The sequence below is a fragment of the Balearica regulorum genome, chromosome 2, assembly GCF_011004875.1.
Source record: "Balearica regulorum gibbericeps isolate bBalReg1 chromosome 2, bBalReg1.pri, whole genome shotgun sequence".
NCBI lineage: Eukaryota > Metazoa > Chordata > Aves > Gruiformes > Gruidae > Balearica > Balearica regulorum.
Window position 1 is genome coordinate 6422778 of NC_046185.1, and position 72089 is coordinate 6494866.

Here is a 72089-nt window from a genome sequence, read left to right on the forward strand (position 1 = left end):
CGTATCCATCGTAGGTGTCCCTTGCCACGGGGAGGACCTCATGTCACAGACCTGCTGCTCCAAGGAAGACTCCAAATGTGCTGCAGCAGGACTCCACTTATGCCTGAGTCGGGTCGTGGCTCGTGGTCATACATGGTAACTCATTAGAAACTTCTTTGGATTCAGGTGCCTCATTGGCTGAGAGGCTTGTCCATCAACTGAAGGGGCCTCGCCTGTGGACTGAGATGTACATGTGATGGTGATCACTAGGTAGTGCTGTGGCTTGGTTGTCGATATGTTTCTAGTGTTGTTGGAGTGGGTGTACCTGCCACAAGGTTGTTTCGGAAATGATTTCCATTGTCTGATTCAATCCTTTCAGGGGTGCTGTGTCACCATAAAATTTGCTTTTCAAGGCCCAAGATAGTATTCTGAGCAGTGGCATGGGTCACAGGGTATATTTCCAACCATCCAGTACTTGCTTCCAACTTTGTAAGCACATGCTGCTTCCCATGGTGGGTTCATGACAGTGCAATATAACCAATCTGCCAAGCTTCCTCATATTACTATTTCAGCCATTGTCCTCTATATCAAAAAGGCTTTAGCTGCTTAGCTTGTTTGATTGTGGCACACATTTCACATTTTCAGATAACCTGTGCAATGGTGTCAATGGTCAAGTCCACTACTCGTTCACGAGCCCATTTGTATATTGCATCCCTTCCTAAATGTCCTGATGTGTCATGGGCCCATCGAGCTATAAAGAGCTCACCCTTATGTTCCCAATCCAGATTCACCTGAGCCACTTCAATTCTAGCAGCCTGGTCCACCTGCTCATTGTTTCAATGTTCTTCAGTGGTAGAGCTCTTGGGTTTGTGAGCATTTACGTGGCATACTTTTACAACCAGGTTTTCTACCTGAGCAGCAATATCTTGCCATAATTCAGCAGCGCAGATAGGTTTACATCTGTGCTGCCAGTTGGCCCACTTCCATTGCTGTAGCCACTCCTGCAGAGCATTTTCCACCTTCCGTGAGTCAGTACAGAGATAAAGTACTGGCTATTTTTCTCATTCAGCAATATCTAAAGCCAATTGGATGGCTTTCACCTCCGCAAACTGTCTCGATTTACCTTGTCCTTCAGCAGTTTCTGCAACTTGTCATGTAGGACTTCACACAGCAGCTTTCCACCTTTGACGTTTTCTCACAATAGGACAATGCTTCTCATTTTCTGGTAATTTATTCTACAGAGGGGCCACTTCACCACACACCACTGCCTCTGGCAACACTCTGAAGTTTCAGCCCTCTGGCCAGTCCATGATCACTTCCAGAATTCCTGGGTGACTGGGGTTTCCCATTCAAGCCTGTTGCATTATCAGTGCGGCCCACTTACCCCACTCAGCATCAGTTGCATGATGCTTACAGGGGATCCTCCTTTTGAACATCCAACAGAGCATAGGCAATCGAGGTGCCAAAAGGAGCTGTGCTTCAGTACAAACTACTTCTGAAGTGGCTCAAATTCCTTCATATGCTGCTAATATTTTTTTTTCAGTTGGGGTATAATGGGCTTCAGACCCCCAATATCCCCAGCTCTAAAACCGTAGGGGTTGACCTCAAGACTTTCCAGGTGCTTTCTGCCAGAGACTCCAAGTGGGACTGTTACACCTGGCTGAGGTGTAAAGCATGTTTTTCATATCTTGTTTTGTCCAGACTGGCCCAAGTGGTACTGTACAAACTACCTCCCATTTAATTTGTTCAAAGTCTTGCTGCTGCTCAGGGCCCCATTCAAACTCCTTCTCTTCTGGGTCAGCCAACAGAGAGGGCTTATGATCAGACTACAACCTGGAATATGCATTCTCCAAAAACCTACAACACATAAGAAAGCTTGTATTTCTTTTTTGTTAGTTGGTGGAGACATAGCTGCTATTTTATTGATCACATCCTTTGGGGTATGATGACTCCCATCTTCTCACTTTATTCCTAAAAATAGATCTCCTGTGCAGGTCCTTTGACCTTACTTTGTTTTATAGCAAAACCAGCTTTCAAAAGAATCTGGATTATTCTTCTCCCCTTCTCAAACACTTCCTCTGCTGTGTTGCCCTTCAGAATGACGTCATAAATATACTGCAGGTGTTTGGGAGCTTCACCCCATCCCAGTGCAGTCTGTATTAATCCATGCCAAATGGTGGGGCTGTGTTTCCACCCCTGGGGCAGTCGATTCCAGGTATACTGGACGCCCCTCCAAGTGAAGGCAAACTGTGGCCTGCACTCTGTTGCCAGAGGGATCGAGAAAAATGCATTGGCAATATCAATTGTCGTATACCATTCAGCGGCCTTTGACTCCAGTTCATATCGGAGTTCCAGCCTGTCCAGTACGGCAGCACAGAAACAGCAGCGATGTCCTGGTCATCTGCCAGCCCAGGCACATCGCCATTGCTGTTATCAAAATGTTCCCAGGCACAGCAGAGTAAGATGATAAGCAGTGCAGCACTACAGTGAGCAGCGAAAGCAAAAAGCAGCCACTAACAAGCACTGGACTCTACTATACAGTAAGGCAAGCAAGACCCATGGCAAGCACAGAAGCCTGCTAATTAGTAGCTAAACAGCAATAACAGCTATAAATTTGATCTAGCACATTGCAATCAAATCTGTCATTATCTTGAAACCTTCAAGCCACAGGGTTGGCGCCAAGAACGACTGTCGTGGTTTAACCCCAGCTGGCAATTAAGCACCACGCAGCCACTCACTCAGTCCCCCCATGGCAGGATGGGGGAGAGAATCAGAGTAAAAGTGAGAAAATTTGTAGGTTGAGATAAAGACAGTTTAAAAATAAAATAAAATAAAATAAAATATTCTAAAGAAAAGGAAAATAACAGACAGAAATAAAACCCAGGAAAGACAAATGATGCCAATGAAAACAATTGCTCACCACCAATTGATATCCAGACAGTCCCCAAGCAGTGGCCCCCCCACTGACCTCCCCCTAGTATTATTGCTGAGCATGACGTCATATGGTATGGCATATCCCTTTGGTCAGCTGGGGGCAGTTGTTCCAGCTGTGTCCCCTCCCAACTTCTTGTGCATCCCCAGCCTACTCGCTGATGGGGTAGTGTGAGAAGCAGAAAAGGCCTTGACTCTGTGTAAGAACTGCTCAGCAGTAACTAAAACATCCCTGTGTTATCAACACTGTTTTCAGCACAAATCCAAACATAGCCCCATACTAGCTATTATGAAGAAAATTAACTCAATCCCAGCCAAAATCAGTACATTGTAGAATATGTAGAAACTGGTTTTGTGAGCACCATCACATCTTAAATGTCATCTTAGTTGCCTTTATCAATAGCAAGAAGAAAGGAGGCAATTATTGAGAGATTCTTATAGGAGTTAGTGTTAATTCTGTTTTACCCTCTGTTTTTGCTAATCAACCTTTAAGGAAACCTAGGCAATCAACTCAGATGCAGAAACCTGCATTGCAGAGATCTTCACTTGTTCAGATGAGTCCTGCCCTGTGTGTGAAGATGAATAGTGGGGCAGAAGCAAGTCTTTTGTCTGGTAATTTCTTGAACAGAAAGCAACTTCCTTCTGTGTGTACACATCACATTACACAGAGGATATCTATCTATCTATCTATCTATCTATCTATCTATCTATCTATCTATTGAGTGGGAACTCTTTCACTATTCAAAAATAAAGTGGAACCAGCAAACATCCTCATTAATGATATGGATGATGGGGCAGAGTGTACCCATAGCAAGTCTGCAGATGATACCAAACCGGGAGGAGTGGCTGATACACCAGAAGGTCATTCTGTCACCCAAAGGAAACTCATCAGGCTTGAGACATGGTCTGACAGGAACCTTATACAGTTCAAATAGAAGTTCAAAGTCCTGCACCTGGGGAAGAGCAGTTTCATGTACCACTGTATACTGGGGTCCACGCAGCTGGAAAGCAGCTTCGGAGAAGGACCTGGGGCTCCTGGTGGACACCAGGTTGAATATGAGCCAGCAATGTGCCCTTGCTGCAAAGGAGATGAATGGTATGCAGGGCTGCATTAGGAGTGTGGCCGGCAGGTCAAGGGAGGTGATCCTTTCCCTTTATTCAGTGCTGGTGAAAAGTACTGTGTCCAGTTCTGGCCTCCTTAGTACAGGAGAGATATGGACAGAGTGGAGAGAGTCCAGCAAAGGACCGTCAAGAAATTATTCAAGGACTGGAGCACCTGACATATGAAGAAAGGATGAGACAGCTGGGACTGTTCAGCCTGGAGAACAGAAGGATCAGGGGGATCTTGTAAATGTGCATAAATACCTAAAGGGATGGTGCAAAGTGGACGGAGCCAGGGTCTTTTCATTGGTGCCCAGTGACAGGACTGGAGGCAATGGGCACAAATGGAAACACAGGAGGTTCCCTCTGAACATCAGGAAACATCTTTTTTTTTACTGTCAGGGTGACCAGGTACTGGCACAGGTTGCTCAGAGAGGTTGTGGAGTCGTCTTCTTTGGAAATACTCAAAAGTCATCTGGAAACAGTGCTGGGCATCTGGCTCTAGGTGGCTCTGCTTGAGCAGAGGGGTTCGACCAGGTGACCTCCAAATATTCCTTCCAACGTCAACCATTCTATGGTTTTGTAATTCTTAGAAAATTAACTTCACAGATCAAGGAAGACTTTATGTCTGATAAATTCCTTCCCTCTTCATACCCCATATCTGCATATGCCCATTTCCTCCTTCTATTAGATGAAGCCTCTGCTTTGCATGTGAAAGGTAACTACATATAATGTTACTAGTTTCATAATGTTTCTTATTAAAAACAATGTTGTTCTAAAATCATTAAAAAGCAGTCAGAAAGTATTCTTCAGACACTGACAGGAATGTCCAGAGTGTATGTGACCCAAAAGACCCAAACCAAAAAGAAAGTGAAAAGCTACAACATGCCGATCTAATTACTGAAATACTCCCTGGAGCTATCAACATACCAAGTATAAACAACAGTGAGAACTGGAGCCATTCAAAATGAGAAGCAGTTGATTCATCAGGATACAAGACCTATAGAAGAGGAAAACAGAGGGATAATTCTCCTTCTCTCCTTTCTTTCCTCTTTTATAAAAATGACAATAAGGTTGTAGCTGCCTCATCCGCTGTGAAGACACTTGAGGTGGAGCAAAGATAACCCTGGATTGGTTTCTTCTCTCCAATTCTGACTCAACGACACTTTTTTGTTTCTGAGACCAGAGGTTCTTGATATAACACTGCTGTTAGCATGCTATTATAAATAAAATCCAAGCCCCACAAGTGAAAGGGTACGTCCTTCCTGTCATATTAGATTTGCACCATGGAAGATACTACTTTCATAAATAGAGGCAGTTCTGTGCTAGATTTCAACAAATATTACAACTTTCACACTGAACGTTTATCAAAATACCCCCTCAGGAGAAAAAAAAAAACAACAAAAAATAAAACCAAACCTAAACTAAACAAAATAATCTCCCCCAAAAAATAAATAGGAGATTTGCACTGCCATTCCAGACTTTGTTTAAATTTTTCATTTGCAACAGAAAGTAGGAGAAAAACAAAGGAGAGAAATTCTGACAAGGCCAATGCTAGTCATCCTTATTAACAGTATACGCCCATTTTCTGGGTGCAAAAGCTGAGTGTTTGGGACCATATTTTCCCAGTCTTGCTGTCTGAAATACTCAAAGTCTGACAGTCTTTGCAGTTAACAGCCAACAGGTAGTCAGCAGCAGTGTTAAAAGATGTCTCTCATTTGTGCTAGAAGTCGCAGAAACAATCCCATTTCCTTCCTCCTCCTCTGCCTGTGCCGCCTTTGGCCCTTGCTGAAACCTGTTTTCCCCCCGGCGCCCCCAGCCTGGCTGAGGGGCTCAGCTGTGTCCTGCGCTGGGGCCGTTGGAGCCGGCTGGGACCGGCTGGAACCGGCTGTGTGCGGCACCGGGCAGCCCCGGCCTCTCCCCACACAGGCCACACTGCAGTCCCCGCTGCCAATGCCTGGGCATGGACACTCAATCCAGTTTTGAAAACCAATGCTGAAAACCAGTGCCACTTGCTTTGAACAGGTCTAACAACTGTGCACCCCTTCCGCTGGCTGCCCCTTTCTGTGTCATTACACATAAGTAATTTGCATTTGCCTTCAGAGCTCTTCAGCTCTTCTCACCTGTATGACATCATTCACCTGGTATTGTAAGGACTTTTGCAGTTCATACTGTACAGTCTCCTTTATTTTCCACTTAGCTTTCCAGAGAAGCAATCCAGTGCTTTCCCCCAAACTCCACCTCAGGCTGTAGGCTATTTGAAGTGAAACAGGCACTGTGCTGCGACAGCCCATTTCTTATGACCATGTACAGAGAGCAGCACAAACCTTTAATGTGTGGCAGAAAATACAGGAAAATGCGTCCAGATTTCTTTTGCTTGTTATGGCCTTAACCACTTCCTTGGAGAAAACACAACAGGCTGTACTCAGGATTTAAAGGTCAGGCCTCAAAATGTGTACGTAGACATGTAGTCTCTTGCCTTCCTTGGCACCACTTAGCAAATACTTAGCCCTTACAAACTAGAAGGAGGTTTTCGGCACCAGCTTTTCACAAAAGGATAAACTGTCTTCAGACTGGAGATTTGGATTCCTGTAAGAAGCTGAGTGAAATTAAAGTTTGAAGAGCCTCTCTCTTTCTCTCTCATAAAAATGTTTATTATCTATATAAAGATCAGTGATCCAGACAGTTAATTTTCCACCCCTTTTCATTAATAAATACTTGGAATGAGACAGTCTTAAAACCTCAAACACAAAGAAACATTGTCTGTCAATCCCTATACATCAGAACAGTATTTAATCTCTGGACAAATACTCCTCTTGCATATATAGAAGCAAACGTCGAGTGTGAGCTTGAGAAAAAAAGAGACTTTGCCTTAAGGATTGGGTTTGGGCTGCTTGTTAATGCTACTTTGCATTTACTTCATTACCAGCAGGGCTCAAATTGTGTCACAGACTGCATGTCAGTACAGCACACTGCTGGTACTGTCTGGCTGGCTGCTCTGTTTTCCTCTGCTCCATGTAGTCACACCTTTCCCTTTCCTCTCTGTAACTGGGCAACAAAGCAAAAGAACTGCACAGAAAATCAGTAGGGTGGCAAAACATACCCTCCTCAGTTAGGATTGAGTCGTTACGCATGGTTCCCTCCAAGCCTTATAATCAATATTTGTTCAGACCAGCAGACTGGCATCTTGTTTTGACAAAGCTCTGAATAATTATAGAATCTAAGTTAGAAGATGAGCTGACCTTGGCTCCTTCTGTAACCAGTAAAGGACTGATTCCTCTAGAAGGGTTTTCTTTCCTTTAACTGTACAAGGAGTCTGGAGTGACTAGACTCTGCACTTAAATTCTTCAGTTAAGTTAAAAATAATAAAACATAGATTGGAAGGAACCTCTGGAGGTCTCTAACACAACTCCTTCATCAAAGCAAGGCTAACTCCAAAGTTAAGTCAGGTTACAATCTTGTCAAGTCTGTTTCCAAAAATCTCCAAACATGGACATACCACAGCCTCTCAGAGCACCCTTTCCAGTACTTCACCATTCTCCTAGGGGGAATGTGTTTTCCTTATTTCTAATCAGAATTTCCTTTCTTGAAATTTGTGACCCTTGCCTCTAATCCTCCCTGATTCCACTAAGAGGAGCTTGGATCTGTCTTCTTTAAAAGCTTCTTTTATGTAATGATGGGAGCTCTTAGCCACATTTACCCTTCTCTTCTCTAGGCTGAAGAATTCCATTTCCTTCAGCCTGTCTTTATATGCAATGTGCTGTAGACCCCTGATCATCTTAGTGGCACTGCACTGGACTGTCACTGGCTTGTTTTCAAAAGTAATGATAATTAGTAGCATGAGATCACTCTAAAGGTATTGGCACTATTCAGCAATTCCAATATATGCAGGCAAGTTCAATCATACATGGGGAAACTAGGATTTGCCATTGTACAGTTTCTTCCATTTCTGAGCTATGGCACAGTACTGATCAAATTCTCTGAAAATCACTGCTTTTCAGAATCACAATGGGGCAGTCTTGCCAAGATCATCTATTATATCCTCCAGCAAAATGATGCCTTAAAATTTCCAAAATGATTCTTTCTAAAAACAAAATAAAATCCAACAAAAAAATAGAGGACCTGCTTTAAGATCTTAAAAATGCAACTGAGCTAGTGAACTCTAAACACTGATTTTTGCATAAATCCCTTGTGTATATCTAGTGTAATTTTTCACCTGTACAACCAACTAGTCAGTATTAAGAATGTAAAGGATGAATAATCAGGAAAAATCTCTACGTCTGCACAAGAATTTTCTAATAGAATCATAGAATCGTTTTGGTTGAAAAAGACCTTTAAGATCATCAGGTCCAACTGTTAACCTAGCACTGCCAAGTCCAACCACTAAACCGTGTCCCTAAGCACCACATCTACATGTCTTTCAAATACCTCCAGGGATGGTGACTCAACCACTTCCCTGGGCAGCCTGTTCCAGTGACTGATAACCCTTTCAGTGAAGAAGTTTTATTTAGTATCCAATCTAAACCTCCTCTGGCACAACTTGAGGCCACTTCCTCTTGTCCTATCACTTGTTACCTGGGAGAAGTGACCAACACCCACCTGGCTACAACCTCCTTGCCTCTGAAGAAATGCAGAGGAAGCTCCCTCACAACAGATGATGCAATATAGGTCAAGCATGACCTAGCTAACTCTTTTCCATCCAGGGTCTAGTCTTAAAAATCCAAATAAACTATACTTATCCGTCCTATTCCACTGCATTAAATAGACTTAAATGCATGAGAATGAGTCAATACAGGAATACAGGGTCTGATACTCAGGCTTCAGTTAAGATTGGAATTAATTCCTCAGCAAAATCAAACAACACTATTTTATTGAAGAAATAGAATCATTAATGAAGTGCATTGCAAAAAAAGAAGGCTACTAGAATATTCAGTTCTACATATTTTGATTTCTTATATTACTGAAGGAAGCAGTCTCATGTGTGTGTATATATAGATATAAAAATAAAAATATATTTTTATAATTATATAAAATAGAAGTATATTGGCAACTCTAAAATACTTTGGAAGGAAAGTATTATGCAATGATTTTTATTTCTTTATATGACTTTTGTGTAGTGATTCTCAGCATTTTTTTATTATTTACACATGGGAGAATAGTTTTATATACGATTTTGAGCTATACACGTGCAGACATGCACTGACATAGACATGCACACACATAAAGACAGACTCCACCAAAGAACTGAATAAATTACATTATCTCTCACTCCCTTTTGAATTTCAATGTCAACAAATAGAAACTCAATTATTAGTATGCAGACAAATTTCCCTAAATTACACCTTTAGCCATTTTTATGACAATGCTGACAGTGTTATTACTGAGTAGAAGAGAACACCCTGCTGAACAGTATTTCCCTGCTTTTAGTATGAAACAAAGACAAAAGCAAGAAGAAAAAAAAAAGTAGAGCTTTTTTCTATATCACTTTTGATGATGTGCCTTCCATGCAAATATCTCATAGTTTTTTACAGTAATGGTACCATTAAATGCCTTGAGATTATTTGTAAGAGAAAAGTGTTACCTTGAGATTAAGACATAAAGTACTAAGTGCATTTTTAGGAACAGAGAAGATTTCTCTGTAAAGAAGTTAATGTTCCAAAGAAAGCTTTGTTTATTCGAAAGGTTTTATGGTTGTGCTGTTTTCTTCACTTAGCACCTTAATTCTCATGAACCATACGGCTGTCCAGATGTTTAAAATAAAAAGCCCATTTGGGTATTATCAGAGATTACTGAGAAAAGATATGCAGACATGATGTTTAGCTATGCAACATAAATTCTCAGGGTGTGTGGTACCCAATAAACACCATATCCTAGATCTGACGAAACTGAACCCATAAATCATAAAAACTAGGCGAAAGTCTCATAATACAATTTACCTCTTGCCAGATGCCATCTGAAAAGAATCTACTAGCCAGGGTGATAATCCTTTTTCATTTTCTTTATTTTTTTTTCCTTTCTCCCACCAAGGTATTATTGGGAAATGTGTTTACCAGGGGTGAATGTGTTTCTGCCCAACCCAGATGCACTTTTCAGATGTTCTTGTTGCTTATAATGCCTTGAGAATAGGGTTGCCTAACATCTAAAATACATACATTCCCCTTATTGCCTGAATCTTTCATCTCCTCTCCTCTGGGTTTGCCTAATATGCTCACCAAGCTATTATTGTTTTGCTTCAGATAGCTTGGCCCACTTGCCGAGTTTCATTTGCTGTCACACAGTCACAAATTACAGCATTTACTTCATGCTACCTCCATTCCAAAGTATCAGTTTGCGCTTGCTGAACTGGAGAACATGATGATGGATCAAGGCGCATTTGTGCCAATCCATCGCAAGTTGATTCTCCAAAGAATGCAGCACAGTAGTAGTCTGTGGCATTTCCTTTCCATTTTAATTTGCTTATGCTGTTTTCTAGTAATTGTTTGCTATCCCAGGCTTTGTTTCAGTCGCAGCAGTTTGCTCTCAGTTTTCTTCCTTGGCTTTTGACAGTTCATAAAAAAAGAAAAAAAAAAGAAAAAAAAAAGAAAAAAAGAAAGAAAAAAAAAAGAAAAAAAAGAAAGGAAAACAGACAGAAAAGTGATTTTTGTTCGTTACTAGTTTTTTACCTTCATAAACAAATCTTTAAAGCTAGCCAGATTTTCTGCAGGTGTAAATCACTCTAGCTCCACTGTGCATACCATTTTATGCCAGCTGAGTCTGTAATACAATACTTCTAAAATGCCAGTGATGTAGCTGTTGTCTAGACTTCAGTTTCAGCTGTAGACTCACATCTCCTAAAGGAATCAATTGCACCGTGTTCTTTATATTCACTAACAAATTGCATCTCCTGCTTCAAATCCTTTCAAAAATATTTGCTTCTAAATGTATGAGAATTCAACATTAGAGTGGGCAGTGAATTTACATTACAGGGAAATTGATTAGCATGTGTTCGAAGAACCGTTCAGTTGGCAAATCCTGAAGGAATGGGTTGGCATTTATCTTTTACTTTATATGCTCCATTAGCGGTTCAGAGTCTGGATTACGGACCATGTCCCCACTACTGTAGCTGCAATGCCTGCACAGAACAACAGGAGAGTCCTCCCTTCTTGAAGAGTACAGTTTTAATGCTAATTTAACAATAGGATTCTTCAATCAAATTCATCCATATAAGAAAATTGAAAAGCTTTAATTCCATATTCTTTTTTTTAATCCACAACAATAAAAACATAGTGACATAATTGACACAATATGGGCATAATGATTTTAGTTTGTAAAATTCATTTTTTGTGTTGTCACAGTGGGTTATGTAGCATAACTAACATTGCTGTGAAAACTCTAGCTTGGATTTCCTTTGTGTTGCCTGTTAAAATTACTGATGTTCAGTTATTGATGCCATTTTTTCCCTGTGTTTGATTGGCATTGGGGGTCAATTCCTCAAAGCAGTGCACAGCCTTACTTGCATGTTCTCTCTGATCCATCAAAGAAAATCCGTTGCCATTTTGCAGAAAGTGCCTGCTTTTCTTCTCCCAGTAATTCTTAGAAAAATCTAAGCTGATGTGCTCGTTAGAGGATATGAGTAGAAATAATATCTCATAAGGAAGACTTGCATGATGAAGGCTTGTGAGTTAGTAGCAAGGTCACCAGTTCATCATGACAGTATTCAAAGTTAAAAATTTATTTATTTAGCTAGAGTCCCCTGTACTATCACGTAGAACTTAGGACTTTGTGTTTGGCTTACAGTCCCTGACGTGTACCTTGGAAATATGAAGGATGTGAGAAGGAACAGTCTTTCTGCTGGCAGGATAGGGTTAGTCTGGATTTGCTGGACTTTCTGTGCAGTGCTCTGGTATCCTATTTTATTGAAGCATTTATACTGGCTTCTAAAGAAATATCTTGCCAAGCTGAGATGATCAAGGATTGCAATTATTGTTCCTAATTAATAGCAATCATAAGAATGCATAGTCTTACTATTTAAAATTTTTTTGCATTTTATTTTTTGTGTTTTTTTTTTTTTTTACAAGTTGCAATAACTATAAAATCATCCACTGTACTAAAAAAGGACAATTACTTATTAGAATAAATTTTGTTAATTGGAGAACAGGTTGATAAAACTACATTATGAGTTAGGACCTAAAAAGAAGTTAAAGTTTCTAGATATGAAGAAGCAGACAAAATCAATAGAAATGGTTTGCTTTCTTTTGAGCAAAGTTAAACTACATACACAAAAATAGCAGGATATTGGGTTTGATTAGTAGACAAATTAGTTGTCTTCAAATTAATCAGATGATAGAGTTTCACATCTGAGTTTAGAAAGTATGATTCTCAGCACTGAATGAAAAAGCAAACACCTTAACAATCTTTAAAACTTCCTGAGACTTTGAATGCTGTCTGACTGACAATGTGGTAGGTGCTGAGTGCCGGAGCCCACCACATACATCTGGGACACACAAGGCCAAATTTCTCTGCTTTTCTGGCCAAGATTCATCCCGTCATCAGAGGCAGGAGGATCACATCTCAGAAAGGCTTAAGCTGACTTCAGTAAAGTCTTGTCCACTGCATTGACTACAGAGAAAGCGTACAGTAATAATAGAACTAATTTAGTCTTGTCAGGTAACAAGATTACAGTTAAATGAATCTGGGCCTTTATGTCTAAAACCTCAGCGCCCACACACAAAGCAGTGCCTGGCTTTGGTGACAGGTGGATAAGTAGAATGACAGACTGGTTTGGGTTGGAAGGGACCTTAAAGATCATCTAGTTCCAACCCCCCTGCCATGGGCAGGGACACCCTCCACTAGACCACATTGCCCAAAGCCCCATCCAACCTGGCCTTGAACACTTCCAGGGATGGGGCAGCCACAACCTCTCTGGGCAACCTGTTCCAGTGCCTCACCACTCTAACAGTAAAGAATTTCTTTCTAACATCTAATCTAAATTGACCCTCCTTCAGCTTAAACCCATTACCCCTTGTCCGATCACTACACTCCCTGATAAACAGTCCTCACCAGCTTTTCTGTAGGCCCCTTCAGAAACTGGAAGTCCTCAATTAGATCTCCCCGGAGCCGCCTTTTCTCCAGGCTGAACAACCCCAACTCTCTCAGCCTGTCCTCATAGGAGAGGTGCTCCATCCCTCTGATCAGCTTCATGGCCTCCTCTGGACTCTCTCCAGCAGCTCCATGTCTCTCCTGTACTGGGGCCCCCAGAGCTGGATGCAGTACTCCAGGTGGGGTCTCAGGAGAGTGGAGTAGAGGGGCAGGATCACCTCCCTTGACCTGCTGGTCATGCCTCTTTTGATGCAGCCCAGGACATGGTTGCATCATGTCGGCTCATGTTGAGCTTCTCATCAATCAATACCCCCAAGTCCTTCTCCTCAGGGCTGCTTTCAATCCATTCCCCACCCAGCCTATAGTCGTGCTTGGGATTGCGCCAACCCACGTGCAGGACCTTGCACTCGGCCTTGTTGAACTTCATGCAGTTCACACGGGCCCACCTCTCCAGCCTGTCAAGGCCCCTCTGGATGGCATCCCTTCCCTCCAGCGTGTCGACCACACCACACAGCTTGGTAAACATCGGCAAACTTGCTGAGGGTGCACTCGATCCCACCGTCCATGTCGCTGACAAAGATGTTGAACTGTGCTGGTCCCAGTACTGGTCCCTGAGGAACACCACTCGTCACCGTTCTCCACTTGGACATTGAGCCATTGACCACAACTCTTTGAGTGCGACCATCCAGGCAATTCCTTATCCACCGAGTGGTACATCTCTCCAATTTAGAGACAAGGATGTCATGTGGGACAGTGTCAAATGCCTTGCACAAGTCCGGGTAGATGATATCAGTTGCCCTTCCCTTATCCACCGACGCTGTAACCCCATCATAGAAGGCCATCAAATCTGTCAGGCACAGTTTGCCCTTAGTGAAGCCGTGTCGGCTGTCAGCAGTCACCTCCTTATTTTCCATGTGCCTCAGCCTAGTCTCCAGGAGGGTCTGCTCCATAATCTTGCCAGGCACAGAGGTGAGACTGACTGCCCTGTAGTTCCCTGGGTCTTCCTTTTTTCCCTTATTAAAAATGGGGCTTATGTTCCCCCTTTTACAGTCAGTGGGAACTTCGTCGGACTGCCAGGACTTCTCAAATATGATGGCGAGTGGCCTGGCCACTTCATCTGCCAGTTCCCTCAAGACCCACAAATGCATCTCATGAGGTCCCATGGACTTATGCACCTTCAGGTTCCTTAGATATTCTTGAACCTGATCTTCTCCTACAGTGGGCAGTTCTGCATTCTCCCAGTCCCTGCCTTCTGTGACCTGGGCAGTGTGGCTCAAGCATTTGCCAGTGAAGACTGAGGCAAAGAAGTCTCTGAGTACCTCAGCCTTCTCCATATCCTGGGTAACCAGGTCACCCATTTCATTCTGGAGGAGACCCACATTTTCCCTCTGTGAGAAACTGGACTGTAAGAACTTTTGTCTCAAAGATCGCTTTGCTCAAGCGGGAAACCCCTCCAGCTACTGAGCGCGATAAGGACGATAAAGACGATTGCTGGGGCGTAAGGATGATTGCCGGGTCGTCGAGACTTTCAAGCTGCAAAAAACGCCTTGCCAGGTCATGTGCCACAGAGTCAGATAACAGCCGCGTGAAGAATGGGGCTGGAACTGTGTGTATGCATGTGCAGGAACGTGGAAGCCATGTTGTATGTGCCATCGTGAAGACCGCCAGCAGTATAAAAGGGGACTGCCAAGATGAGGATGGTGCGCCTTCGCCCACCGCCACAGAACAAGAGATTTGGACTCTCCCAAGACGGACCTCTGAGACGCTGTGGACCCGCGCCGTGCCTTCGTCCATGGGACGCTGTGGACCCACGTCTTCGTCCGCCGTCGCAGAACGAGAGATTTGGACCCCTTTCCCCCACTGAGACACCGTGGATCCGTGGCGGTGACTATTCTTGCGATTCTATCCCAGAGTCTTGCTTGGTTTTCTGCTTTTCTTTTCTGCCCTGTCCTATCGCTCTTATCGGTTACCTTTACCTTTTCTTTTTTTTACTCTTTTCATAATAAAAACTGTTTCTGGTATACGGCATTTGACCTCGTTTGTGTCTTAATCTTGCTCTTGGGATCGTATCGAAACCTGCCCGATATCGGATCGGGACTTTTAAATTGGCGTCACGGACAGGATCCCTTGAAGCGAGAGTACTGCATTTTACCCTGTTTTGCATAATGAGTGTACCTCTCAGGAACGTAAGGGGGTCGGCTTGTTGTCTTGTTTGAAAGTCATGTGCTGCCTTCCTGAGAAGACTGCTTCCCTGCTTTGAATAAAAGCTCTTCCTCTCCGGAATGTAAGGGGGGTGGACTTGTGCTTTGTTTGAAACTTGTGTGCCGTATTGTATTGTTTCCCAAATACTTGAGACCTCTCAGGAACATAAGGGGGGTGAGCTTGTTTTGTTTGAAACTTACGTGCTGCCTTCCTGAGACGACCGCTTCCCCACTTTAAACAAAATGAGTGATGATAGAACCGTTCCTTCGGGAAGTTTTGTTTGATTTTCTGGAGAAACACAGAGCGCAACCCTCTGTGCCCAGGGTGGACTGGGCTCAGGGAAATTGGCATAATTTGCAGAGCGTGGTTGACCGAATGGGCGCCTTGTACAAAGATGCGAGACTAAGAGCAGGAAAAGGAAAAGCAGTTATTTGTGCCGTTCTTGGTGCTAGCTTAGCCACCGTGGTAGAGGCTAGAGATCGTTGCTGTACTGCGGAGTCCCTAACTATCTAATGCCTTCAAAGCCTTACCCGGTCCCTTCAGGAGCAAGTGGCGGAATTAAAAGAACAACTTAAGGTGGAAAAGGATCAAGTGAAACATTTGCAGACTGCCCTTAAGGATCGGCTCCTTGCGGATACTACCTGCGAGGAAATTCCCCCAAGATCTGAAATTGGCTACCCCTTTAACGACCTGCAGGCAGTGAAAGAGAAAGTAGAGAAATTAGAACTGCTTTTGCTGCAACCCTTGGTCAAGACCGAGTACATTTATGACGATGAGCAGGACCAGTCCCCCCAAGTTACAACCAAGGAAGTCCCTTATACTGCTGTCGAGTTGATGAAACTAAAGAAGGAATTTGGCCGAACCCCCAAGGAATCAGAAACAGAGTATGTGTGGAGAGTGTCGCTGTCTGGGGGGGACCAGATTCTGTTAAGTGAAAGAGAGGCAGAAGGGTATTGGGGACCAGGAGTGTTTTTAACTACTGGGAACCACCATTCCCCCTGGTCTCTGATCCAGCGGGCAGCCTATTGGGCAGGTAGCTTGAACCCCCTGGAGAGGGGGGACCCTCTTGCGATTACGGGGACTGTGGATCAATTAGTAGAGAGTGTGCAGAAGGCAGCTTCTCTGCAGATGATGTATGATCGAAAGTTGGAACCTAGACAGGAGTCCCCAATGATGATGCCGGTAGATCCTGAACAAATGACCCCCCCTTATAAGGGGACTCCCCAATTCCTTGAAACCAATTGGTATACAATTACAGGGGAAAATACAAGCAATGCCCCAAGGCAACAGAGTTGCGGCTGCTTTAGAAGGACTTATGCCGCATCGCTGACCCTTGGACAGGAAAATGTGGACCTGGGGGGAGGTGGCTCAAGAACTGATCAATTATGGGCGCAAGTATGGCCCCATTAACCCTCCAACTGCCAAAACGGACCCCAGGGGCTTGAGGCGAGCGGAAGTAAAAGTAGTTCCATGCCCTGGGAATGATAGGAGAGTACCTCTCTCCAAACCACCGGGAGGGACAGACATCCCGAACAGACATAATAGACTGTGGGCGGAGGGACAACAGAAGGGGATCCCATGTGACTTAATGGACGGACTGCCAACACACAAATTAGAAAAGTTGGTAACAGGATGGCCCACTAAATCGACAAATGGAGAAGTATATTTTGAGGATACTGCTCCCAGTGCACCCTCCTTGATTGATTTATCAGAAATAAATGCCTCCCAAAACCCAGCGGGAAACTAGATCCTTTGCCCTTCAGTGGTGAGCGGAGGGGCGAAGGTTGGATACATATCAGACAGCTCACTGAGAATGGCCAGGGTGATTTGCTAATTACAGGCCTCATAGGACCAAAACAAGTTCTAGTCACGTTTTTTGATAGATACTGGTGCCCAAATTTCAGCTATTAGAACAAAAGATGCTGCTAATTGTGGAGTTACATCCTCCAAGCAAACACTGTGGCAGATGCATTTGGCAATGTTAAACTACAGGCATTGGCAATGGTCAGCCTGTGTCTGCCGGGAGAAAATAGTGCCACTGCAGTGGCTATGGTAGTGGGAGAGCTTCCATTCAACCTCTTGGGACTTGATGTTCTGAAAGGGAAGACCTGGATTGATAATAAAGGGAGACAGTGGTCATTTGGCTCTCCCACTGTAGATATTCAGCTGCTACAAGCTGCGCCACTACTTCCCCCTTCGAAGCTTACAAATGTTAAACCTTATCCGATAACTTTGGGGGCCAGAGAGGGAGTAAATGGATGCCCAAAAATCACAGCATTTTGTCCAAAGGCTCCAACCATTATGCCAGCCCCATGTGGCTCTGATTATCCCAAGAATCCATCGCACTTTCCAGGCCAGCCCGTTTTGGTTGAACTCCCCACTGTGGGGGCCGTACCCCTGGTACCGGAAACCCCAATGAGTAAGTATGCCTGGAAAGCAAAAGATGCCTGTGGGAAGGAACACAAGATTAACACAAGGTGGATTATTCCATCCTTCTAACCATCACACTCTTCTGGTTCCTGGAAGGGAACTGAGTTTGTTTTCTTTTCTCTTTCAGGTGAAAGTTCTGGAGCCTGTCTGAAGGAATTCATGAACACTTGAAGTTGCTAATCACCTGTGGAGTTTTGTCAGGGATTGTTTTGTTAATCTTTATAGGATACAGAGTGTACTATTGCAAATAGTGTTTTGGCTGGCCATTATCACCATCTTTAATAGCGGGGGAAGCTTCTGCGCTCCCGCCCCCCAAAAAAATTGTTATGGCAAAATGAATTTGTTGCTTTAGGCCAACAAGTAGCTAACGCTTTTAATCTTACTAAGTGTTGGGTTTGTGGTGGACCGTTAGGTTTAGAAAGTTGGCCATGGACTGCTATCCCCATTTCCCCTGAATGGCTGGTGAGCAACTACAGTGAAATTAAAAATGATGCCTATTGGGAAGACAATACATCACTGCCCTGGCCAGTATGATACCCAACTCATGGAGAATATTGTATAGCCTCCAACAACATCAACACTGGAAACTACCTAGGACGATCTAACTGTAAATTGACTTACAGCTATGGTAGTACTTCCACTGGGAGGATAGACTTGAGATGGTGAAATGAAACAGGTGGTATTTGGTATCTGGAGGGATTCTGGTCCCCAGATGGGAGCTTAAGGTCCCACTGGGGAGGGTTAATGAATTGTTCCTGTTCATATAATAGTTCGGTAGGAGCCTATTACTGTACTAATTGTACTTCAAATAACTCCCTCATAACCCCCTCAAGTCCGTGGGCACAAGGCAATTATTGGGACAATCCAAAAGGGTCAAATTCATGGAGCCCCTTTGCCAACGGGCATCGTGCTCTGAAGGGACATTATCGGGTATGTGGCCAATCTGCTTATAAACTGTTAACAGCAAATTGGACTGGGGTGCGTTATGTGGGGGCAATTCGCCCCTGTTTTTTTCTACTCCCAGAAATGAAGGTGACGGGTTGGGTGTTAAGGTATATGATGATCTCAGTCGACATCGGCAGTCCATTGATACCTCTATAGCAAGTGGAAGTAGTCAAACCTGGGGCAAAGATGAGTGGACCCCTCAATGTATCGTAGAACATTATGGACCTGCCACCTGGAACTCCAATGAGTGGGTTAGCGGTGCTCGAGAACCTATCTACAATTTAAACATTATTCGATTGCAAGCCGTCCTAGAGATTATTACCAATGAGAGAGCCCGTGCTCTTGACCTATTAGCGGACCAAGCCACGCAAATGCGAGCAGCAATATTTCAACATCGTATGGTTCTCGATTACCTGTTAGCCGAAGAAGGGGGTGTCTGTGGTAAACTAAATGATTCTAACTGTTGCTTAAAGATTGATGACAACGGGAAAGTTGTCAAACAAATTGCCACAGGAATATGGAAGCTGGCCCATGTCCCTGTTCAGACATGGAAAGGCTGGGACATTGACTTATTCTCCTGGCTCCCAGGTGGCCCATGGGTTAAGCGAATCTTATTCTACTTGTTATGTGTTTTTGCCATGCTGATGTTTTTACCAGGTATTATTCCATGTTTTATACAATTGATTCAACATGTTGTAACCAACATGCAATTTGTAACTACTGTTTCACCCGACGGTGTTAAGCAAATTCGTGCCGCACGTCGATCCACGCCGTCAGTAGTGCAAATTGTATGAGGTGCTCTTTTCCAACCTTTTTCTATACAACTACCTTTTCTCAAAACAGCCATGGGTCCTGAAGCAATCTTTGAGCCACGGGGTGGTGTGAGAAACCGGACTGTAAGAACTTTTGTCTCAAAGATCGCTTTGCTCAGCTACTGAGTGCAATAAGGACGATAAAGACGATTGCCAGGGCATAAGGATGATTGCCGGGTCGTCGAGACTTTCAAGCTGCAAAAAACGCCTTGCCAGGTCATGCGCCACAGAGTCAGATAACAGCCGCGTGAAGAATGGGGCTGGAACTGTGTGTATGCATGTGCAGGAACGTGGAAGCCATGTTGTATGTGCCATCGTGAAGACCGCCAGCAGTATAAAAGGGGACTGCCAAGATGAGGATGGTGCGCCTTCGCCCACCGCCACAGAACAAGAGATTTGGACTCTCCCAAGACGGACCTCTGAGACGCTGTGGACCCGTGCCGTGCCTTCGTCCATGGGACGCTGTGGACCCACGTCTTCGTCCGCCGTCGCAGAACGAGAGATTTGGACCCCTTTCCCCCACTGAGACACCGTGGATCCGTGGCGGTGACTATTCTTGCGATTCTATCCCAGAGTCTTGCTTGGTTTTCTGCTTTTCTTTTCTGCCCTGTCCTATCGCTCTTATCGGTTACCTTTACCTTTTCTTTTTTTTACTCTTTTCATAATAAAAACTGTTTCTGGTATACGGCATTTGACCTCGTTTGTGTCTTAATCTTGCTCTTGGGATCGTATCGAAACCTGCCCGATATCGGATCGGGACTTTTAAATTGGCGTCACGGACAGGATCCCTTGAAGCGAGAGTACTGCATTTTACCCTGTTTTGCATAATGAGTGTACCTCTCAGGAACGTAAGGGGGTCGGCTTGTTGTCTTGTTTGAAAGTCATGTGCTGCCTTCCTGAGAAGACTGCTTCCCTGCTTTGAATAAAAGCTCTTCCTCTCCGGAATGTAAGGGGGGTGGACTTGTGCTTTGTTTGAAACTTGTGTGCCGTATTGTATTGTTTCCCAAATACTTGAGACCTCTCAGGAACATAAGGGGGGTGAGCTTGTTTTGTTTGAAACTTACGTGCTGCCTTCCTGAGACGACCGCTTCCCCACTTTAAACAAAATGAGTGATGATAGAACCGTTCCTTCGGGAAGTTTTGTTTGATTTTCTGGAGAAACACAGAGCGCAACCCTCTGTGCCCAGGGTGGACTGGGCTCAGGGAAATTGGCATAATTTGCAGAGCGTGGTTGACCGAATGGGCGCCTTGTACAAAGATGCGAGACTAAGAGCAGGAAAAGGAAAAGCAGTTATTTGTGCCGTTCTTGGTGCTAGCTTAGCCACCGTGGTAGAGGCTAGAGATCGTTGCTGTACTGCGGAGTCCCTAACTATCTAATGCCTTCAAAGCCTTACCCGGTCCCTTCAGGAGCAAGTGGCGGAATTAAAAGAACAACTTAAGGTGGAAAAGGATCAAGTGAAACATTTGCAGACTGCCCTTAAGGATCGGCTCCTTGCGGATACTACCTGCGAGGAAATTCCCCCAAGATCTGAAATTGGCTACCCCTTTAACGACCTGCAGGCAGTGAAAGAGAAAGTAGAGAAATTAGAACTGCTTTTGCTGCAACCCTTGGTCAAGACCGAGTACATTTATGACGATGAGCAGGACCAGTCCCCCCAAGTTACAACCAAGGAAGTCCCTTATACTGCTGTCGAGTTGATGAAACTAAAGAAGGAATTTGGCCGAACCCCCAAGGAATCAGAAACAGAGTATGTGTGGAGAGTGTCGCTGTCTGGGGGGGACCAGATTCTGTTAAGTGAAAGAGAGGCAGAAGGGTATTGGGGACCAGGAGTGTTTTTAACTACTGGGAACCACCATTCCCCCTGGTCTCTGATCCAGCGGGCAGCCTATTGGGCAGGTAGCTTGAACCCCCTGGAGAGGGGGGACCCTCTTGCGATTACGGGGACTGTGGATCAATTAGTAGAGAGTGTGCAGAAGGCAGCTTCTCTGCAGATGATGTATGATCGAAAGTTGGAACCTAGACAGGAGTCCCCAATGATGATGCCGGTAGATCCTGAACAAATGACCCCCCCTTATAAGGGGACTCCCCAATTCCTTGAAACCAATTGGTATACAATTACAGGGGAAAATACAAGCAATGCCCCAAGGCAACAGAGTTGCGGCTGCTTTAGAAGGACTTATGCCGCATCGCTGACCCTTGGACAGGAAAATGTGGACCTGGGGGGAGGTGGCTCAAGAACTGATCAATTATGGGCGCAAGTATGGCCCCATTAACCCTCCAACTGCCAAAACGGACCCCAGGGGCTTGAGGCGAGCGGAAGTAAAAGTAGTTCCATGCCCTGGGAATGATAGGAGAGTACCTCTCTCCAAACCACCGGGAGGGACAGACATCCCGAACAGACATAATAGACTGTGGGCGGAGGGACAACAGAAGGGGATCCCATGTGACTTAATGGACGGACTGCCAACACACAAATTAGAAAAGTTGGTAACAGGATGGCCCACTAAATCGACAAATGGAGAAGTATATTTTGAGGATACTGCTCCCAGTGCACCCTCCTTGATTGATTTATCAGAAATAAATGCCTCCCAAAACCCAGCGGGAAACTAGATCCTTTGCCCTTCAGTGGTGAGCGGAGGGGCGAAGGTTGGATACATATCAGACAGCTCACTGAGAATGGCCAGGGTGATTTGCTAATTACAGGCCTCATAGGACCAAAACAAGTTCTAGTCACGTTTTTTGATAGATACTGGTGCCCAAATTTCAGCTATTAGAACAAAAGATGCTGCTAATTGTGGAGTTACATCCTCCAAGCAAACACTGTGGCAGATGCATTTGGCAATGTTAAACTACAGGCATTGGCAATGGTCAGCCTGTGTCTGCCGGGAGAAAATAGTGCCACTGCAGTGGCTATGGTAGTGGGAGAGCTTCCATTCAACCTCTTGGGACTTGATGTTCTGAAAGGGAAGACCTGGATTGATAATAAAGGGAGACAGTGGTCATTTGGCTCTCCCACTGTAGATATTCAGCTGCTACAAGCTGCGCCACTACTTCCCCCTTCGAAGCTTACAAATGTTAAACCTTATCCGATAACTTTGGGGGCCAGAGAGGGAGTAAATGGATGCCCAAAAATCACAGCATTTTGTCCAAAGGCTCCAACCATTATGCCAGCCCCATGTGGCTCTGATTATCCCAAGAATCCATCGCACTTTCCAGGCCAGCCCGTTTTGGTTGAACTCCCCACTGTGGGGGCCGTACCCCTGGTACCGGAAACCCCAATGAGTAAGTATGCCTGGAAAGCAAAAGATGCCTGTGGGAAGGAACACAAGATTAACACAAGGTGGATTATTCCATCCTTCTAACCATCACACTCTTCTGGTTCCTGGAAGGGAACTGAGTTTGTTTTCTTTTCTCTTTCAGGTGAAAGTTCTGGAGCCTGTCTGAAGGAATTCATGAACACTTGAAGTTGCTAATCACCTGTGGAGTTTTGTCAGGGATTGTTTTGTTAATCTTTATAGGATACAGAGTGTACTATTGCAAATAGTGTTTTGGCTGGCCATTATCACCATCTTTAATAGCGGGGGAAGCTTCTGCGCTCCCGCCCCCCAAAAAAATTGTTATGGCAAAATGAATTTGTTGCTTTAGGCCAACAAGTAGCTAACGCTTTTAATCTTACTAAGTGTTGGGTTTGTGGTGGACCGTTAGGTTTAGAAAGTTGGCCATGGACTGCTATCCCCATTTCCCCTGAATGGCTGGTGAGCAACTACAGTGAAATTAAAAATGATGCCTATTGGGAAGACAATACATCACTGCCCTGGCCAGTATGATACCCAACTCATGGAGAATATTGTATAGCCTCCAACAACATCAACACTGGAAACTACCTAGGACGATCTAACTGTAAATTGACTTACAGCTATGGTAGTACTTCCACTGGGAGGATAGACTTGAGATGGTGAAATGAAACAGGTGGTATTTGGTATCTGGAGGGATTCTGGTCCCCAGATGGGAGCTTAAGGTCCCACTGGGGAGGGTTAATGAATTGTTCCTGTTCATATAATAGTTCGGTAGGAGCCTATTACTGTACTAATTGTACTTCAAATAACTCCCTCATAACCCCCTCAAGTCCGTGGGCACAAGGCAATTATTGGGACAATCCAAAAGGGTCAAATTCATGGAGCCCCTTTGCCAACGGGCATCGTGCTCTGAAGGGACATTATCGGGTATGTGGCCAATCTGCTTATAAACTGTTAACAGCAAATTGGACTGGGGTGCGTTATGTGGGGGCAATTCGCCCCTGTTTTTTTCTACTCCCAGAAATGAAGGTGACGGGTTGGGTGTTAAGGTATATGATGATCTCAGTCGACATCGGCAGTCCATTGATACCTCTATAGCAAGTGGAAGTAGTCAAACCTGGGGCAAAGATGAGTGGACCCCTCAATGTATCGTAGAACATTATGGACCTGCCACCTGGAACTCCAATGAGTGGGTTAGCGGTGCTCGAGAACCTATCTACAATTTAAACATTATTCGATTGCAAGCCGTCCTAGAGATTATTACCAATGAGAGAGCCCGTGCTCTTGACCTATTAGCGGACCAAGCCACGCAAATGCGAGCAGCAATATTTCAACATCGTATGGTTCTCGATTACCTGTTAGCCGAAGAAGGGGGTGTCTGTGGTAAACTAAATGATTCTAACTGTTGCTTAAAGATTGATGACAACGGGAAAGTTGTCAAACAAATTGCCACAGGAATATGGAAGCTGGCCCATGTCCCTGTTCAGACATGGAAAGGCTGGGACATTGACTTATTCTCCTGGCTCCCAGGTGGCCCATGGGTTAAGCGAATCTTATTCTACTTGTTATGTGTTTTTGCCATGCTGATGTTTTTACCAGGTATTATTCCATGTTTTATACAATTGATTCAACATGTTGTAACCAACATGCAATTTGTAACTACTGTTTCACCCGACGGTGTTAAGCAAATTCGTGCCGCACGTCGATCCACGCCGTCAGTAGTGCAAATTGTATGAGGTGCTCTTTTCCAACCTTTTTCTATACAACTACCTTTTCTCAAAACAGCCATGGGTCCTGAAGCAATCTTTGAGCCACGGGGTGGTGTGAGAAACCGGACTGTAAGAACTTTTGTCTCAAAGATCGCTTTGCTCAGCTACTGAGTGCAATAAGGACGATAAAGACGATTGCCAGGGCATAAGGATGATTGCCGGGTCGTCGAGACTTTCAAGCTGCAAAAAACGCCTTGCCAGGTCATGCGCCACAGAGTCAGATAACAGCCGCGTGAAGAATGGGGCTGGAACTGTGTGTATGCATGTGCAGGAACGTGGAAGCCGTGTCGTACGTGCCATCGTGAAGACCGCCAGCAGTATAAAAGGGGACTGCCAAGATGAGGATGGTGCGCCTTCGCCCACCGCCACAGAACAAGAGATTTGGACTCTCCCAAGACGGACCTCTGAGACGCTGTGGACCCGCGCCGTGCCTTCGTCCATGGGACGCTGTGGACCCACGTCTTCGTCCGCCGTCGCAGAACGAGAGATTTGGACCCCTTTCCCCCACTGAGACACCGTGGATCCGTGGCGGTGACTATTCTTGCGATTCTATCCCAGAGTCTTGCTTGGTTTTCTGCTTTTCTTTTCTGCCCTGTCCTATCGCTCTTATCGGTTACCTTTACCGTTTCTTTTTTACTCTTTTCATAATAAAAAACTGTTTCTGGTATACGGTATTTGACCTCGTTTGTGTCTTAATCTTGCTCTTGGGATCGTATCGAAACCTGCCCGATATTGGATCGGGACACCCTCGTCCTCCTTTTATCACTAACATACCTATAGAAGCTTTTCTTGTTGTCCTTGACATCCCTGGCCAGACAAATTTCTATCAGGGCTTTGGCTTTCCTAACCTGATCCCTGGCTGCTCGGACAGTTTCTCTGTATTTCTGCCAGGCTACCTGCCCTTGCTCCCACCAAGCACTGTAGGAGTGTCACAGGTCTGCAAAATCATGGGTGGTCTGGGGAAAGTGAATAGGGAATGGTTATCCTCTTCTCAGCACAAAACCTAGATATCACCAAAAGTAACAAGTGTCAGATTCAAAGAAGCAAACAAGAGGCAGTGATTCTTCACACAATGCGTAGTTGTACTTTACCTCAAGAGATTTTACTCTAGATCGGGAGACATCTAAATGCCACAGAAACTTTAGTTACTCATTTACCCAAAATTTCTCTAGCTGCTTTAAGTTCCTCTTCAACGCCACAGAATATTTCTGTTCTAGTAGGGCTTTGATGTTTGATACAAATATCATTCTGCTTCGTCAGGATCCTTCCTGGAGGAGTGTGGTCCATTAAAGATTCTCACAGAAAGCCTCATACAAGTCAAAAGTTTGGGACATCATCGATTTTCTTCTCTCTGCCTTGAACTTTTCTTCCATAATGACTTTCCCATGAGGTGGGAGAGTGCAGGTTGATATCCACCTCTACCTGTAGAGATTCAGTCCTCTTCTTTTGTTTTCCAAGTAAGCTACTTTAACAGTCTAGATGCAAAACCGGGTAGGGGAATGAGGGAATTTGTGGATATTTGTCATTCTTTACTCCCTCCTGAGGAAAGTAATCTGCTAGATAGCAAAACAATTTGAGATTCATGAAACCCGGCAGAGCACAAGTGGGAGCATAAGTCTGTAGCCGAGTGATTAGGACCCCCTGGAGACCTAATTTACTCCTCCAACAATACTATTGCATGTGAAAACTGTTGCAGGATAAACCACATAATATTAACTTCTTTCTCACTCTAATGCAAAATGTCCAAGTCTGATCTCTTTTCATAGAAATGGTATTCTGAGCAGACAATGGCCATGTATACAGGTGATTTAACAGGAATAGGATCTAAGATAATGGTTTTCTAGCAGTAGATTCTGGCAGTTGTTAAAACCACTTCTGCTCCCAGAGCGTTTTTTTGTTTTCCAGTAGAGCTGATTCTGGACTTTCTCCTCAAACCAGAAAGTTATGGCTGATCTTACCAAACACCTGAGAAGGGACCAAGCAGTAAGCAGATTCCCCAACCATCTGAAGGTGCTAGGTTACCAAGACTTCCAAATACAAAACAGCAGCTACAAAACCAAAAAATACAAGTTAAATGTCACTTTTAAATCCTAAAGAAGGCTCCTTTAAAAGTAAGTTCTCGAAATTAGCATTTACTGTGAAATTTAACATTTTACTTTCCAAAGAGCTAACAAGGGCAGCTGGCAGACACAAGAGTTTGTGCAGCAATTTCTATGCTGTGCTTTAAGATCTCCTAAGAACTTCTAGGGTTGTCAGAGGACTCCTGGGAGCTCTTTGAAGTCCAGGGTGCCAGCTGAAACTGGGAAGGGATACCTACACGAGGTCCTGATTTCCAATAAGGTCTAGTAAGTTCTAATGAGCTCTGCCAACTATTCCTCATCTGGGGGTGCTTTGAACTTTTTTCCCACAGCTGATTCTTGGTTAGGTGTGTCAAACACCTTTTCAAAAAGAGCTAGAAAGAGACCTTACAATACAGATCTCAGATGCAGCAGCTGATGCAGAAGAGGGCATAGAAAGGGGATGGGAAGTCTGCTGTGATCACTCTGCACTCAGCAATAATGGTGGTGTGCAAGGGGGCATGTAATTAGATTACTGGAGTAACTATACTAGTGCCTCAGAGAGCCGGACTGAGATTCCAAGGAAGGATGCAAATTTGTTTGAGGATGATCTAACACTGGCACAGGTTGCCCAGAGAGCTTATGGAGACTGCCCTTGGAGTATTTAAAACCTGATGGGATGTGGTCCTGAGCAGTCTGTTCCAGCTGACTCTACTTTGAGCAGGAGTTTGAGCTATATGATTTCCAGCAGCACCTTCCAACCTCAACTATACTAATTCAGGAAGTATAAAGAACACTTCCAGCTAAATCTTGGGAGAAGTAGCATATTTCCATCACTTCCACTCATGGAACTTGCTACTGATTTTACATCTAAAAGTGTCTTTTTGTATTAAAAATGAAAATCTTATAAATCTCCCTGGAATTACATTTTCCAGGCTAATTATACCTGTGGCCTGAGGACTTTTGAACCAGTAATTCCCAAGTATACTCATTTTTACCTCAGTGTGTAGAGTTCATGAATGGTGTTTTTCGTGGACCTCATGCCCATGGAGGCCTCTAACCTTTGTATGAATGATTAACCATTCAAATGTACTCCTTCGTAACAGAGTTCATTATGGCATTAATTCTATCCAGAACTGCCTGCTGATCTCATATGTTTCACTGCTAACCTTCCAGTTTATTACACAGTTTTAGCTACCTGAAACACTGAGATGTCTATTCCTTGGCTAAGTACATCTTTTGGTTTCTTTCTCCTCTAAAGCTCCTTATGTTATAAAGACTCCTCACCTCCTCCAGGTTAATGGTGGCAACATTGTTGAGCAGGAGGTTAGACTAAGTGACCTGCAAAAATCCTTCAAACCAATATTTCTATGACTCTGTGAAATCCATTCCACTAATTTTAGAAGTTTTGTCCTGAAATCTAATCTCAATTTTTATAAATTTTAGGTTGGAATTTTTTATCATGGATATTTCTTACCTGTTTTCATCAGCACATTACCTACTTGAAGAATGTTACCAGGAATGCTTCCAGTCTTTTCCTCTTTTCACTGAATGGTTTCATTTTTTTCAGTCTTTCCTAAAATATCATGCTCTTCAAATATGTGATCACTCTCACTCTGGCTTTTGTCCATAGCTCTCTTTGATATGTTGTTCTAGAAGAGGCCTCCCCAGTGCTAAATAAATGGGAAGGATACGACACATGGTTTTGAAGGTTATACTGCAGGTTTTACATTCATGATGGAGGGAGAGGGTTGGAGGAGGATGACAGTGTTCACTTGTGACCCAATATAACTTCTAAATACTTTTCTGTATTACGGCTGCTCAAGCAGCTGGTCCTCATTCTGAATTTTTACAGCTGATTATGCTTGTGAAGTGTTATACTTTGTATGAGTCCCTAATGAATTTCATCGTATTTTTTTCCAACCATATCTCCTGTATCTCAGCATAATTTTGAATTCCAGTCTTGTTCTTGAGCTTCTTGAAGCTTGTTGTCACCTGCAGATATTTAATAACTACACTTTCCATTCCATCATCTGGGTCATTAACAAAAGTATTGAATAGCTCCAAAATGAAGGCAGACGACTGTTGGATCCTGCCCAGCACTTCCCTCTGTTTTGACTATGAACCACTGACAAATAATCCCTGAGTACAGCTTTCTAATTGTCTTTGCACCTACTCTGTGGTGGTTTCATCTAGTCCAGATTTCTCAGTCTTATTTGGGAAAATAACACTTAAGACTGTGTCAGAAGTCTTACAGAAGTCAAAAATTGATGTTTCCAGCTTCTACTCAGTCCACAAACCATTTTATAGAAGAAAAAATAAAAAAATTTGGTTTGACAAGCTTTCTTCATGACAGATCTTGACTAGCTGTTGCTCCTTGTTATCTCCTGGGTGCTTACAAAGAATTTGTTAGGTTTTGTACCTCTTTTCACTGCACAAATCACAGTCACAATCTATTGCTTATAATTTCATATATTCTTTAACTAAAGCAATGTTAGCTTTTTTTAAAAAAATTATAGGTGAGTAAAATTTGTCTTAAAATTATGTTGCAATACACATTATCTCCATGCTAATGATGCTTCAGTGTTTTGTGGTGAGAGAGTGCTATTCAACATAAATATCTAGATTTATGTATAGAGATGCAAAGCGTATTTTTTATCTATCCATATATAGTACCTCAAAGAAAACTGCTTTGCAAAAATGCAAATATCTTTCAGTCTATAGAGTCCATCAGTTGAAAAAAAAAAAAGTGGGATAATTGCACCTTAGATGTATATATGACAGAAGAAAAAACTTTATGGTTATTTCAATTGCTAGTTATTCTAAGCATGGAGACAGAATAGCATGAAGAAAGTTGGTATTCTTATTTTATGTAGATAGTTTTTGTATCTAAGTTTGGATGCTAAGGTTTTAATACAGCTAGTGTGAAAAAGTAAGGTCTGAATCACACCTGAGAGGTTCTTTACTTAGGACTCAAACTAAAAGTCTGAAGTCAGGCATTGTATCATAGAATCATGGAATGGTTTGGGTTGGAAGGGACCTCAAAGATCATGTAGTTCCAACCTCCCTGCCACGGGCAGGGACACCCTCCACTACTTAACCTCCATTGTTCCTTTTCTTCCATTACCCACCAATTGCATTCTGCCCTATCCTCAACCAACTGTCCATCAACTTCAGTTTTTCATACCACTCAGGTTACAAGGCTTGGACCTCAGCCTTAATTTTACTAAGGTATAGAAAATTGAATAGATTATAGTCTAAATCCCTGATTCCAATTGCTTTTGCTTTACTGTTACTACCATGAGTAGGATGAGGCTTAATAGTTTGTTCAGCTTCCTTTTTTGTCCAGATTTATTCTGGGTCTTGCTTCTTCAGGGAAACCAGAAGCTGGCTGCACTTATTATTGCCCTGCAGTTGTAGGTTAAACTGGTGGCAGGGCATGATCAAGTTTATAAACATTTCCAAGCATTATTTCCCACTGTTCTTTGCTGCTGTTCATGTGACACTCAGCAGTGAAGCTCTTTAGGGGATCCTTATGGGTTGCTCATTAGTGTTTTCTAATTGCTCCATGCAGAGGGAAATAACTGTACATGGCAGGACTCCACCATTGCTTTAGCCTGTTTAACTCAGGAGGCCTTAAGTTGTACGTGTCAAACCACAGAGAATGAACTAATGAGAGAAAGATTAGTGTAACTACCCTCTAATGTGCTGTCAGGAAGACCCATGCTATTGCATTGGGCTGTCTTTTCCCCAGCTAATTTCAACATGTCTCTACTAAACATCTACTGTTTGCTGTCATGATCTCCTTGCTCTCTCACGCTAGGTTCAGCAACAGTCTAGTCTGCTCAAAATGGCCATGTACATTTTGCAACCTATTCCCCATCAGGGATTTGTCTCTGAACCAGCCAGAGGTATTCTTTAGGAATGGAAAATACCAACCTTCTCTTAAATATTCAAGGCAGCAGACAGAAACAAATTTTGGAGAAGGACAGATGTAGGAGTTTAAAAGGAAAAAAAACCCACCCAACAGTTCCTACCTCACACCTACAGAATGCTGAAGATGAACTGAAACAAAGAAGAAAAAAATATTAAAATTATTTTTTAAAAAATCTCAGCATAAAAAATGTTTTATTGAACTATATCTAAGCACTTGAGATTTAAAAATACTCTATGCCAAGCTGTAAGAACTAATAAAGAAAAATAAAAAGATAAATAAGGTTATTTAAGAGCACATGAGCCTTACTTATTTATTCCTGTATTTTCCAATCATAATGAATAGCAATTATAATAATTCCAATAAAAACATAGATTGGAACAAATTCTTTTACTGATGTCTGAATCTTAAGAGAAGCAAACTACATTATCTTCAATATATGGTAGACAAAGAAAAAATACCCCTGCACACCTAAGAAATGTTGAAATTCAAACCCAGAATATACACTCAGATTTTGCATAAAAAGCTGCTGCTGCCTCAGTTGATGAAGTAGGTGACCTGGTTACAAGATACTTATCTGCTATTTCTGCTTACCACATAATTAATACCAAGATTCAAGATATGCTAAGTAAAAAGTTTGGGGTTTTGTTTTTGGTTTTGTTTGTTGGTTGTTGGGTTTTTTGGTTTTTGGTTTTGTTTTTTTTTTTTCTTTTTTTTTTCTTCTCCAGTTCTCCAATTAGGACTTTCTATTGCTCTCAGCAGTATAAATCTCCTTTTCTTCCTTTAATCCTTCTCTTTATGAAAAGATAGTGCCTCCTTGTAATGGAGAAAGTTCCTGTGCAAAAGGATATGACATATTTGTTGGCCTGTCAAGTCCATCTATGCATGGTTTAGAGAGAGAAGTAATGGGCATCATAATGGTTTTCTGCTGTATCACGTGATTGGGATGGAGCACAGCAGAATCTGGGTGGACCCCCTCAGGTGCAATAACTTGACACCTGCATCCCTCAGATATTCTAGGCAATGTGATGGCACAAGGCTTCCACCTAGAAGTGTGCATTGCAAGTCTCCTCTTTCCTGCTGCAGAATATGGCATTATTCAGAGCATCCTTAATGCATGACCTGAAGTCATAACTGTGGGAGAAAATGTGATGGGAATTAAAACTGCATAGGTATTGTAAAAGTGTAGGAATTGCAGGTACAGGTAAAGACATAAGCATGTTCATGCTCTGGGTGCTTCAGAGCTTTTATTTGGTTGGTTTGGTTTAGTTTTTTTTCTTAAAAGTTACATCATTTTTCCAAGAAATACTTGTTTGTTTGGTTGGTTTGTGGTATTTTTTTACTTGGATACTAGAACAAAAAGAAGGAAACAGATTCTGGGGGAATCTAGTTTCCCTTTTAAAATATAAAAGGAAAGAACCTAAACGATGAAAAAAATTATCATTGAAAAACATTTCCTAATTCCAATATATATACTAAAGTACAATTGGTCCTTTCACCCATAAACTCCTTATCTGATTATCTGGTAATCCCCAAATGCATTCAGCTGAATCAGAAGAGAGTTGATTCTTGATCCTATCATATCAAAACCAAGAGAGATCAATGAAAAAAGCTATGCAAAAATTGAAATGTTAATTGGTTCTTTCAATATTTAAAAAAATAATTCTGTAATTCTGTAGCAGTATCTGATGTGGGACAATGAAATCTAACAGCAGCTAACATATCTCAACAGCAGAGAAAAGGTGCAATTTGCCAGCATGAACATTCTGCGTTTTTCTATGTAGCTAAATCTGTTTTTTTAATGAGATCTGAGATTTCCTTTAAGAAGAAGAGGAATAAAATGAAGAAGAGGAAGACAAAGAAGAATGAAATGAAAGGAAATAAAATTAAATGTCTCGTACTTGTCGTTGTCCTTTCACCAAAAAATAATGCAAACAAAAAACAGAACATTTCTGGGTTTTCCCAGTTTAATTTTAATCCCTGCACCTGGTATCTACACATTTACTGCTCTGGGGTGGCAAGCACAGTTGGAATGGCTTGGCAGGCACCTTGGAAGGTGACCTCTTCAGATGCTGTGCCTAAATCTGACAGGGACCAGAAATCAGAGATTGTATTTTGGTTTTGACCACCTTTTTTTACTTCAGTTTAAAAATAAAAATATAAGATCCAAAATAATGAATACTCTCACCATAAATCATATTTGATCACTGAATTATGAAATACAGTTCTAAAAAATTGTATCAGCTTTTAGAGAAAAACAAATAAAATTTACTTTGCTTTGAATTTTATCAAATGGAGTAGTGCAGGCCTTAAACTTGTATCTTTTTGGTCTTGTGGTCTTGACCAAAAGCTTTTATAAAAAGCTGCATTTTCCAGCTGTAGAACCAAACTATTTTCTCAGAATAAGGCTACCATGCACTGATAAAATTGACCTAGTTAAAAATTAATGCATTCCCTGCTAATATCTTTCAGGAAAAAAAACCAAAATACCAAAACAAACAAACAAACAAATTTATAGATAGGTAATAGCTAAATTTTAAAATATGACTGCTATTTCATGAAATTGCAGAAGTCTACAAATAATTATATAGTTTCCTGATGAAGAAGTCAGCTTTCAAGCTGGCCAGCATTTCTGTATTGGGTTTGCATGGAAAGGTTTTGGTAGCAGGGGGCTACAGGGGTGGCTTCTGTGAGAAGCTGCTAGAAGCTTCCCCTGTGTCTGATAGAGCCAATGCCAGCCGGCTGCAAGACGGACCCGCTGCTGGCCAAGGCCAAGCCAATCAGCGACAGTGGTAGTGCCTATGGGATAACGTATCTAAGAAGGCTAAAAAAACCACAAAGAGCAACTGCAGCCAGAGAAAGGAGTGAGAATATGTGAGGGACTCCACACTGGAGCAGGGGAAGAGTGTGAGGAGTCCTCCCCCTGAGGTGGAAGGAGCGGCAGAGACAAAGTGTGATGAACTGACCACAACCCCCATCCCCCATCTGTGCTGCTGGGGGCAAGAGGTAGAGAAATCAGGTGAGGTTGAGCCTGGGCAGAAGGGAGGGGTGAGGGGAGGTGGTTTTTTAAGATTTGGTTTCATTTCTCATTACTCTACTCTGATTTGATTGGTAATAAATTAATTTTCCCCAGTTGAGTCTGTTTTGCCCATGATAGTAATTAGTGAGTGATCTCTCCCTGTCCTTATCTCAACCCACGAGCCTTTCATTATATATTCTCCACTCTGTGCACCTGAGAGGAGTGATAGAGCAGCTTTGGTGGGCACCTGATCCAGCCTGGATCAACCCACCACAATTTCTCATTTACTTTCAGAAGAACTGAAGTTTGTCTCTACTGACAAAGTCTGTTAAATCCATACTTGTAAAAAGGAGATGGCAGTATTTTCTACCTCTTAAAGGCATATAAAAAGGACCGTGGAAGTAGCTTTATGACCTATGAAATATGCTTTGCTAAAGTACAAATAAAAGTATCTTACACATACCAAGGCAAAAAAACATATTGCTGTCTAAAATATAAAAAACAGAAGCTTTGAATTGAGGTAATCTTATAATTCAATACTTATCATTTCACAGAGTTTCACGTTTAACTTTTTTCTACTAGCAAAATAAAATTTAAAGTTAAAAAATTCAGACTGATAACCAGAACTTTTTGTTTCAAAAATTACATTTCAGCCATTCTAAAATTGTTTTTAATATGGGGAACATTTAAAATTACCATTTCATGTGAACTCTTTTGCTTATCACACTGGCAATTTATAATTAAAAATATCTGATGAAAAATAGATAAGCGTTTCTATTGATGGCCATGATTCAACTAGTTATGATACTTAATCATGTTTCTGAACAGTTCTATTTAGATAGTTTTCAAATGTTCAAAAACATTTTATTATTTACTTTTAAAATTAAGAGCAACACTAATACTTGTAAAATGATCAGGTGTCTCCTAGTAAGAGTTGGTAAATACTTGGTCAGAAGATTGCTTTGAAGCAACTTCTATCAGAAAATCCAGCCCCAAATCCAAAGAAAAGTCAATGATGTGTTGTGATTGTGTCCGTGGAAGAAAGAGAGGGTCTTTGTGGTAATTTGCACAAATCTGTGGTAAATTGTATAAGGGACCTCCTGTACCTGTTCACAGTGGATGAGACTCTACTGTAACTAGAGCTAGATGCCTCTTTCTAATAATCATAAGCTTTTCAAAGAGGTCTCACCTATATGTGCATGTTTGCTCCAGAATACAGTATTATCACTGGACCATGAAGTAAATGTATGAATAGGGTGTAGAGTTTTCTGATTCTGAGCATATCCTTTGCCAGGACTTAAGCTCTGTTCTCTTGAAAGGTTTGCCTCTTTACTCGGTAAATCAGCTTGCTGAGCAGCCTTCATTATACCCAAACTGACACCCCAGATGTTAAGCTACAAATTAAAAGACAGAAGGAAGACAGGATCTTTTAGGACAGGTAGAGAAGCTGGTAAAATAGGAAACAGTAGGAGTATAGCCTTGCCTGTTGGCAATATTGATAATGTCTCCGTTATGGAGTTCACTAATTACAGAGCAGATATAAATTGTTTTGTAAAAATCTATTGGTGAAGCATAAAGAGCAGTGAATGAGCCTTCAGCTCAATCTATCAGACATTACAGTGGCAACCCCTGGCACATTAAAAAGTTAATGTGACTTTAATAGGTCATAATCACACTAATAAAGTTTATAATTATTCACTTTAGTAGCCAGAGTCATTTAACAAAACTATAACTTTTGTTCTTGGGGTTGCATCAGACTCAAAGTACAATTAATCTTTAACAGGAACAGTGCTCTGCTTTAATGGAGTTTAACAGCAAGACACTCTGGGCCATCCCTTCCTTAACAACAGAAAGAGAGAAACTAGGGCTAAACGATAATACTGATCAATTTAGATGTGCACAGAAAACTTCCTCTCCAAGGAAAAGGAGAGGTTTGAACATACCCAGGTTGCATCTCTTGGTCTGAGATATCATGGACCTGCTGGAGGTCAGTTCAAAGACCTTCCTTGTCTGCAACAGCCAAGCCAATTATTGATGAAAATACTGCGTTGCCTTGTTCTGTATGCTTTCTTGTTGGCTGAATAGCCTAGAAAATGTTTCTATTGAAGGGTAGTTTTTATCCCAAACCAGCTCTAATCAATATACTCACCTTAATCTGAAAGATCATTGAGGTCAATCTTGTTAAATAGAAAACTTTTTGTGTGGCCATTTATTTGGCACTGTAAGAAAAGAGAACGACCTGGCCTAGAAAGTACTGGAGGGTGATATCTCTAAATAACCTTAAAACTTATTTTGATGGGCGGTTAGAAAAGAAGTCAATAACATTATACTTTCCTTTGAGTGATGCCATACTCCCCTTGCCCACAGCAGAAATGTTTATCCTTCAGCAAAGTTGGCAAATCAAAGGTGGATTGGTCCCACATCACTGCACAAAGAAAGTGACAGCAATCCCCGTTTTTCAGAAACGGCTATATTGCATGAGAAAACATCAGGGGACTGAAGGCCTTTGAAAGACAAAAGAGTTCCACTCATTTGAACTTTAGCTTATCTGATAGAAATAGCTGTCAGATATATTCAGCTTCTCTTTCTTCCTTTCAGTGGCTCTGAGACAGGCCTTACTGAGATAAGCCTAAGAAAGAGGAAGAAAGGGCAGATAGTCAACATAAAGCAGTTGTATTGTGTAATGTGACAGAAAAGAAGAGCTGAAGAGCTCAACTGGAAGTCTGTAGTTCATGTTTTAAATATTGTCCTATTGAGCTTAAGTGCTGGCCAAAGCAATTTCACGTTAATGACAGTTGTGCTTCCAAGGCATTCTGCCTAAAAGGAAAGCAATGTTGCTAAAGCATTTAGCACTTGTCCTGAGCAAGCTGTGCTTCTGGAGGGCCATGGGGGACACAGGGGACTGGCTCCCAAGTTCAAAGACAAGGGGAGTCTTGCCCCATAACTTATGAGAGGTTCCTACTCTTCTCAACAAGTGCTTGAGAACAGATTAGAATAGATTTGAAACTCACAATAAAACTAAAGAACTAGGAAAAGAAACCTGGACTCATCCTGCCACAGTTCTGGTCACAATTTCTTCTTTGTACTAGTATAGCTGCTGTGGATCCCCATATGTATGTGGGTCAAAACTGTGTGTGTAGCAAACATAAAAAAAAAATCACATAATTTGAGCCTAATTTTTAAGCTCTAAGGCATTTTTAGATAAACTGATGGAGTAAATCCTTTGCTTTCCTGAGTGTTGGTTCCAAAACTTGCTTTCCCCCTGCCAGGTTTAGCAGTACATCAGTGTGATTGTAAAAAAAAAAAACCCTATACAATTCCAACAGGTTAACCTTTAAACTGTCCTTTTTCCAGTACTCTCATTTTCAATTACGATAGGTGTTTTGAGATTTTCTGCCATTTCATCCACACGTGGTTTTGGGCAACATTTTAATCTTCCTAATATTCACTTACTACTTTATGTATTACCAAGCAAATACAGACACATTAAGAATCTATTTAACCCAAGTCCTTACAAGTTCTTAACTTAAATATTGACTGGCAGAAAAATAACAATAATGAGCCAGTCCCAGACTACACTTTAAAACGTAATGATAGCTAATAATATCTGTGTAAGGGCTTTGCTTCTGTCACCCATTCCTCTAATGAAGAATTCTTGTGTAAACAATGATCCTTTGAACTTTGACAAAGTTATTGAACACTCGGTATTTATTTGAAGAGGTGATAGTAGAAGCTAGAAAACAGCAGTTACTTCACAACAGTATGCTATGTTGATGTTGCAGGTATTTGTAGATAATTAGCAGTAATGAAAATGGCTTTATTATATGTGTGTAACCTGTAATTGAATGCATAAAGCATCATCTCTGAATACAACTTCAGGCAAAAAGGCTAAGAACTTCCTGACTAAATGTATGGGTATAGAGTGTAGGTGTGTACATTTTAAATGGTCAGAGGTTTTGGGTTCCCCCCCCTTAGTAGTCCATAGAAACCTCATCAATATTGTCAGTTAAATTTGTGATGTGATTCAGTCTATATTAGTGTAAGCACCCACGGATCAGACAGAGCTGCATTTATTCTGTTTATTAGCTGCCCGTTAGGTACACTAAGAACTTGGGGTGCTTTCTCAGACCAGATTTTGACATTGTGAACCTGTGGACTTTTGGGAGATGAATCCCCCACAAAATGCTGCTCTAACTTATGGAATCAGATTTTCATGCTCTCAGCCAAGTATAAATGCAACCATACCCACAGATAAGCAGGTCTCTGGCTAGGAAGGCTATGCCTTTGGGAAGCACGTTGACTTAGCTTAGGCAGAAGACCAGTTTAACACGTATGTATTCATGGTACCAAGGATAAACATATTGGACTATGTATAAATGACCTATGTGTCCAGACTCATCTTTCAAAAGAAAGATGCCCCCGTAACAATTCTCTGACAAAATAAGCTATGACACTTAAAATATGACCCCTGTTGCAACAGGTGAACTTTTCTGAAAATCTGGTATCAATGATAGATGGCCTGTTCTTGACAACATTCTTGCCTTAGCATTTAAGCCCTCATTCCACCAGCAGTCAAGTGGGAGAGAGATGGGAGATTTATTTTTCCTGATGTTTATTTTCAATCTTGTCAAACTGATGCAAGTGTTTTGGGACAAAGACTATTCCTCCTTGTTTGTTGTTTCATTGCCTTGAACAAGGCGGGCCTGGGCTACTACAACAGGAGTCTGATCTTGGTTGTGACATAAAGATGATGTTTAACACTAGTACTTATTAAAAAGGAAAAGAAAGGAAAGAAAAAAAAAAAAAAGACCAACTTCCCTTCTCTTAACTGAAGAAAATAAGAAGGGAACAAAGTCTTATGTCACTCTGATGAGCTTTCATGGTGCACAGATGTGTTTGTGGTGAAATGAACAAATTTTATTTATGAAGGCTAAGTTGCTTTACTCCCAACTTGTCTGTGAGATCCAACGATGACTCAAGCAACAGAGCTTTTGAAAAGCTGGGGAATAATAAAAAGCAAGACATGACTTTTTCCTCCTGCACTTTCATTTCCTAGAAAACAGATGCAAGATCACTTGGCAACCTGGCATCAGTCTTCATGCCTTGTTTTAAGGGAGTCTATTGTTCATAAAATGTTATGAATACAGTTACTCCACAGATGTGTGGAAGTAAATTTGATGTGACATCGGTTTAAACATAACACATGAAAGATTCAGAAGACTTCTGGTTGTGTTGCCTCATTATATGTGTGAACGCATGCAAAACCATTAGTAAGACAGAGAACCTGTGCAAATGGCCCATTGATGTTGGCTGCTGATTAAAAACACAGTTCATGCAAATCTTAATAAAACCAAGAAAAAAGTATTAGGACAGTTATCTAACATTCTTCAGCCCCATGAGACTTTTTGATGCTTGCATTGTTATTGTTTTTTCTATATACTTCCAGATAATTGTGATAAAATGTAAAATAACAATTCATGGGATTTTAAATGCGTGGTGGATGGGGCCTTTACTGAGCCATTCTCTGCAAGTTCAAAGCTGGTCCAGGCCATTAAGGACTGAAATATTTCTGCTAGTCACATATGAAATTAATTGAGTTCCTCAACTGTGTCACAAATTCATTATCCTAACTAGTTGCTGAAAATCACTTGCTGAAAAGCCAAAGATTTTGAAGTCTGGAGGAAGTCTGTCAGTTGCTTGCACATCCTTTATGTATGTCTTTTTGATCTGCCAGCTGTCTAACTGGTAGCAAGACTGTGGGCAATTCAGAGCTATCCACATATTTAGTGCCTATATGTAACTAGCTGGCAGTTCTCTCATCTCTTGACCAGAATAAAGAGACTGAATAAGGGCTGAATTGTCTCCCCAGTTTTCTGAGTAGGGTCCACAATAGGATCTCTGCCTTACTAGCCACCAATTTTTTTTTAAAAATATATCTTAGTATTTATACTCATCTCATCCATGTTCTTGAAAGTAGCCAGTGAATCCCAAAGTTATGAGGTCACATCAAACTGACAAGCAGAGAGGTGGCAAATTCACATCATCAATGACATTTTCAGGAAAGCAGGGCAAGAATAATAAAGTGGTTGGGGAAAAAAAAAAACACAAAAAACCTCCTGAACAAACAAAACTCCCAAGCAGCAACAACAACAAAACACACACACACACACACACACACAAAGAGGAAAGATCCACTTCAGATAGAATAAACCTTAAAATTGAACCTTATTTAAAGATTTGTTTTGAAGGTCTAAGGGAAGCATTTCTAGGAATACCAGAAATATGTCTGAGCCAACTGGAATGCCATTAGTAAATAACCTCTTACATAGTGGTTTTCACTGATGACTTCAGAGTCCAATCTCAAACCTTGTGCAGTTGGCACTACTGTTGTGACTTTACCAGTAGTGGTAAAAATGAAAGCAATCAGACAGGTGGCTATTATGTAGAACCAATATAATGGAAAATTCATAGCTTCATATTCACAGAGAAGAAGGTAATTAAAAATGTATGCCTACCTATTAATTAAGCTAACTGGTCTTTTAGGTAGCATGAAGCTCTCTGAAGTCTCAGCACTGCATCTATTTTATGCCTTTAGAAGCCTATAATCCACCTCTCTTTTTTCTACTTAAAAATGTTGTTGGCCACATTGAAAAGTGACGCTTCAAACTTTGTGTGGATAACCAGGATGCCTCTGATGTAAGGCACATGATTTCATTGCAAGATGGATGCGTTATCTCAGAGTAGGTGTGTCAGAGGAAAAATTCTGTAGCTCACTGACGTTGCAGATAGCTGCACCCTCACGTATCCTAAAATAGTGTGTAGTGCTAGCCATTTTTCTTAGCCTGAATATGCCTGCTCCAAGGCTATAGCATTGTGATGAGAAGACTTCTGAGAGTGAACAATGTAGTTAGTTTTTCTGACCTTGAGTGTGGTCTTACAGAGAGTGTACAGAAAGTTTTAGAGGATTAAACAGTGGACATATGAGCTACATTTTTGCAGAAACAAAGGTCAGAGGACTTTTCCTTGACCTAGGCTGACCTTCATAGATCTCATACTGCATTGCGCTTCGTTAGGGACACTATTGTCTGCCCCACTATGCCTTGTCTATATGTCAGAAGCAACTAGAGAATGACTAAACCAGCCCAAGAAGTCTGGACATCTTGAGTTAATCCAATCCTCCTTTCTAGAGTGAGTCTTGTTAAGGATGTAGCTTCTGCAGACACATAACAGCTGGATCATTTTCCTCTTAGTTGTGAATCGCCTATAGCCTGTTTGTCATGTGGATACCTTAAGCTGTGGTATGTAAATAATTGCACAACTCTTAGGTTTACACTCACTCGAGATTGTTTCCAGCAAACCAACTCATATGTGCTAATTAACTAATCTCTCTTCTCTTTATAATCTTTTTGCATTTTTCCTCCTTTTCTTAAGAGCAGATTAACTGATGGTAGCTCTTCCAATATAACTCACAGGATGTGATTGTGTGGCATTAGATCAATGCTTGCATAATTTGAGTGGGAAGGGACCTTTTAATGAAGACAGTATTTCCCTCCCTCCACATAGTTCAGGAGCAAAGCAAGCTGCCAGCCCAGGCACTCTGCGATCAAGGCCTGTGGCGTCAGACTGTCTCCTTACTAACAATTCAGCTAAACCTCTGGGCTGACCTAGCGGTCCCTTGGAGGTTTTCTTTATCCCAGAGATGGAATAAATTGGGAACTGTACATTTAAAATGTCCACTGCAACAGCTCTTGCCAGATCTAAGCTACTGTGACTGTGTTTACCCTGAAAATGAAGGAGAAAGAAGTTAGAAATGAAAGAAAATATAAGGCAGGACTGTACTGTACTCTGGTCTGAAAATCAAAACACAACCAATAAGATTTTTTTCTCATATAGAATCACATTCAATTTCTGTAATTGTTCCAAAACCTCAAGAGTCTGGAATAGAAAATGAGGGTTCAAAAGGTATGCTTTCAGCTCATGTTTTTTTCAACAAACTAAGACTAAATGAAAGGTGAAACCCCCCAAGGACACCCTCTTGTTTGTTTTACTCTTGTTTTCCCCAACCATTTTAAATTCAAGAAGTTCTGTAAATGGGCAATCCTATAGCAAGGCGTACCTGTCCTTCCCAGTTCGTTGTGCAGAATGATGTGATTCTCTAAATCACCTCACCTTCTCCTCTTGCCACTGAAAGAGCTGGCTGTCTCAGCAGTCAGCTTTGCACAAATAGGTCCCCTTACAAACATAGAAGCCCTCAGATTGTCTTTGTGACATATCTTCTGTTTTTATACCAAAGCCTGATGGTAGAAACCACACATCATGCTTTCCTGAAGCCATACTGGGGCACTCTGGAGTCCAAGGAACAAATCAGGCGGTGAGTAGTGCTTGTAAGGGATCTGTGTAATATTTGATGAAAAATAGAGCTACTATTATATAAATACCCTCAGTAAACAACATTCCTATGATCTGCACTGTGCATACCTGTGTGCAGCTATGGGTCATTACTCATCACATTACTTTGGACACCTTCAGACAATTTTATATTGTCCTCTCTGAAACTGACAGTTGCTTTTCACCGTAACCCTAGTTCTGAAGTTAGCATGTTTTGTCTCCTACTTCCACAGCTTTCATGACATTCAGAATGTCTGTTTTAGAGCTACAACTTTCAAAGTTCATATTCTTTGTTTTTATAGAATTTGACGTTACATCAGTGCCTCTGAGAGGCATGGTTTATCCTACCAACATATCTCGATGCCTTCTCAAAGCTATGTCTCTTCATCTCAACAGACTAGGTATCATCTCTGCTAAAGGAAGAGAAATTCATTGGTCACCTTTGCTCAATGTTGCTCAAGACTGGATTTAGCACTACGAAGTAGTATGAAACATCTTGTGTCTCTTTGCATGGGGCTAGCACTCCCAGACTAAGGACATAAGCCAACAGGAGACAGCTAATGAAAATAACTTTTGAGTTGTGGCCAATCTGATTAGCTCTGCAACTGAAAAGTACAGATACAAGTTCTCATATGTATGATATGAAAGTTCTTTGAAATACTTACTGAGCCATTCCAAATCCAAGAGGCACCCAGGATTTTAAAAGGCATCCAAATTTCAGTGGAACTTTCTGTACCATAGCAGTAATGTCCGCAGGTTAGGAATTACCTTAATTATTGGTTTCCAAAATATCTTTCAGCATGAGGTCTGAAATGGCTTTATAGTGTAAAACAATAGACTTACTGTTTTGAGGTACTCCCTACTATACCACCTCAGCACATAAAATATCTTTCATGCAGAGGGCAGAAAGTTTTTATCTAATTTGTTGTTTTCACCTACACAGGACCAAGAAAAATTTCTGTACCTGGTATGTGTCCTGGTTTCAGCTGGGATAGAGTTGATTTTCTTTCTAGCAGCTGGTATAGTGCTGTGTTTTGGATTTAGTATGAGGATAATATTGATAACACACTGATGGTTTCAGTTGTTGCTAGGTAGCTGTAGTGTCTACATGAAGTCAAGGACTTTTCAGCTTCCCACGCCCTGCCAGGTGTACAAGGAGCTGGGAGAGCAGAGCCAGGACAGCTGACCCAGGCTGGCCAGAGGGATATTCCCTGCCAGGGAACGTCATGCTCCAGGTATAACTGGGGAAGCTAGCCTTGAGGCAGATTGGCTGCTCGGAAACAGACTGGGCATCAGGTTTTGTTTTTTTCTGCATGTGATGAGCAATTGCATTTGTGCATCACTTGTTTTTATTATTATTATTGTTATCATTATTATTACTATTATTCTCTTCCTTTGTTATCCTATTAAGCTGTCTTTATCTCAACCCACAAGTTGTTTTTTTTTCCATTCTCCCCCCTATCCCCTTGGAGGGAGATGGGTGAGCGAGCAACTGTGTGGTGCTTAGTTAATGGCTGGGGTTAAACTATGACAGTATGGCATACAATCTGATGCCTGAATAGTTATTGACGTCAGCAGTGAGATTAGATATACAGATGGAGTAGTGTTAAGAAAATAGATCAGGAAGAAGAGCTGTGGTGGGTTAACCTTGGATAAGGGCAAAACACCCACCCAGCCGCTGTCTCACTCCTCCTCAAGAGGACAGGATGGAAAATTTTGAGGGCTGAGATAAAGGTGGGGAGATCGCTTACCAAATACTGTCATGGGTAAAAGAGACCGTGGTGGGTTGACCCTGGCTGGACACCAGGTGCCCCCCAAAGATGCTCCATCACTCCTCCTCTCAGCTGGACAGGGGAGAGAAAATATAACAAAAGGCTCGTGGGTCGAGAGAAGGACAGGGAGAGATCACTCACCAGTTACCATCACAGGCAAAACAGACTCAACTTGGGGAAAGTAGTTTAATTTATTACCAATCAAAATCAGAGTAGGGTAATGAGAAAATAAAAACTAAATCTTAAAACACCTTCCCCTCACCCCTCCCTTCTTCCCAGGCCTAACTTTAATCCTGGTTTTCTCTCCCTTCTCCCCGCCAGTGGCACAGGAGGATGGGGAATGGGGGTTGTGGTCAGTTCATCACACTTTGTCTCTGCCGCTCCTTCCTCCTCAGGGGGAGGACTCCTCACAGTCTTCCCCTGCTCCAGCATGGAGTCCCTCTCATGGGAGACAGTCCTCCACCAACTTCTCCAATGTGAATCCTTCCCATGGGCTACAGTTCTTCATGAACTGCTCCAGCGTGGGTCCCTTCCACAGGGTGCAGTCCTTCAGGAACAGACTGCTCCAGTGTGGGTCCCCCACAGGGCCACAGGTTCTGCCAGGAGCCTGCTCCAGCATGGGCTTCCCACAGTGTTACAACCTCCTTCAGGCATCCACCTGCTCTGGCAAGGGGTCCTCCATGGGCTGCACGTGGATATCTGCTCCACCATCATCCTCCCTTGGCTGCAGGGGGACAGCCTGCTTCACCATGGTCTTCTCCATGGGCTGCAGGGGGATCTCTGCTCCGGTGCCTGGAGCACCTCCTCCCCCTCCTTCTTCACTGACCTTGGTGTCTGCAGAGTTGTTCCTCTCACATCTTCTCACACCTCTCTCTGGCTGCAATTGCTCTTGGTGTTGTGCAGGTTTTTATCCCTCCTTCTTAACTCTGTTACCCCAGAGGCGCTACCCCTGTCACTGATGGGCTCAGCCTTGGCCAGTGGCAGGTTCATCTTGGAGCCAGCTGGCATTGGCTCTATCGGACATGGGGGAAGCTTCTGGCATCTTCTCATGGAAGCCAGTCTTGTAGCCCCCCCACTACAACAACCTTGCCACACAAACCCAATACACCAGCTCAACTTGGGGAAAAGGAATTTAATTTATTGCCAGTTAAAGTAGATTTGGGCAGTGAGAAACAAAGATAAACATTGAAGCAACGGCTTTCCCCTCCTTGCCTCCTTCCCAGGACCAACTTCCTTCCTTCCTTCCTTCCTTCCTTCCTTCCTTCCTTCCTTCCTTCCTTCCTTCCTTCCTTCCTTCCTTCCTTCCTTCCTTCCTTCCTTCCTTCCTTCCTTCCTTCCTTCCTTCCTTCCTTCCTTCCTTCCTTCCTTCCTTCCTTCCTTCCCCCCACCCCAGAGCAACACAGGAGTGTTGCATTATAAAAGTTAGCTGGGATATTGTTATAAAGCAGGTAATTAACCACCCGACTCTGGGATGTGCCCCGTGTGGTGCTGTGTTAGTTTTGCGCCAATGAGGAAGTGGCCCAGAATCTGACTTTATCAGAGGAGACTGAAAATCTCTTACATTGTTAATGGAGGCTTGTCACAGATAAACCATTAGAATAGTGTCTGACTTCTTACTGAAACAAACAGGCAAAATCATTTCAGGTAGAATCTGCTGTTGATCCTGTACTGTTCAGGTAGAGTTTTGCCAAGTGTTATACTTTGAGAACCTAATGGATCCATGTGTCTCTTTGGTGGGACTTCTCAAGCAAAGCACATGTCCCATCATAACCCATGGTTAGAAGTTGATGCAGAAGGAGGGGACACTGAAGTGCATTGAGACAATCTGACAGGGGAACATGGCAACTGAGTTATAGGCAAATAAGGAACTCTTTAGCTGTTTCCAGATAATTTTTTTGACTGTCTGATTAAACCATTTTAATGCTATATGTTTCTCACTTTTAGAGTTACCAGTTGCGAAAAAATGCAATTTCTCATCTGTTCTACTCTCCATGTCTATATGTCTAAGATAAACAAACATAATCAGTTTTTTAAAAAATAAACAAATACGATTTTGTGCCTCCAGATTAATATGTATTATCACATGCTGAACTATTTGTTGTTTATAGAATGACATTTATTCTGCCACAAGCTGACAACAAGCAGTGCGCTAAAAATGAGCTAAATTTATTCGTTGCTTGTGATGGAATGAGGAAATTTATTTATCTAAGGATTTGTCCTATAAAAGCTTATCTCCTTTTGGGATGTTATTACAAAATTTCCTCCGTTAATCAGTTTGTTTGTAAAACACTTCAAATTTATATTTTTTAAAAATATTTTTTTAGCATTTAGAGCCATTCAATTTAATTTCTTTTTTTTTTAAGTGCATAACAAAAAAGCACTAGTATTTTATATTGCACAGAAGTGAAAGCAAAAAAAATATCAGACTTAGTACTTAATAAATTAACTTAGTACGTAGTAAAAAAATGTCATTTTACAAATTCCTGAATTTAGTTTAAACTCACTAAATAATTCTGGATAAATAGAAAAGGCAATATTTTTGGAAATGCTGAAAACAATTAAGTTAGATATTAGGGATTAGGATATTGACATTCCTGAAATAGACACTTGCCAAAAAAATCCAGTTAGATTTCTGAAATGGTGGATGCCAAAATATCTTTGTTTATGCCCAGTGGTTATCATGCTTAGCCAACATATGAGACAGATAGGCAGAAAATCAGTAATAAAAGGCATGACCCTGCATCCTGGACAGCAATGCACCCGGAGGGTATATTTGTATTGCAGTACTTGATCTAGTGAACATTTAATAGAGTTGAATATGAAATAAAGTCAGAAGGAGATACTGCGAGTACCACATAAGATTACAGCACAGTCTAGGGAATTGTTTAATGTGAGGTCAAAGTCTTTCAGAAATAAGCAAGATTTGAACATGGATCTCTCAGTTCCATAGTTTTTGTTTTTCTTTTTTGAAACACCTCTTCTGGGCAGTTCTGTGAATTGTCTTTTTTTTTTTTTAGACATAAAATATTTTTTAAAATATCAGAACAGCTTCAGACAAGTATTTTCAAAATATTTTTGGTCTAAGAACATGTTACTTTTACCTTTTCCTGCTATGAGAAGTGATATAAAGGACGTGCATGGAGATAATGTGGTGATTTGTAACAATAATATTTTGGTGCATATTAAAAAGGATGAGAAGGATGTTGTTTGTTGTCTCTTGAGAAATGTGCTCTAATTTTAATCCTATGTAACAAAAAAAAAAAAAAAAAAATTTTTTTGTCTCCTACTCATGAAGAGAATCTCTCCTCATTAGTATCAGTCCCTGGCGTTCTATTACAGCTTAGGTGCAATATAAACTGCTTTCTGATGAAGTAAAATGTATTAAATAGTAAGGTTATTAGAAAAAGAATTTTTTTGTTGAAAAATAGAGAAGTAAAATTAAGTCTAGATAAGTAAAAAAGATACACAAACTTATACGTGAAAAGTAATCAAGAAGTTCAGACGATCAGTTATATTCAGTTTAGTAACAAATTAGTCTGGACAACAAGGGTAGAAATATAAATTCTATATTTATATATAAAATATATAAATATAAAAACAAATATAGAAATATATAGGAAGAAAAATGTATTTTTGTATGTGTTTTGGATTTTGGTTTATAATCTCAGCCTTTTGCCCTGTAAGTCAGAAATCTATTTCCCACAAGATACCATTCCTTATTCAGAAATAATTATTGTTTCCAAAGTTAAATGGATGTTGGAGTTCTCAGCTCTATAACTTATACTTTTTTCTTTTCCTATTTTTTGAGTACTATCACTCTTGAAACCATGGGTTGCATTGATCCATTTTCCAAAGCTTGTACTTGTTAGCTTTGAAACAAAGCATAAGTGAGAAAATAAAATAAAATACAATAAAATAAAATATAATAAAAGTAAAGAAAAGTAAAGTAAACTAATAAAACAAAATAAAATGCCCAAAGTGTGACGGATTCAAAATATGGTCTATTTCTTTGTGTGCTTCTCTATACCATGGTATAAAATCTTTTTTATTGAGAAATGTCAGCAGATGACTGAGACTACTCAGTAGTGTTAAGTTCAAATGCCTTTGAACTTATTGTCCACTATTGCTAGTTATCTGTCCATTTATTTAAAATAGCTAGGCACTTCAGAAGTTATGAACTTGTTATGTAATGAACAATTGACTTTAATTTGCACCACTTTAAAAATATTGCAGATAGGTAAACGACAGGTATCTGCTGTAACCTTGATAAAGGAAGCAAAGGTGAGTGTCTATTGTAAATGTTATTCAAGTAAACTTTAGAATAAGTGATACACATTCAATGAAATTTAGCACAGATCTTGCATTTTAGAAAAGCATCAGTCACTGGTTTACTATTTTTATTTGTATTTCCACATGGATCTCCTGAAGAAACCGGCCAGAATGAATGATGACCTCAATAGTGTTTTGAAGTCAGTAATTTTTATGGATATTTTTAAAGTTAAGTCATTGATGAGTTGGTTCTCAGAGCTGGGATCAGGGATGTGAACTGATTTCTTTGCTGGCTTATTCTACCGAAGTCAACAAAATTTTGTAATGAAGATGTAATCAGCGCAGTGACCTTCTTGCCTTCCTTTAAGTGGGAGCCTGGGGATTAAAAAGTGTTTCTTTAATTTATGAAGTAAAAATGTTAAAATTATATTTGAAAAATAAACCCTGATTTTGGAGGCAGTTCTTCTGGCCTAGGGATACAAGACTTGGTGGAACAATGTGTCTTTAAGTCCAAGTTACTTCAGAAATGTGTTTCTGTATTCAAACTATTTAGAAGAAACCCTTCACAGCTATTTCATATTCAGTATAAATCCTTTCCTGGAGGTCTGCAGTGAGCTCACGATTATAATTGTAAATTTCCAAATGGAAAGTTTTACATGCTAAAGATATACATTGTGTTTAGGGGGAGAGAGATCCAGAAGTCAAGATTTAATTGTTTACCTTAAGAGGCATGGGATGAAAATACCAAACAGCAACCACAACAAAATACCCTCTATTAGGAAAGCTCAAGACCAGAGAAAGCAAACAAGCAAACCTACATAAGTGTAACTGGCTCCTAAAAACGTACTTTGTTTTAAAATGTAAATGAAATGTGCTTCGTTTCACTGTTCAATACTGCTGTGTAAATTTGCATATTATCTTCTTCTCCCTTTTCAGTATCCTCGACCAACAGCTGTGACTTGTCAAAACTTGCCAGCACAAGGGAAAAAGAAAATGAAGGGGCATATTGGAAACTGTGTCAGCTTATCTATTGCTTTCAGTAAAATGTAATTGCTGAAGATGCCATTAAGAGGTGTCTGAAAAAATGTGTTAAGGCTGCTTAAATTGTTTTTTTTTTTTCCTCTTCTCTGCCTTTAATAGCGGTGGTGTGATACCTAGGAAGGGCAGAAGCAGGAGAACAGAACATCTTGTGTGCTATTCTCACAAGTTTCTTCCCTGTGACGAAGGGCTGCTGAAACTGGTATCTTTGCAGCAATTTTGACGGAGTCCTTCATCACGGGTGTTTTGCAGTGCCCTTTATATTCCTTCGTGCGCTCTGAACCCCTTCATCAGCCCCACTCCTTTCTGACCCTCGCTTTCACTCCTGAGGTGTCATATATTGTGCAGCAAAGAGCTCGAGGTTTCAGTGTTACCATGCAGTGAGGTGAAGGGATGCTGTATGTGCAAGAAACCCCCTGTAAGGTGAACCTCCAAGTGGTGTCCTTTGTGCCAAGTAGCGTCCTTTGTGTCATTGCTACGGAGATTATACTATAAAAAGAGGCCATGTCTGGCTGGAGAAGTGACGTGTCTGAGAAGATGGGCTGAATTCTGAACCTCAGCTTGCTGATAATGCTCCAGCACTTTGGCATTGCTCTGGCTGTTAGGTAGGAAATGAAGGTGGCCGTAAAACAGTGCAACCTCTGCTGCCCTCCGTGCTTTATCCATGTGCTTTGTGAGAGTCATACTAAGATTCAGAGACTGCAGTACTACTGTGAGCCATGGAGAAACTGGACCTCAGTTTCTCACAGATTCCTTGTCTGGCCCTAGAGGTGAGTCCCTACTCATAAGTATACCCTGTAATATTGGGATTTTGGTGCATTACTATCATGCAATGTTACAGTGAAGGTAATAGATGAGACACTCCAAGAGCTCAGATTGTTCACTGAGTAGATTATACAGAGATGGAATCATGTTTTTTTTATCACTGTGGCTTTGCAATTCAAATGAAAAGGGTCCTTAACATCTGGCAGGATTCAGATACAAGTGGGAATGCTCTAGTGGCAGAAACTGAGGTTGTTGCTTTCAAGGGAAGGGAAGGGGAAAGGGAAAGGGAAAAGGATGATGTAAGGAGTGATAGAAATCTCTTTCACCCTGCAGATGACAACTCTGAAGTTGAAGTCAGGATGTCAGTGGTTAAGAATGAAGTCTCTGGGCTGCTGTGGGGTGATTTATGGAATGTGAGGTTATCAGATTGCAGTCCAGAAATGGACTGAGCTGCACTAAATTAGCTGTGCTTTTCTGATGAGCAGATCAGGATTCTTTGTGTTTCCTGGCTGGCCTCATTAGGTTTCTATAATTATCGTTTTATTGATAAAGTGCCTGCCCTTGGTGAGACTCGGGGGATGCTGCACAATTAAAGTAACAGATTATGTGAATGTAGGATAATATACTAACAGTTAGAACAAAACTTGTCTTACAGAAAAAAAAGAGTTAGTAGTTGGGATTCTTCTCTAATACTAGAACTGAAGAGGGAGTACATTCCTGGCAGTGACAAGCTCATCCATTCAACAGGCGTATATGGGATGATGATTAGTTGTCAACCAACCGAAGTATTAATGTCTGTGTCTCCTGTCTGTCTCCATGGTTTTGTGACAAACCCATACAACTGATTTTCTAAATTCTAAATAACTTCTAGCTAATTTCTAGCTTTTGAGTTATATTCCTTAAATTAGGGGAAATTAGTCTAGATCATGAATATATGATATTCAGTTAAAAAATCCAAAATTCCAAGTTAGATACTCTTTCAAATAGGAATGAAGGAATATAGGACAAGGATGGAGATCCACAGAGCAATTTAGGCACACAATTGTTTATCTGCCAAAGAGAATTGGGAGACTGAAGAGGATTGATGGCAAGCCTTCACCAAAGGGACCTAGGCATTGTGTCACTCAGTGATGCAAAGTGTGAGATGAAGGTGCCAATGTTGACAGGAATTCATAATGACGGGTTAAGTGTGTGTGCTCCCCATGCAGAGAGTAGAGCTCAGGCTCCTGTTTTGCAATTCATACCAGCCCAAAAAATCATCAGTTCACCAAAAGGAGAAATTCCAAAGACATCTGTCCTCAGTGTGAGCGCGTCTACCTCTAGGAAATCACATCTAGGTTTGCCTTTCAGAGGGCAGACCTTTGTGCCGTACTTAGGAGTGGTTGCCATTCTCCAAATTACTTCTGTACTATTTATCCAGTTATTATCTAATTAAACAACACCTAGTTCTTTTCCCTTGTAGCTGAATGGCCTAAGCAATATGCTGTATGTTCTTGATTCATTCTATTTGCTTTCCTTTTTAGCTCCCAATTCTTGCCTTTTGGGATATCTGGGTAACAGAAGAAGACAGAAGGAAAGCACTTCAAGCAGACTGGCTAGGTACTGGGAAATGGCAGCGGTGGGCTCAGGAAGGACCTACAGATGAGATTTTATGTGTGTCTTTACCATATCATGCAAAGGAGAGGTAACTCTCCTCTTCTTTACAGTTGGCTAAGAAAACTTGGCATAGTAATAATTAATCCAGGAAATGAAGCGTCTTTAGGGATGGGGCTCAAGGGGTCTGGTTCTGTTTTCCTGTTTCTAAGCAGTCTGAAGTAAAAGTGCTAAACCAGCTTCTTGGCAAGATAAAGACACTCAGTAGCATCATTTATGTGTCCGCACTTGTTAAGCAAAGTTTCCCTTGAAGGTGACTCAGACTCCTGAATGCCGTGTCTTTAGGATCCCAGTCATCCTCCACAAAGTGACTATAGGGTCAATAGCTGGAAGGTTACGGCAGACTGGAAAAGGCCTTCAGGTAGCCCAGACGTGAAGGAAGTAAGAGATTCTCATTCATTTTGATGTTGATTGGGTGCATGTAATTTTGCTAAATCTTTTTGCTTCTGTGAGATTACTTGCACTGTGTAAAATAAATATTTATTTAGCACTTTCACCTTGTGGGCAATGCTATCATTCTTCTTTTAATTACTGTATGGTTTTTAATAATGATGGGTAGCATGTGTCATGCTGCTTCCATATTCAAAGCACTTTATAAATGTGAAAAGTGGTTATCTGTCACTTACTTTCCATAATAAAATGATATTAGATAAAATACTGGGAACTGTTCTCTGCAATTTCTTAAGATTAAAATAATGTTTATATAAATAATAATAAAAAAAAGACTTCCTAGATGTTTGTCTGAAAGCAGGTAACTGAGTCCTTGGTTTATACTGGAAATCAAAATGAGTTCAGTAGGGAACAAACCTTAGTTTCAGAGTATATAGATGTTCAAAATTGCAGTCAGTGTATAAGCTACCATTACAGTCCGTACAAATCTAACCAACTCAGACAGCAGAATCTCAATCCAACCAGCCACATGCAAATGCTTGTTTTGGACTAGGCTGCATTTCTGTCCAGCCACTTCAGCCCCCTGGTTCCCAGCATTGCTACATGATCTGCCAACAGCCAAGGTAACCAGGGTTGGGAAGCTCAGGAGAGGATAGGCTGTGAACATGGCAAAGAAGAAATCCCAACTGACTTTCCTACCTTTTATAAAACTCTCCTGTGTGTAGGCTCCAAGTCTTTGACAGATGACAAAGGCATTGCAACTCAGTCCCATGAGTCATGGCAACAAGTGGTAATCCAAGCTAACAATTTCTTGTTTCTACAGAAGTGTGGTTTGCGTTTACCCTAGTTGGACAAACAGCTCATGGCAGACAGACATGTTGGAACATAAGTGATTTGCTGCAAGTACTGTAAAACTTTTTTCTGGTAACTGGAATGTACTTCAAATTTTCACTCAGTTACTGACTTCAGGATACCTTCATATATTTATATATCTATCTAAATATAGATATAAATATATACACATACATGTATAACTATATATACATATACATATGCAGTATATATAAAATTATGTAATCTCCATTAAGTCTAAGTAGTCTCTCAGGAATTTAGGAATGAATTTATAATCTGCTGTTGCTTTTCAAAGTACCATTTGCAATGTAATGGAGTTAGAGAGAGGGCACTAACTGTGATCTCAAGATCCCAAATTCAACCTCTCCGCATTAAAAAGTACTGATAGAAGAGGAAGCTATTCTGAAATGGTACAAACCCAGTGTGTTTTGTACCGTTCTCTAATGACTCATGAGCAATGGCTTGTTCAGCCCTTGACTTACTCCTGTCTTGAAGCATAATTTCAGAAAACTACTAGTATTAAACACCAGGGTTGCTACCCTCCAGAGAGAATAGTAGAATCTATATGACATGCCTTTCCATCATTAGTATGCATGCAATAGAAAATCTGATATTACCTCAGATTTACTGTTTTAAAGTCTTTTAAATGTCTACTGCTATTTCAGATATTTTTGTCCTCTATGGAGATCAGTTGTCACCAGTATTACACGTCTTTACTACAAACACAGGTGCACACACAAATACAAACACACGTGTACAGACGTATTCTCTTTACATATATATATCTATGTGATATATATATGTACATATTGTACACCCAAATATAGAAATTTATATTCAAATCTGTTGGATTTTTTTGTTTGTTTTTGCCAAATGAAATTCTGTTTTTAAAGTCAATGTACAGAACTTATATCTTAGTCCTTACATTGGAGTTGGCTAATGCGTCACAAAACAAATTTTTGGGAAGCTTTTTTAGGCTAGGATCATTCTGCTGTCCAATACCTGTGGCCAGAAAGGGAAGATGATACGCAGTGAACACACCAGATGGCAAAGGCAGTTACAGTGGGAAGAAGTTTGGTGCTTTGCCCACTGTGTGCACTAGACAGTGCAGCAAGCCAGTAAAGTAATGGTGTGGAAAAAATTAAAAGGTTACAGATAAAATTTCAACAGAAAGGTGATCTTTCTACAGAACAGAAGGCAAGAAAATATTCAAGGAAAAGGGGGGAATCACAAATGAAAAGCTGGGGTTTTTTAAGATGCCAAGTCCATGTGTAAAACAGCCATGTGTGAAGGAGCTCTGTGGCTAAGGGGGCTGCTAAGTGTGATGGACCATGGCGCATTAAGAGCATGAATCTGACGTGTGGCTGAGGGAGGCCCTCGTGTTGCGTCACAAGGTTCAAAAGGGGCCCCCTTGCTTTCTAAACTCAGCGAGGAGTCTAGGTGCAGCTAGGTCCAGTCTTAGTCCCAGACTTGGTCAATGGTTTATGTCTAAAGGATTATGTGTGTAGCCACTCATCAGAATCAACGTTTGCCTGTCAGAGCCACCTAAAGCACTTTCATTGTGACAGTTTTGCAAAGTTGAAAAAGATAGTTAATTTATTAAGATGCAAGATATAAAAAGCTCAGAATTTTTGTTGAGAAATACACTTACTGCAGTAGCACTAATATACGATGGTGCTAGCAAAATGCTATCCCAGGTATTCTTCACCAAAAGGTGAAGACGCAATGCTTACCAAGAAGGCGTCCCCATCTTGGATGGAAGAGAAGGAGCACAGCCCATTGACTGCCTCTTCTAGGTCTTAATTTCTTCTCTCCCCCAGAGATATTTTCCTCAATATCCTTTATACCCTAACCTTATCTGTTCCCCTCCCTGGGGTGACATTTAACATGATTTGGGTGGCCAGTTGAGTATTATAGTCATATATGTTTAGCATGTTCTTCATTAGGCTCATTATCATATTCAGGGGTGTTAACTTTAATATTTATTTCACAGATAATTGAGCAGAAGGTCTCCCTCCAGGCACTAGGACCTCCAAGATTCTGTGCTGAAACCATTTATCTGCTTATTCCTGTCATCTTTAGCCAAAACAGGACCACCCTGCCACTGGAAGGGTTCCTCCTTCGACTGCTTCTCATGCCAACCTTCTGGATGTCCTCCCACAAGGTTTGCACAAGAGATAAGCAGACACAAGCATTTTTAACCTCTTATATTCAATTCTCACAGGCCTCCAGAAAAAAATATCAACAAGAAAAAGGAAATCCTAACAGAATCTCTTTCCTTCCTTGTCCTTGTCCTTGTCCTTCTCCTTGTCCTTGTCCTTCTCCTTCCTTGTCCCTTGTCCTTCCCATTGTCCCTTCCCCTTTCCCTTCCCTTCCCTTCCCTTCCCTTCCCTTCCCTTCCCTTCCCTTCCCTTCCCTTCCCTTCCCTTCCCTTCCCTTCCCTTCCCTTCCCTTCCCGTTAATAGAAATGGGGGGGAAAAGAACCCAACAAAAAAGAGCAACCTAGGATAACATAGTAGATATCAATGGCCAAACATAATCTTCATTTTATCCCTATTTTATATGTACGGATATTTGAGGCAGATACATCAGAAATTAATGGGTTAGATAAGATCAGGGAAAAAAGCTACAGGCAAGTGTAATCAACATCACCTGCTTTCAGTGGAAGAGTTGTGATTTACAGATGCTGAAGGCCTGGCCTGTAATCTGCAGGTAATGTGGTTTTCAGGGCTACACTAATTTTTTTTCAGCCTTCCCTACCTACAGAGGAGTTGGCAATCGGCCTCTAGTTCTGTGAATTAGTCTCCAAAGACTCATTTGAGCATCATGCACAGTAGTCCTTAACTGAGACTTTCCATTGTGCCGGAGCTGAAGTTGCAACCCTTAGCATTGTTTACATGGTACTGCTGCTGTTGTTTTGTCTTGGAATTGCAAATTTCCTAGTTATGGGAATCAGCAAGCGAGAACCATCTCTCTTGTGGGCAAACCTTAACACATCAACAGAGTGGAAGAAAATGTCGCTGCTGGCACACTGGAGAAATGCCAAGGTAAACTACTAGCCGATAAGTGGAAAATTTCTCTCTGTAAACATTTGGCCTGGAACTTCATCAGCCAAAATCAGTGAATATTAGAATCAATAAATGCCTAACTATCTATGAGAGTCTCTAAGCATGGTTTATTTATCATAATATATAATGTTTTTAAATGAAGAATATAATCATAAGTTTTTATTGTAGAATGAGTGGATATTTCCCCCTCCTCACATAGCTTATTTTTTCAAGTCATAGATACCTGACCTAATTTTTTTATTTTTTTTTATTCCCCTCTGGCTGATAGTAGTAAAAAGTAGGTCAGGTTCAAATGCAATTGCTCTGTCTGACATTTTTACTGATTCAGAGCAGTTACATGAAGCTTTCAGATTTCTGAGTCCCTTGTTGCCATTGGTATCCACTTGCTCCTACTAGATATGGTCTTTTTCTAAAATCTCTTTTAAATGACTGGATAGTTATATTTTCATTTTATTCAACTTTTTTTTCCTATTTTTTTTTTTTTTTAATTTTAGGTGCCTATCACAGAATGCCTAAGCACTGTGCAATAAAACTAATCCACAGAATAAGATTCTAGTGCATCAAATATACAGTTATCATCTCATGCATGTTTTTACAACTGTTCCATGAAACATCTTCATCAATAATTTCATTTTTCAAGATTTTTCTTACTGAAGGAAAACCACCACTTCAGTTGTTAAAAACTATCTCACTAAGAAATGGATTTGTTGCCTAGTAGGAAGTCTTGGGAGGAAGGAAAATACAGATGGAAATAGCAAATAGAAGCAGGTTCCAAAACCAAGAAAGTGAATTCCCTTGTTCGCCTGGAGTCAGTGGTACCTCACTGCTGCAGCCCATGAAGGGCTTTAGACGGTCTCCAGGGTTTCTTCTTTTAGAAGGAGCACTGTAGTTGAGCCACACAGTTAAAGAAGCCCTTCCAGCACCTCCTTCTGAGTAACAATAAATTGCATGTGAGGCACTGTTTGACAGGGCACAGCTTCCACAGACAGAGCCCTGGGTAACAGGACTGTTGTATAAAATACTCCAACCTGGTCTGAGAGCGGGCAAATAGCCGGATCGCAATCCATCATAGCAGAACACAAGTCTCACCATTGCTGGTTCAAAGATTCACGTGTTTCTCAAATAACACTATAAATCATCTTACAGGGGGGTTCTTTTAAGCATAGGAGCTGGATGCTAAATAGAGTCTGGGAAACTGGAAAACACAACTGCTTCGCAGCGGCATTTAGGCACCCAGCTGTCATAGGCTGCTGTAACAATCCCAGACAAAAACAGACACATACGATCATCATGACCATAGAATATTAATTTAACTCAGAGCTAGTTCAAGGCAAGAGTGCAGGTAGCAGCTTTTTCATCATTGCGGTACATGTGAAAGTCTCATTTCTGCGTCACAGTCAAAACCCAACCTAAGAGCAGTGCTGCTCGGAACAAAAGCATTTCAGAATGATCTCTCCCAACCATGTGTATAGATTTGCTAACAAAATTCAGTTCCCTGATATTGTATCAAGCAGATGCAGAAAAATTCTAGTCCTGGCTATGTATCTTGCTGCTTCTCTTGCTTTATTTTGTGTTTGGGATGATTATATGAAACACTTTCCCTTTAACATCTGCTGCCTGCCTGTAAATGATGAACCAGGTTCCAGACACAATTTCTGCAGGTAACCAGCTGTGATACCCTGCAGTGATTCATAATACTAAAGTGTTTATGGAGATTTTTGAATTTACATGTTTATGAAGTTTACAGTGTGACATAAGAGGAAATAATTTAATTGATGTTGTTTATTTTACTGCAGCCATGGCTCTGAGGTGCTCAGTACAGTAAATTAAGTTAGTGTGTACATCTCACTATATGGTTGCAAACCTCTACTCAACAGGACATATCTTGTGGAGACAGAAGTGTGTGAGATCAAGAACAAGAGTGAAAATTCTGTACTCTGAAAACCATTCACAATAACTCTGTAATGCAATTTAGTCTAAGAATTTAAATTGTTCAAAAATAAAAAGTAATCAGGCAGGTAGTGGTTGTCTTTTATTGTTATAAAATTAAGTATCCGTCTGGAGGTCAAACATTGACTGGAAACTGACTTTCTCACTGCATGAGAAAGAAACTTGTTCGCTACAGAAGATCCAAAAGCAAACTGCTGTTATAGGATTTTACTGTCATTCAATAGCTACTCGTCCTGCCTGTCATGAGAAAGACACAGAGAGGAGGCATCTTTTTCTACATGTGCAATGCTAATTAATACGAAGGATTGTGTTTTGGCACAAATTGCATGGAATAGGTTCAATACAGTTGTTACTGAAGTTGGGGTTGACCCTAGGCTTTCCTTCTGTTTATACAGCAATACTCAACGTGTGACAGTAACTCAGTAGTACTGCAAAGTCCAGTCCTGTTTCTGGTCTTTTGGTGGAAATCAGGGATTGGGAGGAATTTGGGAACTATGAAGAGAATTGAATTGTACTTTCTTCTTCTTTCCCAATCCCTGCCACCTCCTCCAAGGATGATCTAATTTTGCCAAGGGTGGTACTGATTCCCTGGTAACATGACTCCATAGGATGATCTTCTATGCTATACAAGCTTGGCTCAATGGCATGGGAGAGGCAGGGTTGCTCAGGGGCTTTGCCATGCAGTGAGTGAGGGCTATGGGGGATCCCCCAGCAGTGTGATAACCTGGTCCCTACCCCTCTTGGACCCTTTCTCCTTTCCCCTCCTGCAATATGGGGTCCTTTGTTCCAGACTCCAGGCTGGGACCCATGTACTTTGTTGGGTCCTTGCTCAAACTGATCCTGTATGTACTATAGGTCACCAGATTTTGTCTTAGCTCTTTGCCAGTAGGTTAGGAAATGCAAGAAACAGCCTTCCTAGAAGTCAGGAAGGAGAAAACAGTGTAGAAGAGATGGCCCAGTTCAGTTGTGTCATTCCTTCATTTGCTTTGACCCAAGGTGCTGCCTTTCCCCTTTAAGCACATGTGCTCTGTGCTTATAGGAAGAACAGACCTGTAGATACACCTATAGGCGACCATCTGTTTTATTTGTAGTTAGCATTGGTGGCTTTGTCATGAAAATAGCTATAGTTACAATCAGGAAAAGAAAGGAAAGAAAAGGAAGGAAGGAAGGAAGGAAGGAAGGAAGGAAGGAAGGAAGGAAGGAAGGAAGGAAGGAAGGAAGGGAAAGAAAGAGAAAGAAAGAGAGAGAAAGAGAGAAAGAGAGAGAGAAAGAAAGAAAGAAAGAAAGAAAGAAAGAAAGAAAGAAAGAAAGAAAGAAAGAAAGAAAGAAAAAAGAAAGAAAGAAAGAAAGAAAGAAAGAAAGAAAGAAAGAAAGAAAGAAAGAAAGAAAGAAAGAAAGAAAGAAAGAAAGAAAGAAAGAAAGAAAGAAAGAAAGAAAGAAAGAAAGAAAGAAAGAAAGAAAGAAAGAAAGAAAGAAAGAAAGAAAGAAAAGAAAAAGAAAAAGAAAGTGCCAAGTCTTACTAACTGATCCCACAGGCAACCATTACAGCTTGGCTTGCATCTGTAAGTTAGTATCTCTTGCCTTCCAGAACAGGTTGGCTTCATCCAAATTGCTGTTGTGAACAATCCCTGTCCTGTGCAAGCCCTAATGCCAGGAAATGTCTAGGAATGATTTGGGAGTATGCTATCTAAGGCAGGACAAATGCTAAAAATTAATTGATTGCTATTGTTTATTGTGGGATAGTGCCTTGTCCCTCATCCAAACAGACAATATCTGGATGTAGCTCTAAACAACAAATCTGCCCAGTAAGAAGACTGAAATTACAGCTCTAAACATTTTTGCTCATAGAAGACTAGAATCCAGTTTTCCCTAAGCAGCAGACCATTTCAGGGGAAGATTTGTGCTAAACAATCACATCCACATGCTGTTCTTATGCTTAGGCTGGTTACCATTCCTGTGGCTAGCCAATTTGCAAATAAAGATGGAAATGAAGCAGTAGAAAGAATTAAAAGGAAAAAAAAAATAAAAAAAAAAATATAGAAAATAAATATTAAAATAACATTTAAAAAAGTAATTATAGGATTAGGATTATAGAAGAAGAGAAAAACTCAGAGCTTGATACTGTGTAAAAAAGTCTCCCAAACCAAACAAAAAAACTAAAACAGAAAAGTAAAAATCAAACTCCCCTTAAAAGCACCAGAAATAAAAAAATGGAATAGGAAAAAAACCCCTTCCAGTCCTTCAGTTTTTTTCTAAATTAGGAAAATAAATAACAATTTCTGCTTTATTAGCAGAATTTTACTAAGGTGAATATAAACTTCAAGTGTAAACAATTTACCTTTTTTTCAAAACAACACTGCATTCTAGTTTTAGAAAATGTTAGTTAAAATGCATTGATAACACTTTTTCAAATAATTTAAAATCATTCTGCTTTCCTGCTTCATGCTTTAGAGCATTTGCTTAAAGGAAAATTTTGTAGAACTTAACACAAAATTTAAAGCATTCAATAGTTTGTTGTTTGCTTGAAACAATCATCTGGCATTTAATAGAGAATTAGATCCCTGCTATCGAATTCCATAGGGTGACTCCGATATTCTACAGAGAACAAACTTTTTCTCTATTAAGTGTCTTAGAATTTTAATTTGTAGAGAACCTCATTGATTAAGTCACAATTAAATTCTAAAGTACTTTCCCACCAGGGTACAAATAATTAACACGAGCCAGATTCTTCACTGCCTGGCATCTTGTGCAGAGAGAATGAAAAATGCTTATGATGTGCTATCATTGTACACACATTTTCTATTTATTATGCATTAGTGCAAAGACCACAAAGTACTCTCTCCTCATTTTTCTCTCTCTTCTTAAAACTCTTCATTTTCAGACTCTGTAATAGCTCCTCACACATGATGTTCTGTAATCCCTTTATCATTTCATTTGTGCTTCACTGAGTTTTTTTAATAGCTTATCGATGCCCTTTGCAGGGACTAAACTGTGCTCTCCACTTCATTGCTAGCTATGCTAAGCAAGGAAATGCTGGAGACAAGCCTTCACATCAGACTGAAGTAGCTCCGATTAAGCCTTTTTGGCAGTATGCTCAAAGCAAGATACTAGGAACTGGTGCTTTAGCAGTATTAGTCTGAATAAGAAAGCCCACGGCCATTAGTAATAACGGAGAGACCTGCTGAAGTAGAATTATTCAGCTCTGAGCTGCAATTCTGGATAAAGAACAGGTTTTTATTAGGTCAGGTGATCTTGGGAAAAAAGGACAGATTTTCAGGCACTCAAGATCTTTTTTAGTCCTTTCAAATGCCTGAGCCCATTCATTTGTTTTGTTAATGATGCAGAACCACAAAATTGATGAGTTGAGCAGGCACCTCTGCAGATTCTTTTGTCCAACCCCCTGCTCAAAGCATGGTTTGCTAGAGCAGGTTGCTCAGGGTCATGTCCTGTTGGGTTTTTAATATTTCCAAGAACAGAGACTCCACAGCCTCTCTGGGCAACCTGTTTGACCACTCTTACAGTAAGGATGTCTTATGTTTGTAGAGTGATTTGGATAGTGTCTCTGTATTCCTTCTGGATCACCTGCCCTGACTTCCACCTATTGGGCACTGCCTTTTTATGTTTTAGTCAAGTAAATGTAGTTTGGTCTAATACAAAGCAATAATTTGGCTTAGACTGCCTGCTTCACTTGTGTCCCAAGTGCATCATGACTACTGCTACATGTCTTCTACAATGCTAATCATAGTAAGAAGCAAAGACTGTTTAGTACAAAGAGACTTAACTGAAGGAAAACATATTTAGCTAATCCTAAATTGCTAGTCCTACATGGTAAATATACATTTAGCACAGCCACGTAGGGTAAGGATCTTGGTATGGAAAATAATGGAAAGTCTTAATATAAGAAATGTTGGACTCGTTAAAAATTTTCCTTTGCATAGCAGTGTTACAGCAAGAAATACGACTAAAGATTTTTGATGAAGAGGACTATAGACTTCTAGAGCACGTTGCAGGAATGTCACTGTAGTAGCAAAAGAACAAAAAAAGAACCTTCTGAAAAATATCAGAGGCTTTCCATAACACTTCATATACTGATGTCATTGCAAAATGTTTCCCCAAGAATTCTGGGTTCTCTGAACACTTTTCAGAAATCAGCTTCAGATGTATTTAATAATATTATATTGGGGGCAGGGGGGGAAAGCTGGAACATTTATTTACATGGCTACATCTTAATATCTCTGCAGTAGTAGCTACAATACTGTAAAAATTGTCCTTCCACTTCAGTTCCGATAAGCTGGTCAATAAGTTTAATGGTATGGGTAATGAGTATGTTTTTTGAATAATGTCTTCCTACAGCAAAATGCCTATTATGGATTAGCACTCTCAAATCTGCCTTCTGTGTCTATTTTACAAGATTTCTTGTTTAGAATACTTTAAAAGTAGACATTAAAATCTCAAGTGAAAATGGGATGCATTAATAAATTTTAGACGCTTACAAATTACAAATGGGCATTTAAGGTCTCTATAAACTGGGACACAAGAAAATCTAATCAATTATTTTTACACTTTCTCTGCAAAGGTATGAAAGATCACCTTTGTCTGTCATTAAGTACTCAGTAGGCCAGTAGGCTACATATATCCACAGCAAACTGTGTATCATGGGTACATTTTCATGATAAAATAAAGTCCAAAATATTCACACATGGGTCCAAGGTAGAAAGCTCTACCAGATCATCCACAGACCTTGAGGGTTGTCAGCCCCCCTCAGAGCAAAGACTGAACTGAAATATTTTGAAATGAAGACAAGAAGCCTTAGAACCAGGACTGCAGATCCAGCCTCCCTAGAGACGAGGTGTGGGACCAAACACACATCTTGTGTGAAGTAGGCAGAAACAAGACAAACAGTGATTTATAGCTGCAGAATGGGCCACCATTTCTTTCAGCTTCCAAAAGACTGCAAGCACTACATATATATGAACATTCACGTATTACCTAGCTTTGATTTCCTCTCCATCTATACCTTGTGACTGTGATTCTAAGATATCTCCAAATTTCAGCAAAGAATGATTCCTGGATGACAAGAGGATCCTAGCCTTCAGTCTAAGAAGGAGGTTAGTGCTGGTGTTAAGTGCTTTTAAAAATCTCTTACATTTGGGACACTGTGTGGGGCATCACCTTCAGACTTAAAGGACAAATAAAAGCAGGGCTGGCAATGGCTGGACCTGGTAAGCCATGTGGGTGCAGTGTGACAGACATTTTGTAGACCCCAAATTGAAATGTAACAAGAAGTCAAACAACTGTACCAAAAATGAACAAAACAAACAAACAAAACAAAAAATGTCTACTGAAAGGAACCTGATTAGGCTTCTGCATTGTATAGTACTCTGATACAAGACTGATGAATTTAAGATGGAAGAAGAATAATACAGGAGGGAGGAGATGCGTAAGTAGGTGTGTTTACAGTGAGACAGATAAATGGGTTAGATACAGAGAAAACAGCAGTTTGATAGACTTGCAGGTGAAAAAGAAATTCAGACAAAGGATTTTTCTGATTTCTTTTTTCCTTCCACCTTAGAAAAGCAGTTGTCAAAGTAAACACTGAATTACCACACCTGTTTATTTAATTTTGCAAGTGGCATCATTTCAATCGTAATCATTATTTTATTCTTTTTCATTTGTTGGAAAAGAAATAATGCTATTTTGGTAGGAGAGAGAATTCTGAGCTATAAGAAATAATCTTGCTTGAGGCAAATATCATTTTCCCACAGCCTGCCTGCAAATTTGGCAGACCTAGTGAACTGCTACCTATATATCTTACAGTGGAAAAAATATTTTATTCAGAACAATGATTATACATAGATATATGTAAATATATCTATGTATATGTGTACAGGTACACATGCATAGATGGAAGGAAGCAGAGGGTAAAGAGCAGGAATACATCATTTAAGGAAGAGAACTTATATGAATTAGAAACAGAGATCTGACTGATATCACACCAAGAAAAGCTCTCAAGTCTTATTAAATATTTCTGTACAGACTCAGTATAAGGACAGCTAGATAAGTTCAGGTAGAAAAAACTGTCATATCTGCCTTTACCCTTCCAACTTCTTTACAACCAAATTTCATAAACAATTTTCTGTGGGCTGCTTCATTATCATGTGCTTTTGAACCTGGAAAAAAAAAAAAAAAAAGAAAAAAATCCTGCTGGAAAACCTTTACCTGTGGTATTTCTGGTCACATTCAGATTAGGAAGTTCCATTAGTTTTTAAAGAGAGGTTCGGTTTATGATGTTTAGTAACCTCCAGAGGCTTGGGTGAGTCAGATAAGCTTCAGATAAACATCTGACCTTTGCAGAGTTTATCCAAAGTGAAGGGAAGCTATTGAAGTGCACCTATCGCTAATTCTGCACTTGTTCCAAGCGGGAAATTTTCACTGATGTTAATGAGAGCTCTATGCGCTGAATGAGAGGAGATTATCCAACAGATATCCACACAAAAGAAAAGTTAACAGCATATGAATTGGAAGACACAACAGTGCCAGAAAAGTTGTTCTTGTCATGTGTTAGGTAGTTTGATTTTTAAAATAGCAATATTACCATATAAAACTAAATTGATTAAATTGTGAAAACAACCTTTTGCTTTCAGCATAACGTTCAGCTTCCAAGATCCTTCCACGTACGTGTGCTTGCAAGATCTAAAAGACAGAAAGAATTTTTAATTACCAAAAAATTTTGCACAGTTTATAGACTTTTTTGAAGTGCAGAAGTTAAAACTACTTTTTCTCTTGATTTCAATTCACTCTTAGCAAGCCAGAATTACACTATCTATCCCAGCAGTGTCTTCCAGACTTCATAGCATTTAATTGTTCCATTTCTTGTTTATACAAGACCAAAACGGATTACTCGCCAGCACATGTTTAGAAAATAACGTGAAAAGTAGTATGTTTGAAACACACCTGCCAGAAAAATTGGCTGGATGCTCTGCCACTCCCTTGCCTTGCAACCCTGTGAGGACGCACCAAGTAAGAAAATCAAAAGCACCCCTTTCTCTTTACTCTTTCAAAGCTCCATGACTTCTTGCTCTGTCCTCTCATTTCTTGACTTGTGGACCAGAGCTGGACATTGAGAGCAGTTCAAGGTGGAAAGCTGCCATGCAAGGGCTTGTATAACACAGAAGAGGGAATATAAAAAACTCCAAAACCCTACAGTTTATTGGCATGCGTCGCAAACTGGGGAGCATTTCTGGCCTGCCCGGTCTGCAGTGATTACTTGCCTGTTCTTAGCCTTAGAAATCCATTGGAAATGTCTACAGCATCTTAAATAGTGTGGACAGGAGCAGTTCACTGGAAGTTAACAAACCAGGCTATACTCCCCCAAAGCCAGGCCTCAGAAAATTAACAATGGCTTTCAGCAAAACTAATGGAGGGAGATAAGTTATGAAAAGAGACATGTCTCTAGAATTAATAATGCAGCTGCACCAATTTATAGCAGCTGAAGATCCAGTCTTTTCTTATCTTTTTCCTTGATAAAGCTGTCTCTCTTTTTTAAGAACAGAGAGTTTTCTTTTTTATTATCATTTCTATTTTTCCGTCAGTGGGTTATTTGTTCATTGGAATGCAGAGCTGACCTCAGCTGAAAATTCATCCAATGTCCTGCAAGACAATCTTATCTCCAGAATCCCAGCTAAAAATCCCAGCTAAAAAACCCTGACCTGTGTATTTTCATTGTCATCCCCAGAACTCTATTATATTCATGATATTTTTGACAAAACACAGTGAAAGAACAATGCTAGAGATGTGAATACATTTCCTTTCTCCCTCGAGCAAAACAAAACCTAGCCTGCCTCAGGCCTCCCTTGATGGAAAAAAGAGTTAATGCATTAAACATAGGACATACCGCAGAATTTTAATAGGATCTTTAATCCACCAAGTTTGGACAAGTAATTGTTAACATTTTGTTTTTCATTATGGAATGTTTTGTGCTTAGGGTACTCCAAGAAATGAACATCTGGTATTAATAACTTTTCAGCACAAAAAGCTCAACAAAATTACAACCTATTGTAGTTGGCAGATGGGTTGCAAAAAATAAAGGAAAAAATCCACAAGACACCAGCTAGATTAATCCACTGCAATATAGATCCTGATTTAATTCAAACAATGCATAATGCATTGACTTCTAACAATAGGTGGCTATTGTGAGCAGTCTTTTCATATTTAGGCATATTCAGTAATGATTATTCATGTAAACAGGCTTTTTGTTTAAAATTAATCACTGAATTGTTTTGACTGGTGTGTTGGTTCCAGCTTTGATGGGAGATAGTACATGCATATTGTGGAAGGAAGAGTCTCAGAAAAGTAGAAACAAACTCCCTGTTCCAGAAGGCTCTTGGCACTCAGTTACTGTCTCTGTTTCAGAAGCAGTAAGTAAGAGATTGAACAATAAGCGGTTTCCTCCTTCCACCTGACTCTGGCTGTGAAGAATCAGTCAGGGTCATTGTGTGGGATGACATTTGCCACCATTAAGAAAAGCTTGCAGTACAAAACTGGCTTGAGTTGAAAGCATTTGAATGAAGAAGAAATTGCCATTGAATATACTGCCACATCTTTCATTTGAAAAAAGGAGATCAGGTTGACCAGACACACAGGTTGTCAGCTCTGCTAAACTATTAACTTTTGGATTCCTGTACTTTGTAAAGATTTGAGTGCCTTAGTTTGCAATCTTTTTCTTTCTTTCTTTCTTTCTTTCTTTTCTTTCTTTCTTTCTTTCTTTCTTTCTTTCTTTCTTTCTTTCTTTCTTTCTTTCTTTCTTTCTTTCTTTCTTTCTCTCTTTCTTTCTTTCTTTCTTTCTTTCTTTCTTTCTTTCTTTCTTTCTTTCTTTTTCTTTCTTTCTCTCTTTCTTTCTCTCTTTCTCTCTTCTTTCCTTCCTTCCTTCCTTCCTTTCTTCCTTTTCTTTCTCTTTCTTTCTTTCTTTCTTTCTTTCTTTCTTTCTTTCTTTCTTTCTTTCTTTCTTTCTTTCTTTCTTTCTTTCTTTCTTTCTTTCTTTCTTTCTTTCTTTATTTATTTCTTTATTTCTTTCTTTCTTTCTTTCTTTCTTTCTTCTCTCTTTCTTCCTTTCTTCTCTCTCTTTCTTCCTTCCTCCTTCTTCCCTTCCCTTCCCTTCCCTTCCCTTCCCTTCCCTTCCCTTCCCTTCCCTTCCCTTCCCTTCCCTTCCCTTCCCTTCCCTTCCCTTCCCTTCCCTTCCCTTCCCTTCCCTTCCCTTCCCTTCCCTTCCCTTCCCTTCCCTCCCCTCCCCTCCCCTTCCCTTCCCTTCCCTTCCTTTTTTTTTTTTTTTCTTCTCTATTTCTTACAAAGAGAGAATTAGGATAGTCTGCCAAATTTCTTTTCTCACTTACAACCTGTTTAGCTGGAATGACTCAAGGAAGTGAAATAGCTTTTCATGGAGATTCCTATTACAGTAAATGGCAAAATTGTAACTGTAAAGTTTTCACCCTTGAACTAAACCTAGAACTGTTCTGACCTTCCATGATGGACTTCGATGGTGTAGAGCAGATACCTGTCCCATAAGGACTGAGTTATTTATGAAAGAATTTTTTTTTCATTCCTAGAGGGACAAAATACGTAGAGATTTCTCCCACATTCCTTTCCTTTATAGTCATCCAAACAAAGGGAGACCATGTCCTCTAGTAGGTCAAAAGAAATTCAATGTGAAAGAAATAGACTATCATAAAATCTGAAGAGGAAGAAACTTTAATAAAAGGCAAGATAAACAGATGTGAAATTGGGCAGATGAAGTCTTTTGGAAAGTTTCTTGATACTACAGTTTTCCTGTTAATGTGATCACTTAGTTAAAAAAGTCTTTGAAGCCAAGCATCGTGTGGTCACCTGGTCACTGGTGAATGCTTATGGAATCAAAGAGCAAATGTAGTGTGATCCTCAATACACCCTCCAAGTCATAATCAGATCAGGTATCGCTGAGAAGATGGTTACATCTAGGTAATCTTATTTAAAAGCTGCAAGTGGACTGTCCTCTGTGGTTTTGCTAATTCTTTTATAACTTGTTTCTGTGTTTGGCCTCAGTAACATTTTGCAGCAGTAAACTGCCCAATGTAATTATATGCTATGTGAAATATTATCTTCTCTGTTTTAATCCTCTTGTCTAAAAAATTCCCTCAGTGGCCCTTAATTTTTTAATTGTGATAGTGAATAATTTTTGCCTTTTTAATCTTATTTATGCTGTTCATTATTTTATATACTTCTATGACAGCTTGTATTTAGAAAAACAACATCCTAACACTGCAGCTGAAATTACAGGGATTACACCGAGGAAACAGGAACAATGCTTTCAAAAAACCTGGGAACGTGATCCCCTGTGTTAGATGTGGCTGGCGAGTGGTTGATGGTTGAAGCAACTTGATATCACTGTGAACTGTTCAAGGACTGGGTCCTGTTGTTGCAGTGGCTGAAAGTCTCTTGCCTGAATTAATGCCACAAAATGAAGTTGAAATTCAATGGGGTCAAAGTTAAAAGAAAACACAGAGGAACTGTGTTGCCACTTCTACACCCTGTTGGAGTGTTTGCTGTCCTCCAGTGTCTTTGCATGTAATAGATCTATAATGTTAAATAACACAAAGCCAAGGATTAAGCTCAATCTTTCAACCATGATCTCCTAAACTGGTTATTATCAGTGTACTTCTGAGTCTGGTTGTGGATTAGGACACCAAGCACTCTCCCAGGTAATACCTGTGCATGGTTTAATGGTTAGGGCAGTTCCATTAGGCAGTATGGAGAACTTAAGATCACGTTAAGCTCCCTCCATTCTATGTAGTCCTCTAAACTAGCAAAGCAGGCTTTCATCCTCAGTTTAGTATGTAGTGACATTGTACCCCGGAGTGTGCAACATCGTCTTTTCGTTATAAACACACCACTGTGCTGGGATTCAACACAATTTCATCTGGGCTTGCAGGGAGAAGGCACAGACACAAATAGCAATAAGAATGTCTCAAGGCCAAAAGACGCCTGATGGAAATGAGAGGTAGCCCAGGGCCAACTTTGATGTGGTACTGACACTTCATGAAAATTGGATGCTGGGTCTTGTTCTATCTATCTCAAAGTATAGTCAGACCACATCTTTCCTGACATCTCAGCAACGAACAAGCAAAATCTATTCCCCAGGGCTCAGTTTGCTCAGTTTTGTACCTAGTTATTTTGAATGATGTTAGACATCCTGAACTTTGAGTTTCTTGAACAGATGTTGCACGTTCCAGGGTACTATGTAACTACATACCTTTTCTTGAAACTCAAAGCAAGGAAAGGTGGAGAGTTTAGTAATCAATCAGATTATCCTGATCAATTTGTGTATCTAGTGAACAAGTCACCATAAATGTCTCTTTTCTCTCTCGCCCGTATTATTGTTTTTACCATCTTATCTGTTTATATTGTAAAAAACCTTTGGGAATGGGAAAGTTTCTTACTGCATAGTTGTATTGCATCTACTGCTGAGCCACAGTTAGTGCCTGGGTGTTGTCATGTTGAAAATAAAGAGAGCTGGTTGACAGCCTCCTGATGGAAATTTTCATGACAAAACACTGATTCAAGGGTAGCAGCTTTAGCTGGAAGCTCCTGACTTAAACTAAAAAATATTTTGAAACATAGCTCTTAAAATTTTGAAACATTTTGGATAGAAACAATGGGAAGCTACAGAATGATAATAATAATAATAATAATAAGAAGAAGAAGAAGAAGAAGAAGAAGAAGTTTCAGTTTACCCACACAAAAGGACTCCTTTGTTTACAAGGAATTTAGTTCTGAGGTAATTTTTTTCTTATTTCTTCTTGGGAAAAAAAAGTATTTTTTGCAACACGAAAAATTTGTCCCCTGCCCAGATTTAATAATAAATGACGCAGTTCTTAATTTGGGTGGGTTTTTTTGAAAATTGGCAGGCACAGCAATACTTATGGGGACTCGTCTTAGATATATTAGCTATTTGAATCAAGCAGTGTCATCTTTTGACTCTGGAAAGGTAGCTTTCTGTGTAGCTGTCATCCTTAAAGAATAGTACTCTAAAGCACAACCTATAATCACCTAACACAACCTGTACCATATGCAAATATGTAATTCACATGAGATTGGCTCCTAAGGGGATTCCTATTAGAAGCTTGAACTGTATTGAGGGCGACAGTCTTTTTAGTGCCATTAAGGTAAATGAGGTGGTAATGGGAAGTGCAGATTATACTAACTTCAATAATTTATTTCATACTTCCCATCAGGGTAGCTTTTACAAACAGCTAGTGTTCTTAATTGAAATGTAAATGAATGATAAATTATGAAAAATGTATTACAAAAAGGAAAACAGAGCAAAGTAAAGGGAGTAAAAACGAGATTCTTAAAGCAGAGGAAAAACACGAGTTGACGTGTTAATTAGATAGCACAAAATGACAGGAAAACAAGAAAGCACAGAGAGGAATGCCCATGTGAATACAACAAGGCACACATGTCCACAGTCCTGCTAGTTGGTGCTGAGCACACCTGAGCACCAGGGAATTCCTCTGTCTGTCTGTCTTTCTTTGATGACCTAGCATCCAGGGTTTACATGTGTACATCCCCTAACAGGAGGTTTGTAGTTCATGATATTGCTCCACATCAGTGGGTCATGAACTACATCCTGACCCCTCTGAAAGACCTGGGCAAGGATTTTCAAGGGCAGTCAATGATTTTGGCTGCTTCAGACCTGCTTTTTCATCATATTCACACTCAGGGTGTCCTAACAGGCAGGACTTAGGAAAGTGTGTCAAGTTCAGCACCAAAATGAGTCTTCTAGTATAATTAGCAATTATGAAAAATCTTGATGTATTCCACTGAAGGTGGCTGTGAATAGCCCCATTCATAGCCTCACAGACATGCTTTCTTTCCACAGAAATTTGAAAATAGGAAAATTTACCAGGCTGAGAAAATTTAATGGAAGCATGAATCACGTTGATTTGTACTGCTGCAGATTAGTTACAGTACGTTACCATTTTTTAACTATTTATAAGTTGCACCAGCAGAGCCTGGAGAATACAATTAAAGTATTGGAAGCTTACTGATCCAGGCAAACACTGCAGACTTGAATAAAACACATACATCTCTGCAGTTTCTGGAAATGCCTACACAGGTCTTTCCAAAAGTATCTCATATATTTGAAGTAGCAAGTGTCTAATTAAAGATTAAGGAAGTGCCAGGAATTTCAAAAAACATTTGTTCGATTAAGTCTTTTCAAGAAATGAGTGTATTGTGCTTTCTATTCCTTTAATAAAGGATAAGTTTGCTGAAAATATTTTTGAAAATCAAAAAGTTGAAAAGTCAGTAAGTCTTAAAATAAATTAGAAATGGATTTGTTAAAAAATCCCTGACCCAACGTAAGCCCCGAGTGATTAAATATAAATGTATTTTTCCTTATCAATGCCATAAGAGACACATCAGTGCTAAAACTTTGGAAATGCACTAAAGAATCACTTACTGAGGAGATGTCACACCATCTTCACTACAAGAATATCTGGACTATATTTGGCAATCTATGGAAGCCTTCTTCACTGCACAGAAGTTTGTCCTCTCATGAAACCTTGCAGGTCAAACTGGTGTAAAGACCACCAATCTGTACAAGTCAGATTTCTTTATCTCACAGAAGGCACAAAACAGCAAAGAAAAAATGACCCATTACTAACTGAAGTCTTTACCTCTCCTTTAGAGACAAGCAGCCTACTGACCTACCAGCAGAGGAAATCACCAAGATGATTCTCCAGGGAATATTCTTTACTGAAAATATTCAGTGGAATATTTTGTTAGACCCATGGGAAATAAAAATTTAGCGTGAAAACTGCAGCATTAGCTACAAAAGAAATGCCTTTGGCAAACAGTTCAGATTCATTAATGATCAGAAGAAAGACAAACATAGTGTGGAGATTGAAACTGATGGATTACCTCCTCAGAACCACGAATAAATGACAAACATTTCTACATACACTGTTTGTTGTGCCAGCTAGCCTCTAAATCTGTCAGGCCAAGGTATTTCTGTCATACCTCCAAAAGGTAGGGAGGACAGAGAGAGGAATTCAAACAGCAATCGCTTTCCTGTCCCACGGACCACAAGAAGTCATGAAAGTAACTGTTGCCATCTCCATTTTATGTCCAAATGTAGGGTCTAACAAATATCTCTCTTCTACTTTAAGGAAGACAGACAATCTCTCAGGGAGGCTGTAAGATGCCTCAAGAATCTCTGTCACCAGGCTGCTCCTGACACCCAGAATCATGGTCCTTGTAAACATCTGCCTTGAACTGCCTTGACACTGTGACGGATGTCATCGTGCCTCTAGGGCAGAAGCAAGCGGATGAAGAGCAGCTGCTGAGGTGAAAATCTG

The 72089-nt window shown here is 40.6% G+C and overlaps 2 pseudogenes; both read left to right on the top strand.

The window, feature by feature from the left end:
• Window positions 1-15540: 15540 nt before the first annotated feature.
• LOC104639290 (uncharacterized) lies at window positions 15541-17038 on the top strand (annotated as a pseudogene).
• A 3553-nt stretch (window positions 17039-20591) lies between these two features.
• On the top strand, window positions 20592-22089 carry LOC104634801 (uncharacterized; annotated as a pseudogene).
• Window positions 22090-72089: the final 50000 nt, after the last annotated feature.